Source organism: Ranitomeya variabilis, chromosome 4, assembly GCF_051348905.1.
Source record: "Ranitomeya variabilis isolate aRanVar5 chromosome 4, aRanVar5.hap1, whole genome shotgun sequence".
In the NCBI taxonomy this organism is placed as follows: domain Eukaryota; kingdom Metazoa; phylum Chordata; class Amphibia; order Anura; family Dendrobatidae; genus Ranitomeya; species Ranitomeya variabilis.
Window position 1 is genome coordinate 361630123 of NC_135235.1, and position 72089 is coordinate 361702211.

A 72089-nucleotide genomic window follows, 5' to 3' on the forward strand; every position below is an offset into this window, starting at 1 on the left:
TGGGTTCTGTGTCCAAAAAAAAAAGTGACATTGAAATTCTCACAAAGTGGAAATATCTCAGTCCTCTTAGTTAATGGTGTATCAGCCATCCACTTGCTGCCACTCACATTGCATTGTAAAATACACTGGGCCTGAGTTTGGGTTCTGTGTCCAAAAAAAAAGTGAGATTGAAATTCTCAGAAAGTGGATATACCTCAGTCCTCTTAGTTAGTGGTGTATCAGCCAGCCACTTGCTGCCACTCACATTGCATTGTAAAATACACTGGGCCTGAGTTTGGGTTCTGTGTCCAAAAAAAAAAAGTGAGATTGAAATTCTCACAAAGTGGATGTTCCTCAGTCCTCTTAGTGGTGTATCAGCCAGCCACTTACTGCCACTCATATTGCGTTGTAAAATACACTGGGCCTGAGTTTGGGTTCTGTGTCCAAAAAAAAAAGTGAGATGGAAATTCTCAGAAAGTGGATATACCTCAGTCCTCTTAGTTAGTGGTGTATCAGCCAGCCACTTGCTGCCACTCACAATGCGTTGTAAAATACACTGGGCCTGAGTTTGGGTTCTGTGTCCAAAAAAAAAAGTGAGATTGAAATTCTTACAAAGTGGAAATATCTCAGTCCTCTTAGTTAATGGTGTATCAGCCAGCCACTTGCTGCCACTCACAATGCGTTGTAAAATACACTGGGCCTGAGTTTGGGTTCTGTGTCCAAAAAAAAAAGTGAGATTGAAATTCTTACAAAGTGGAAATATCTCAGTCCTCTTAGTTAATGGTGTATCAGCCATCCACTTGCTGCCACTCACATTGCGTTGTAAAATACACTGGGCCTGAGTTTGGGTTCTGTGTCCAAAAAAAAGTGAGATTGAAATTCTCACAAAGTGGATATACCTCAGTCCTCTTTGTTTGTGGTGTATCAGCCAGCCACTTGCTGCCACTCACATTGCATTGTAAAATACACTGGGCCTGAGTTTGGGTTCTGTGTCCAAAAAAAAAGTGAGATTGAAATTCTCAGAAAGTGGATATACCTCAGTCCTCTTAGTTAGTGGTGTATCAGCCAACCACTTGCTGCCTCTCACATTGCATTGTAAAATACACTGGGCCTGAGTTTGGGTTCTGTGTCCAAAAAAAAAAAGTGAGATTGAAATTCTCACAAAGTGGATGTACCTCAGTCCTATTAGTTAGTGGTGTATCAGCCAGCCACTTGCTGCCACTCACATTGCGTTGTAAAATACACTGGGCCTGAGTTTGGGTTCTGTGTCCAAAAAAAAAAGTGAGCTGGAAATTCTCACAAAGTGGATATACCTCAGTCCTCTTAGTTAGTGGTGTATCAGCCAGCCACTTGCTGCCACTCACATTGCGTTGTAAAATACACTGGGCCTGAGTTTGGGTTCTGTGTCCAAAAAAAAAAAAAGTGAGATTGAAATTCTCACAAAGTGGATATGCCTCAGTCCTCTTAGTTAGTGGTGTATCAGCCAGCCACTTGCTGCCACTCACATTGCGTTGTAAAATACACTGGGCCTGAGTTTGGGTTCTGTGTCCAAAAAAAAAAAAGTGAGATTGAAATTCTCACAAAGTGGATATACCTCTGTCCTCTTTGTTTGTGGTGTATCAGCCAGCCACTTGCTGCCACTCACATTGCGTTGCAAAATACACTGGGCCTGAGTTTGGGTTCTGTGTAAAAAAAAAAAAGTAAGATGGAAATTCTCAAAAAGTGGATATGCTTCAGTCCTCTTAGTTAGTGGTGTATCAGCCAGCCACTTGCTGCCACTCACATTGCGTTGTAAAATACACTGGGCCTGAGTTGTGGTGCAGTCTCCCCAAAATAAAATGGAGATTCTAATTGTCACACACTGGATATATGTCAGTTTTGTTAGTTTGCCGTATGTCAGCCAGCCACTTTCTGCCACTTACGTTGTGTAGTGTAATACACTGGGCCTGAATTTTGCTGCAGTCTTCCCCCCCCCAAAGAAAGGGAGATTTAAATTGCCACTAAGTGGATCTACGTCAGTTCTGTTTGTCGTATATCTGCCAGCCACGTTCTGCCACTTACATTGTGTAGTGTAATACACATGGCCTGATTTTTGCTGCACTCTCCCCCCCAAAAAAGGGAGAGTTAGATTCTCAACAAGTTTAGATACACCTTCTACCTTGTTTTACAGTACCATATAACGGTTGTTATTTTGGTTACATTTTCCCAAAAATGAGGAAGTCTGGTGGAAGAGGCCGTGGGCGGTCGTTGCCAGCTGGTAATGATGGTGGTGGTGGTGGAGCATCTGCATCTGATGGTAGTGGGAAAAGCAAAATAGCACCTAAGGCTGAAGGTGTTGAGCCAGCGTCAGCATCTGGCTACACAAGGCCTCAAAGGCTCCTTTATCTGGGAGTAGGAAAACAGCTTTTAAAGCCAGAGCAGCAGGAAAAAGTTTTGGTTTTCATTGCTGACTCACCCTCTAGCTCTTTCGCCTCCTCTTCAGAAAGTTCCAAATATAAAAGCAGCGAGTCGTCTGTGGATGCTCCCGGTCAGGAACAAGTCACTTCCTTGTGTCCTTCACCCAAACCAAAAGTGAAGGATGCGTCAGGTGACACTACAGGTTACTCCATGGAGCTCTTTACACATACCGTGTCGGGGTTAGAAAGGGAAATTGTTAACAGCCCATTACAAGATGAATCGGACATGGAGTGCACTGATGCACAGCCACAGCTAGATTATTATGCTGTTCCATCGACTCAGATCACTACATTGCCCTCGCAGTGTACTGAGCTAGAAACTGACCCTCATGAGACTATGGTGCCCCGTCCCGAACGCTATAGCACCTTACACGGTGACACAGATAAAGGTGCACATGACATTGAAGAGGAGGTGATAGATGACCCAGTTGTTGACCCAGATTGGCAGCCATTGGGGGAAGAGGGTGCTGCTGACAGTAGCTCAGAAGCGGAGGAGGATGATCCGCAGCAGCCATCAACATCACAACAGCTTTCATCTGGCAGGCCCGTCTCAGGCCAAAAAAGTTTGTCAACCAAAAAAACAGTTTTAGGACAGGTGGCCATCCAGTGAAAGTAGCACAGCGTGCAATGCCTGAAAAGGTATTGCATAGTAGGAAGAGTGGAGTGTGGCAATTTTTTAACCGAGATCCGAATGATCAGTGCAAAGTTATCTGTAAGAAATGCTCAAAGACCTTTAGCAGAGGGAAGAATCCCCTAAATTTAAATACAACGTGCATGCGTAGACATTTAACCAGCATGCACTTGCAAGCCTGGACTAACTACCAAACGTCCTGTACCATTGGTGCACCTGCTCAGAATGTAGGTAGTCAGCAACACAACATTGCTTCCTTCACTGTAAGCTCACCAGTTAGGACACCACCAGCAGCAAATGTAGAGGTATCGTCGCAAGGCCAAAGCAGTCAGGGAATCACAAGGTTCTTGGTAGGCAACACTGTATGTAGGCCAACATCAAGAATACCATCACCAACCCTCTCTCAATCTGCCATGTCCACCACCACCCCCGCTAGTTCCACCATATGCAGCTCTCCAGTCCAACTCACCCTACAAGACACTCTCGTTAGGAAAAGAAAGTATTCATCCTCTCATCCGCGTACACAGAGTTTGAACGCCCACATTGCTAGACTAATCTCGTTAGAGATGATGCCCTACCGGTTGGTTAAAAATGAAGCTTTCAAAGCCCTGATGGCCTACGCAGTACCACGCTATGACCTACCCAGTCGACACTTCTTTGCAAGAAAAGCCATCCCAGCCCTCCACCAGCATGTCAAAGACCGCATTGTCCATGCACTGAGGCAATCAGTCAGTAGAAAGGTTCACCTCACAACAGATGCATGGACCAGTAGGCATGGCCAGGGACGTTACGTGTCCATCACGGCACACTGGGTTAATGTGGTGGATGCAGGGTCAACAGGGGACAGCCATAGTGGCACAGTTCTGCCTAGCCCATGGTCTAGGAAACAGTTGGCTGTAAGCGTTCACCCCTCCTCCTCCTCCTCCTCCTCCTCCTCCTCCAGAAGCGAGAGTTCATCCACAAAGCGCAGTCGCACGACCACTCCATCCGCAGCTGCCAGTGTTGCACACGAGGTGTCCCATTATGGAACAGTTTGTGGTAAGCGTCAGCAGGCTGTGTTGAAAATGAAGTGTTTGGGTGACAACAGACACACCGCGGAAGTTCTGGCTGAGTACTTGCAGCAAGAAACTCAGTCATGGCTGGGCAGTGTACATCTTGAGGCTGGCAAGGTAGTCAGTGATAACGGAAGGAATTTTATGGCTGCCATAGCCCTTTCAGAACTGAAACACATACCTTGCCTGGCTCACACCTTGAACCTGGTGGTGCAGTGCTTCCTGAAAAATTATCCGGGGTTACCAGCCCTGCTCCTGAAGGTATGAAGACTTTGCTCGCACATCCACTGGTCACTCGTACACTCCAGCCATTTGCTGAACCATCAGCGATCGCTGAGGCTTCCTCAGCACCGCCTAATAATCGGCGTTGCAACAAGGTGGAACTCCACACTGCACATGCTTCAGAGGCTGTGCGAACAGAGGCATGCTGTAATGTATTTGTGGGAGGATACACATACACGGGCAGGCAGTTGGATGGCAGACATGGAGTTGTCAGGTGTGCAGTGGTCGAAGCTACAAGACTTTTGTCAAGTCCTTCAGTGTTTTGAGGAAAGCACACGGCTGGTAAGTGCAGACGACTAGGGTTGAGCGAAACAGATCGGTCATTTTCATAAGTCACCGACTTTTGGCAAAGTCGGGTTTCATGAAACCCGACCCGATCCCAGCGTGGGATCGGCCATGTGGTACACGATCTTCGCGCCAAAGTCGCGTTTCCTATGATGCTTAAAGCGCCATTTCTCAGCCAATGAAGGTGCACACAGAGTGTGGGCAGCGTGATGACATAGGTCCTGGTCCCCACCATCTTAGAGAAGGGCATGGCAGTGATTGGCTTGCTTTCTGCGTCGTCACAGGGGCTATAAAGGGGCGTTCCCGCCGACTGCCATGTTACTGCTGCTGATCCGAGCGTAGGGAGAGGTTGCTGCCGCTTCGTCAGAAGCAGGGATAGCGTTAGGCAGGGTAAATTAAGCCCCAAACTGCTTGTGTTGTAGCGATTTCCACTGTCCAACACCACCTTTTCCTTTTGGGGCAGTGGAGGCTCGATTTCTGTGCAACAGCTCTGTAGGTTATAAGGCTCCCTGATAGCTGCATTGCTGTGTGTACGCCGCTGTGCAAACCAACTGCTTTTTTCAAAGCACAAATCCTGTTGCTCCTTCCTTTCTGCACAGCTTGTTTGTTTGTCCACACTTTTGACTTTTGTGTGCAGCAGTCAATTTTATTGCTGCCTGACATACTTTTCTGAGATAACTGTAGGGAGATAGTAACTGCAGTACAGTCCCTTTTTTATATATATATATATATATATATATATATATATATATATATATATATATATATATATATATATATATATATATATCTCTTCAAGCCACTTTTTGCCACAGAAAATATACTCTAATACAGTGGCCCAGATTTATTCACAATTCTCCCAGAAAAAAAAATAAAAGTGGGAGATTAAGATTGGCAAATCTGCATTAGTGCCAGACCTGTGTGTGGCATCTGTCTTTGTTTTTCTGCCACATAAAACCAACTGTGTAGCAGTGGGCCTGATTTCTTCACAATTCTCCCAGAAAAAAAATAAAAGTCGGAGATTAAGATTGGCAAATCTGCATTAGTGCCAGTCCTTTGTGTGGCATCTGTCTTTGTTTTTCTGCCACAGAAAACCTACTTTTTTAACAGTGGGCCTGATTTCTTCACAATTCTCCCAGAAAAAAAAATAAAAGTGGGAGATTAAGATTGGCAAATCTGCATTAGTGCCAGTCCTGTGTGTGGCATCTTTTTTTTTTTTTCTGCCACAGAAAACCTACTGTGTAGCAGTGGGCCTGATTTCTTCACAATTCTCCCAGAAAAAAAAAATAAAAGTGGGAGATTAAGATTGGCAAATCTGCATTAGTGCCAGTCCTGTGTGTGGCATCTGTCTTTGTTTTTCTGCCACAGAAAACCTACTTTTTTAACAGTGGGCCTGATTTCTTCACAATTCTCCCAGAAAAAAAAAATAAAAGTGGGAGATTAAGATTGGCCAATCTGCATTAGTGCCAGTCCTGTGTGTGGCATCTGTCTTTGTTTTTCTGCCACAGAAAACCTACTGTGTAACAGTGGGCCTGATTTCTTCACAATTCTCCCAGAAAAAAAAAATAAAAGTGGGAGATTAAGATTGGCAAATCTGCATTAGTGCCAGTCCTGTGTGTGGCATCTGTTTTTGTTTTTCTGCCACAGAAAACCTACTTTTTTAACAGTGGGCCTGATTTCTTCACAATTCTCCCAGAAAAAAAAAATAAAATTGGGAGATTAAGATTGGCCAATCTGCATTAGTGCCAGTCCTGTGTGTGGCATCTTTTTTTTTCCGCCACAGAAAACCTACTTTTTTAACAGTGGGCCTGATTTCTTCACAATTCTCCCAGAAAAAAAAAATAAAAGTGGGAGATTAAGATTGGCCAATCTGCATTAGTGCCAGTCCTGTGTGTGGCATCTGTCTTTGTTTTTCTGCCACAGAAAACCTACTGTGTAACAGTGGGCCTGATTTCTTCACAATTCTCCCAGAAAAAAAAAATAAAAGTGGGAGATTAAGATTGGCAAATCTGCATTAGTGCCAGTCCTGTGTGTGGCATCTGTTTTTGTTTTTCTGCCACAGAAAACCTACTTTTTTAACAGTGGGCCTGATTTCTTCACAATTCTCCCAGAAAAAAAAAATAAAAGTGGGAGATTAAGATTGGCCAATCTGCATTAGTGCCAGTCCTGTGTGTGGCATCTGTCTTTGTTTTTTCTGCCACAGAAAAGCTACTGTGTTGCAGTGGCCCAGATTTCTTCACAATTCTCCCAGAAAAAAAAAATAAAAGTGGGAGATTAAGATTGGCAAATCTGCATTAGTGCCAGTCCTGTGTGTGGCATCTTTTTTTTTTTTTCTGCCACAGAAAACCTACTGTGTAGCAGTGGGCCTGATTTCTTCACAATTCTCCCAGAAAAAAAAAATAAAAGTGGGAGATTAAGATTGGCAAATCTGCATTAGTGCCAGTCCTGTGTGTGGCATCTGTCTTTGTTTTTCTGCCACAGAAAACCTACTTTTTTAACAGTGGGCCTGATTTCTTCACAATTCTCCCAGAAAAAAAAAATAAAAGTGGGAGATTAAGATTGGCCAATCTGCATTAGTGCCAGTCCTGTGTGTGGCATCTGTCTTTGTTTTTCTGCCACAGAAAACCTACTGTGTAACAGTGGGCCTGATTTCTTCACAATTCTCCCAGAAAAAAAAAATAAAAGTGGGAGATTAAGATTGGCAAATCTGCATTAGTGCCAGTCCTGTGTGTGGCATCTGTTTTTGTTTTTCTGCCACAGAAAACCTACTTTTTTAACAGTGGGCCTGATTTCTTCACAATTCTCCCAGAAAAAAAAAATAAAATTGGGAGATTAAGATTGGCCAATCTGCATTAGTGCCAGTCCTGTGTGTGGCATCTTTTTTTTCCGCCACAGAAAACCTACTTTTTTAACAGTGGGCCTGATTTCTTCACAATTCTCCCAGAAAAAAAAAATAAAAGTGGGAGATTAAGATTGGCCAATCTGCATTAGTGCCAGTCCTGTGTGTGGCATCTGTCTTTGTTTTTCTGCCACAGAAAACCTACTGTGTAACAGTGGGCCTGATTTCTTCACAATTCTCCCAGAAAAAAAAAATAAAAGTGGGAGATTAAGATTGGCAAATCTGCATTACTGCCAGTCCTGTGTGTGGCATCTGTTTTTGTTTTTCTGCCACAGAAAACCTACTTTTTTAACAGTGGGCCTGATTTCTTCACAATTCTCCCAGAAAAAAAAAATAAAATTGGGAGATTAAGATTGGCCAATCTGCATTAGTGCCAGTCCTGTGTGTGGCATCTTTTTTTTTCTGCCACAGAAAACCTACTTTTTTAACAGTGGGCCTGATTTCTTCACAATTCTCCCAGAAAAAAAAAAATAAAAGTGGGAGATTAAGATTGGCAAATCTGCATTATTGCCAGACCTGTGTGTGGCATCTGTCTTTGTTTTTTCTGCCACAGAAAAGCTACTGTGTTGCAGTGGCCCAGATTTATTCACAATTCTCCCAGAAAAAAAAATAAAAGTGGGAGATTAAGATTGGCAAATTTGCATTAGTGCCAGTCCTGTGTGTGGCATCTGTCTTTGTTTTTCTGCCATAGAAAACCTACTTTTTTAACAGTGGGCCTGATTTCTTCACAATTCTCCCAGAAAAAAAATAAATGTGGGAGATTAAGATTGGCAAATCTGCATTAGTGCCAGTGCTGTGTGTGGCATCTGTCTTTGTTTTTCTGCCACAGAAAACCTACTGGGTAACAGTGGGCCTGATTTCTTCACAATTCTCCCAGAAAAAAAAATTAAAGTGGGAGTTTAAGATTGGCAAATCTGCATTAGTGCCAGTCCTGTGTGTGGTATCTGTCTTTGTTTTTCTGCCACAGAAAACCTACTGTGTAACAGTGGGCCTGATTTCTTCACAATTCTCCCAGAAAAAATAAATAAAAGTGGGAGATTAAGATTGGCAAATCTGCATTAGTGCCAGACCTGTGTGTGGCATCTGTCTTTGTTTTTTCTGCCACAGAAAAGCTACTGTGTTGCAGTGGCCCAGATTTATTCACAATTCTCCCAGAAAAAAAAATAAAAGTGGGAGATTAAGATTGGCAAATTTGCATTAGTGCCAGTCCTGTGTGTGGCATCTGTCTTTGTTTTTCTGCCATAGAAAACCTACTTTTTTAACAGTGGGCCTGATTTCTTCACAATTCTCCCAGAAAAAAAAATAAATGTGGGAGATTAAGATTGGCAAATCTGCATTAGTGCCTGTCCTGTGTGTGGCATCTTTTTTTTTTTTCCGCCACGGAAAACCTACTGTGAAGCAGTGGGCCTGATTTCTTCACAATTCTCCCAGAAAAAAAAATAAAAGTGTGAGATTAAGATTGGCAAATCTGCATTAGTGCCAGTGCTGTGTGTGGCATCTGTCTTTGTTTTTCTGCCACAGAAAACCTACTGGGTAACAGTGGGCCTGATTTCTTCACAATTCTCCCAGAAAAAAAAATTAAAGTGGGAGTTTAAGATTGGCAAATCTGCATTAGTGCCAGTCCTGTGTGTGGTATCTGTCTTTGTTTTTCTGCCACAGAAAACCTACTGTGTAACAGTGGGCCTGATTTCTTCACAATTCTCCCAGAAAAAAAAATAAAAGTGGGAGATTAAGATTGGCAAATCTGCATTAGTGCCAGATCTGTGTGTGGCATCTGTCTTTGTTTTTTCTGCCACAGAAAACCTACTGTGTAGCAGTAGGCCTGATTTCTTCACAATTCTCCCAGAAAAAAAAAATAAAAGTGGGAGATTAAGATTGGCAAATCTGCATTAGTGCCAGTCCTGTGTGTGGCATCTGTCTTTGTTTTTCTGCCACAGAAAACCTACTTTTTTAACAGTGGGCCTGATATCTTCACAATTCTCCCAGAAAAAAAAATAAAAGTGGGAGATTAAGATTGGAAAATCTGCATTAGTGCCAGTCCTGTGTGTGGCATTTTTTTTTCTGTCACAGAAAACCTACTGTGTAACAGTGGGCCTGATTTCTTCACAATTCTCCCAGAAAAAAAAATAAAAGTGGGAGATTAAGATTGGCAAATCTGCATTAGTGCCAGTCCTGTGTGTGGCATCTTTTTTCTTTTTTTCTGCCACAGATAACTGTTATGATCCTAGTGGCAAGGATCGCAGGTCGGACTAGCTAAGTAACAGAACAGACTACTAGCTCTGGGGAAGTGGTAACTAGATTGACCGCAACCTGATCCTATCCGCAAACAACTATAGGCAGCCGTGGAACGTTACCTAAAAAATCCTAGACGTCTCGTCACGGCCTGAGAAACTGACTATTCCTGGAGGGAAAGTAAGTCCTCACTTGCCTCAGTGGAAGACCCCAAAGATATAGAATAGCCCCCCACAAATATTAATGGTGAGTTAAGGGGAAAGCACAAACGCAGAGATGAAATCATATTTAGCAAATGAGGCCCGCTAATACTAGATAGCAGAAAATAGGAAGGAAACTGTGCGGTCAATAAAAAACCCTACCAACTAACGGTGCGGGGGAAGCAACTCCGTACCCCAGAGCTTACCAGCAAAAAGAAATCACATGTTAGCAAGCTGGACTAGACTCATCATACACAGAAATCATATTGCAGGCAGATGAGCAAAAAATATTCAAACAGAACTTAGCTTATACTGAAGAGGCAGAAAACGAGATAATCAGGAGTAATCAGAATAGCACTGAATACATTGACAGCCGGAAACAAGTGAAAGAGAAGCAGAGCTAAATAGTAGCCTCCCTGGTGAATAATGAGGCAGCTGATTTAGCAGACCCGCAGGATAATAAACCAAACCACCAGGCGGAGCCAAAAAAACAAAGTCACACAATACCATCTGTGACCACAAGAGGGAGCCTGAAAACGGAGTTCACAACAGTACCCCCCCCCTTGAGGAGGGGTCACCGAACCCTCATCAAAACCCCCAGGGCGATCAGGGTGAGCCACATGGAAGGCACGAACCAAATTGGCCGCATGAACATCAGAGGCGACAACCCAGGAATTATCCTCCTGACCATAGCCTTTCCACTTGACCAAATACTGAAGCCTCCGTCTAGAAATACGAGAATCCAAGATCTTCTCCACCACGTATTCCAATTCTCCCTCAACCAGCACAGGGGCAGGAGGCACAACCGAAGGAACCACAGGCACCACATACCTCCGCAACAACGACCGATGGAACACATTATGAATAGCAAACGATGCCGGGAGGTCCAAACGAATTGACTCAGGGTTAAGGACTTCCAAAATCTTATAAGGACCGATAAACTGAGGCTTAAACTTAGGAGAACATAGGAACAAAGCGAGAAGACAACCACACCAAATCCCCAACGCGAAGTCGGGGACCCACACAGCGACGGCGGTTGGCAAAGCGCTGAGCCTTCTCTTGTGACAGCTTCAAATTGTCCACCACATGATTCCAAATCCGATGCAACCTATCCACCACAACATCCACTCCAGGACAGTCAGAAGACTCCACCTGACCCGAGGAAAAATGAGGATGAAACCCTGAATTACAAAAAAAAGGCGAAACCAAAGTAGCAGAACTAGCCCGATTATTAAGGGCAAACTCGGCCAGTGGCAAAAAAGTCACCCAGTCGTCCTGATCAGCAGAAACAAAACATCTTAAATAGTTTTCCAAAGTTTGATTAGTGCGCTCGGTTTGGCCATTCGTCTGAGGATGGAAGGCCAACGAAAAAGACAAATTAATGCCCATCTTAGCACAAAACTGGGATCCTCTGTCGGAAACAATATTTTCAGGGATCCCGTGCAAACGAACCACATTTTGAAAAAACAGAGGAACCAACTCGGAGGAGGAAGGCAACTTAGGCAAGGGCACCAAATGGACCATTTTAAAAAAACGATCACACATCACCCAAATGACCGACATTCTCTGAGAGACAGGGAGATCTGAAATAAAATCCATGGAAATGTGCGTCCAAGGCCTCTTCGGGACAGGCAAAGGCAACAACAAGCCACTGGCACGAGAACAGCAAGGCTTAGCCCGAGCACAAATTCCACAAGACTGCACAAAGGAACGCACATCCCGCGACAAGGAAGGCCACCAGAAGGACCTAGCCACCAAATCTCTGGTACCAAAAATCCCAGGATGGCCTGCCAACACCGAGGAATGAACCTCGGAAATAACTCTGCTGGTCCATCTATCCGGGACAAACAGTCTCTCCGGTGGACAACGGTCAGGTCTATCCGCCTGAAACTCCTGCAGCACTCGTCGCAAATCTGGGGAGATGGCAGACAAAATCACCCCTTCTCTGAGGATACCAGCTGGCTCTGAATCACCAGGAGAGTCAGGCACAAAACTCCTAGAAAGAGCATCAGCCTTCACATTCTTCGAACCAGGCAGGTATGAGACCACGAAATCAAAACGAGAGAAAAACAACGACGAACGAGCCTGTCTAGGATTCAGCCGCTTGGCCGACTCGAGATAAATCAAATTCTTGTGATCAGTCAAGACCACCACACGATGCTTAGCTCCCTCGAGCCAATGTCGCCACTCCTCAAATGCCCACTTCATAGCCAACAACTCCCGATTACCAACATCATAATTCCGCTCAGCAGGTGAAAACTTTCTTGAAAAGAAAGCACATGGCTTCATCACAGAGCCATCAGAGCTTCTCTGCGACAAAACAGCCCCCGCTCCAATCTCAGAAGCATCAACCTCGACCTGGAAAGGAAGGGAGACATCTGGCTGACATAAGACCGGAGCCGAAGAAAACCGGCGCTTCAGCTCCCGAAAGGCCTCCACAGCCGCAGGAGACCAATTAGTAACATCAGAACCCTTCTTGGTCAAATCCGTCAATGGCTTAACAACACCAGAAAAATTAGCGATGAAGCGACAGTAAAAATCAGCAAAACCCAAGAACTTCTGAAGACTCTTAACAGATGTAGGCTGAGTCCAGTCATGAATAGCCTGAACCTTGACTGGGTCCATCTCAATAGCAGAAGAAAAAATGAAACCCAAAAAAGAGACCTTCTGGACTCCAAAAAGACATTTTGAGCCCTTCACAAATAAAGCATTGGCACGCAGGACCTGAAACACCATCCTGACCTGCTTAACATGGGACTCCCAATCATCCAAAAAAAACAGAATATCATCCAGATACACAATCATAAATTTATCCAGATATTCGCGGAAGATGTCGTGCATAAAGGACTGAAAGACAGAAGGAGCGTTAGAAAGTCCAAAAGGCATCACCAAGTACTCAAAATGGCCTTCGGGCGTTTTAAATGCAGTTTTCCATTCATCACCCTGCTTAATACGCACAAGGTTATACGCACCACGAAGATCTATCTTGGTGAACCAACTAGACCCCCTAATGCGAGCAAACAGATCAGATAGCAATGGCAAAGGATACTGAAATTTGACCGTGATTTTGTTTAGAAGGCGATAATCAATACAAGGTCTCAAGGAACCACCCTTCTTAGCCACAAAAAAGAACCCCGCACCAAGAGGGGAGGAGGAGGGGCGAATAAGTCCTTTCTCCAAAGACTCCTTTATATAACTCCGCATAGCAGCATGCTCCGGCACTGACAAATTGAAAAGTCGTCCCTTAGGAAACTTACTACCAGGAATCAAATTTATAGCACAATCACAATCCCTATGAGGAGGTAGAGAACTGAGTTTGGGCTCATCAAATACATCCTGGTAATCTGACAAAAATGCAGGGACCTCAGAAGGAGTGGATGAAGCAATTGACACCACAGGAGCGTCGCCATGAATTCCCTGACAACCCCAACTTGACACAGACATTTCTTTCCAATCCAGGACTTGATTATGAGTCTGCAACCATGGCAGGCCCAACACGACAACATCATGCAAATTATGCAATACAAGAAATCGAATCACCTCCTGATGAACAGGAGTCATGCACATGGTCACTTGTGTCCAGTACTGAGGTTTATTCGTAGCCAATGGTGTAGCATCAATTCCCCTTAGTGGAATAGGGAATTTTAAAGGCTCCAAAACAAAACCACAGCGCCTGGCAAGTGACAAATCCATCAGACTCAGGGCAGCACCTGAATCCACAAAAGCCATAACCGGGTAAGATGACAGGGAACAAATCAGGGTAACAGACAAAATAAACTTAGGCTGTAAAGTACCGATGGTGACAGATTTATCAATCTTTTTTGTGCGCTTAGAGCATGCTGAGATAACATGAGCTGAGTCCCACAGTAAAAGCACAACCCATTTTGCCGTCTATAATTTTGCTGTTCACTTCTGGTCAGAATTCTATCACATTGCATAGACTCAGGTGTCTGTTCAGAAGACACCGCCAAATGGTGCGCAGGTTTGTGCTCCCGCAAACGCCGATCAATCTGAATGGCCAGAGCCATTGATTCATTCAGACCTGCAGGCGTAGGGAACCCCACCATGACATTCTTAATGGCTTCAGAAAGACCTTTTCTGAAATTTGCAGCCAGGGCACACTCATTCCATTGAGTAAGCACCGACCATTTCCGAAATTTCTGGCAGTACACCTCTGCATCATCTTGCCCCTGAGAGAGGGCCAACAATGCTTTTTCAGCCTGGTTCTCAAGATTAGGTTCCTCATAGAGCAATCCAAGGGCCAGAAAAAACGCATCCACACTGAGCAGCGCAGGATCCCCTGGAGCCAATGCGAAAGCCCAATCTTGAGGATCGCCACGCAAGAAAGAAATAATAATCTTAACTTGCTGAACAGAATCCCCAGAGGAATGAGGTTTCAAAGAAAGAAACAACTTGCAATTGTTCTTGAAATTCAGGAACCTAGATCTATCTCCAGAAAACAACTCCGGAATAGGTATTCTAGGCTCTGACATAGGACTGTGCACAACAAAATCCTGAATACTTTGTACCCTTGCAGCAAGATGATCTACACTGGAGGCTAAACTCTGGATATCCATATCAGCAGCTGAACTCAGAGCCACACCAAGATTAAGAGGAGAGAAGCCAGACACACAGCACCTAGACACACGGCAGCAAAAAAAAAAAATATATATATATCTCCAAGCTTCTTTTCTCCTGCTTCTGCCATGCAATTAATACTTTATGGGCCCGCTGTACTGTTATGATCCTAGTGGCAAGGATCGCAGGTCGGACTAGCTAAGTAACAGAACAGACTACTAGCTCTGGGGAAGTGGTAACTAGATTGACCGCAACCTGATCCTATCCGCAAACAACTATAGGCAGCCGTGGAACGTTAACTAAAAAATCCTAGATGTCTCGTCACGGCCTGAGAAACTGACTATTCCTGGAGGGAAAGTAAGTCCTCACTTGCCTCAGTGGAAGACCCCAAAGATATAGAATAGCCCCCCACAAATATTAACGGTGAGTTAAGGGGAAAGCACAAACGCAGAGATGAAATCAGATTTAGCAAATGAGGCCCGCTAATACTAGATAGCAGAAAATAGGAAGGAAACTGTGCGGTCAATAAAAAACCCTATTCAAAATATCCACGCAGAGATTGCTCGAGCCCCCGCACCAACTAACGGTGCGGGGGAAGCAACTCCGTACCCCAGAGCTTACCAGCAAAAAGAAATCACATGTTAGCAAGCTGGACTAGACTCATCATACACAGAAATCATATTGCAGGCAGATGAGCAAAAAATATTCAAACAGAACTTAGCTTATACTGAAGAGGCAGAAAACGAGATAATCAGGAGTAATCAGAATAGCACTGAATACATTGACAGCCGGCAACAAGTGAAAGAGAAGCAGAGCTAAATAGGAGCCTCCCTGGTGAATAACGAGGCAGCTGATCCAGCAGACCCGCAGGATAATAAACCAAACCACCAGGGGGAGCCAAAAAACCAAAGTCACACAATACCATCTGTGACCACAAGAGGGAGCCTGAAAACGGAGTTCACAACAGATAACCTACTGTGTAGCAGTGGGCCTGATTTCTTCACAATCCTCCCAGAAAAAAAAATAAAAGTGGGAGATTAAGATTGGCAAATCTGCATTAGTGCCAGTCCTGTGTGTGGCATCTGTCTTTGTTTTTCTGCCACAGAAAACCTACTGTGTAACAGTGGGCCTGATTTCTTCACAATTCTCCCAGAAAAAAAAATAAAAGTGGGAGATTAAGATTGGCAAATCTGCATTAGTGCCAGTCCTGTGTGTGGCATCTGTCTTTGTTTTTCTGCCACAGAAAACCTACTTTTTAACAGTGGGCCTGATTTCTTCACAATTCTCCTAGAAAAAAAAATAAAAGTGGGAGATTAAGATTGGCAAATCTGCATTAGTGCCAGTCCTGTGTGTGGCATCTGTCTTTTTTTTTCTGCCACAGAAAACCTACTGTGTAGCAGTGGGCCTGATTTCTTCACAATTCTCCCAGAAAAAAAAATAAAAGTGGGAGATTAAGATTGGCAAACCTGCATTAGTGCCAGTCCTGTGTGTGGCATCTGTCTTTGTTTTTCTGCCACAGAAAACCTACTGTGTAGCAGTGGGCCTGATTTCTTCACAATTCTCCCAGAAAAAAAAAAATTAAAGTTGGAGATTAAGATTGGCAAATCTGCATTAGTGCCAGTCCTGTGTGTGGCATCTGTCTTTGTTTTTCTGCCACAGAAATCCTACTGTGTAACAGTGGGCCTGATTTCTTCACAATTCTCCCAGAAAAAAAATAAAAGTGGGAGATTAAGATTGGCAAATCTGCATTAGTGCCAGTCCTGTGTGTGGCATCTGTCTTTGTTTTTCTGCCCCAGAAAACCTACTGTGTAACAGTGGGCTTGATTTCTTCACAATTCTACCAGAAAAAAAAATAAAAGTGGGAGATTAAGATTGGCAAATCTGCATTAGTGCCAGTCCTGTGTGTGGCATTTTTTTTTTCTGCCACAGAAAACCTACTGTATAACAGTGGGCCAGATTAAATCACTCGTCTCACATATCCCCCCAAAAAAATTAAAATAAAGGGAGAATAATCTTTCCAAACCTGTGCATCTGTGTGAGTGCTGTATGTGGTATCTGTCAGTCATTTTGTGCCACAGGAACTATACCGTGATATAGTGGGCCTGATTAAATCCCTTGTCTCCCATATAAAAAAAAGAGGGACATTTCTATTGCCAGTGTGTGCATCTGCGTCAGTCAGGCTAGTGCCATATCTGCCAGCTTCTTTCTGCTAATCAAACTGTGTTGTTGTGTAATACAGTGGGCCTGATTTTTCACTGCATTCTCCCACACATAAAGAGGGACATTTCTATTGCCAGTGTTTTTATCTGCGTCACTCATGTTAGTGCCATATCTGCCAGCCTCTTTCTGCTAATCAATCTGTGTTGTTGTGTAATACAGTGGGCCTGATTTTTCCCTGGATTCTCCCACACATAAAGAGGGACATTTCTATTGCCAGTGTGTGCATCTGCGTCACTCCTGTTAGTGCCATATCTGCCAGCCTCTTTCTGATAATCAAACTGTGTTGTTGTGTAATACAGTGGGCCTGATTTTCCCTGGATTCTCCCACACATAAAGAGGGACATTTCTACTGCCAGTGTGTGCATCTGCATCACTCCTGTTAGTACCATATCTGCCAGCCTCTTTCTGCTAATCAAACTGTGTTGTTGTGTAATACAGTGGGCCTGATTTTTCACTGCATTCTCCCACACATAAAGAGGGACATTTCTATTGCCAGTGTTTTTATCTGCGTCACTCCTGTTAGTGCCATATCTGCCAGCCTCTTTCTGCCAATCAAACTGTCCAGTGTAATACAGTGGGCCTCATTTTTCACTGCATTCTCCCACACATAAAAAAGGGAGATTTACATTCCCAACAAGTTCACGCACACCTTGTACCTGGTTTTACAGGACCACATAACGGTTGTTAGTTTGGTAACATTTTTCCAAGAATGAGGAAGTCTGGTGGAAGAGGTCGTGGCCGTGGGCGGTCATTGGCAGCTGGTAATGATGGTAGTGGTGGTGGTCGTGGAGCATCAGGTGGTCGTGGGAAAAGCAGTATAGCCCCTAAGTCTCGAGTTGTTGAGCCAGCGTCAAAAGGCTCCCTTTTCTGGGAGTAGGAAAACTGCTTTTGAAGCCGTAGCAGCAGGAACAAGTATTTGCTTTCATTGCTGACTCTGCCTCTAGCTCTTTCGCCTCCTCCTCGGAAAGTGCCAAATGTCAGAGCAGTGCGTCGTCAGTGGATGTTCCCGGTCAGGAACAAGTCGCTTCCTTGTGTCCTTCACCCAGAACAACAGTGAAGGATGCATCAGGCGACACAAATGGTTACTCCATGGAGCTCTTTACACATACCGTGCCTGGGTTAGAAAGGGAAATTGTTAAAAGGCCATGCCCATTACAAGATGAATCGGACATGGAGTGCACAGATGCACAGCCACAGCCAGATTATTATGCTGTTCCTTTGACTCAGATCAGAACATTGCCCTCGCAGTGTACTGATTCAGAATCTGACCCCGATGAGACTATGGAGCCCCGTCACGAAAGCTATAGCACCAGCTTACACGGTGACCCAGAGGAAGGTGCACAGAACATAGAAGAGGAGGTCATAGATGACCCAGTTGTTGACGCCGATTGGCAGCCATTGGAGGAACAGGGTGCAGGCGGCAGTAGCTCTGAAGCGGAGGAGGAGGAGCCGCAGCAGGCATCAACATCGCAACAGGTTTCATCTGGCAGGCCCGTATCTGGCCAAAAACGTGTGGCAAAACCAAAACTAGTTGTAGGACAGCGTGGCCATCAGGTTAAAGTAGCTCAGTGTGCAAAGCCTGAAAAGGTATCCGATAGGAAGAGTGCAGTCTGGAATTTTTTTAACCAAGATCCCAATGATCAGCGCAAAGTCATCTGTAAGAAATGCTCAAGGACCTTCAGCAGAGGTCAGAATGTTAAAAATGTAAATACAAGTTGCATGCATAGACATTTAACCACCATGCACTTGCAAGCCTGGACAAACTACCAAACATCCCTTAACGTTGTAGCACCCTCTCACAATGAAGCTAGTCAGCAACGTGACATCCTTTCCCTCACTGTAAGCCCACCGTTTACCACACCACCTGCAGGTAATGTTGTGGTTTCGTCGCAAGGCCAAAGCAGTCAGGGAATCACCAGGTTCGTGGTTGGAAAAACTGTATGTAGGGCACCATCAAGAATACCATCACCAACCCTCTCTCAGTCACCCATGTCCACCGGCACCCCCCTAGTTCCACCGTATGCAGCTCTCCAGTCCAGCTCACCCTACATGAGACTCTCGTTAGGAATAGGAAGTACTCATCCTCGCATCCGCGTACACAGGGTTTGAACGCCCACATTGCTAGACTAATCTCGTTAGAGATGATGCCCTACCGGTTAGTTGAAACCGAAGCTTTCAAAGCCCTGATTGGCTACGCTGTACCACGCTACGAGCTACCCAGTCAACACTTCTTTTCGAGAAAAGCCATCCCAGCCCTCCACCAGCATGTGAAAGACCGCATTGTCCATGAGCTCAGGCAATCTGTGAGTAGAAAGGTGCACCTGACCAGTAGGCATGGCTAGGGGCGTTACGTCTCCATCACGGCACACTGGGTTAATGTGGTGGATGCAGGGTCCACAGGGGACAGTAATATTGGGACAGTTCTGCCTAGCCAACGGTCTAGGAAAGAGTTGGCTGTAGGCGTTCGTCCCCCCTCCTACTCCTCGTCCTCCAGCAGAAGCGAGAGCTCGTCCACAGACCGCAGTCGCACGACCACTCCATCCGCAGCTGCCACTGTTGCACACGAGGTGTCCAATTATGGAACAGCTAGTGGCAAGCGTCAGCAGGCTGTATTGGCAATGAAGTGTTTGGGCGACAACAGACACACCGCGGAAGTTCTGTCCGAGTTCTTGCAGCAAGAAACTCGGTCATGGTTGGGCACTGTACATCTTGAGGCAGGCAAGGGGTAGTGAGTGATAACGGAAGGAATTTTATGGCTGCCATAGCCCTTTCACAACTGAAACACATACCTTGCCTGGCTCACACCTTGAACCTGGTGGTGCAGTGCTTCCTGAAAAGTTATCCGGGGTTACCCGACCTGCTGCTGAAAGTGCGCAGACTTTGCTCTCACATCTGCCGTTTGCCCGTACACTCCAGCCGTATGCAGAATCATCAGCGGTCTTTGAACCTTCCCCAGCACCGCCTAATCATCGACGTTGCAACAAGGTGGAACTCCACACTGCACATGCTTCATAGACTGTGCGAACAGAGGCGTGCTGTTATGTATTTGTGGGAGGATACACATACACGGGCAGGCAGTTGGATGGCAGACATGGAGTTGTCAGCTGTGCAGTGGTCGAAGCTCCAAGACCTGTGTCAAGTCCTTCAGTGTTTTGAGGAATGCACACGGCTGGTTAGTGCAGACAACGCCGCAATAAGCATGAGCATCCCCCTAATGCGTCTGCTGATGCAAAGTTTGACACACATAAAGGAACAGGCGTCTGCAGCCGAGGACGAGGGAAGCCTTGATGACAGTCAGCCATTGTCTGCTCAGGGAAGTCTACAGGACGAGGAGGATGACGAGGAGGATGATGGTGATGACAATTTTTTGGATGAGGAAGCTTCTCAGGGGGCAATTGAAACTGCTGGCGGTGCAAGGCCGGGTTCAGGGTTTTTGAGGTAGACAAGTAACGTTGATTTGCAAGAAAGTGCTCCTCAACCCAGCATATGCACTGACTTGACAACTGGAACATTGGCCCACATGGCGGATTATGCCTTGCGTATCCTCAAAAGGGACCCACACATTATAAAAATGATGACAGATGACAATTACTGGTTGGCCTGCCTCCTTGATCCTCGCTATAAAGGCAAATTGCAAAATATCATGCCACATGAGAACCTCGAACAGATATTGGCAACTAAACTAGCTACTCTTGTAGACCGTTTGATTCAGGCATTCCCAGCACACAGCGCCGGTGATGGTTCTCACACGAGCTGCAGGGGGCAACAGGGCAGAGGTGTTAGAGGTGCACAGATCAGAAGTGGCGTAGGACAGAGGGGTTTTCTGACCAGGTTGTGGAGTGATTTCGCAATGACCGCAGACACGACAGGTACAGCAGCATCCATTCAAAGTGACAGGAGACATTTGTCCAGTATGGTTACTAACTATTTTTCCTCCATTACCGATGTTCTCCCTCAACCGTCATTCCCCTTTGATTACTGGGCATCCAAAATAGACACCTGGCCTGAATTGGCTGAATATGCATTGCAGGAGCTTGCTTGCCCATCTGCTAGTGTGCTATCAGAAAGAGTATTCAGTGCTGCTGGTTCAATACTGACCGAAAAAAGGACTCGTCTGGCTACCCAAAATGTTGATGATCTAACCTTCATTAAAATAAACCACTCATGGATTTCAAATTATTTTGCGCCACCTTTCCCGTCTTACACCTAGCTTTCCTGTAGAAAGGTCTTGCTTTGGGACTGGTGTTACTGACTGTTCCAATCTCTTAATTTGCAGCTGCTATTTGTCCAGCATACGACATGTTTACACCTCCCTAAATGGCCTAACTCCCCCCACGGGGCCGTGGTCTCGCCACTTGTCGCAAGCACCCGTCAGAGTGCCGTTTGTCTGAAGAGGTGGGTGTGCCCACTTTTGGTCGACGGCACTGGCACTGGGTCCCTCATAGAACAATGAAGTGTCTCTGGCGGTGGTGGCGCGCACCCAACGTCAGACACACCATTGTAACATGAGGAGCCCTGGGCTTGTACCGCCGGCCAGGAGAGAGTGTCCCCCCCCAAGGTCAAACAGTGCTCTACCACTTGCAAAATTATCTGTCTCTGCTCCACCACTGTTTACGCTTTGCTCTGAAATCCTTCCATGCCTGGCACAGACAATAACAATTTGTTCATAGGAAAACCGCTTTTGAAGCCGGAGCAGCAGGAACAAGTATTGGCTTTCATTGCTGACTCTGCCTCTAGCTCTTTCGCCTCCTCCTCGGAAAATGCGAAATGTCAGAGCAGTGGTCGTCAGTGGATGCTCCCGGTCAGGAACAAGTCGCTTCCTTGTGTCCTTCACCCAGAACAACAGTGAAGGATGCGTCAGGCGACACAAATGGTTACTCCATGGAGCTTTTTACACATACCTTGCCTGGGTTAGAAAGGGAAATTGTTAACAGGCCATGCCCATTACAAGATGAATCGGACATGGAGTGCACAGATGCACAGCCACAGCCAGATTATAATGCTGTTCCTTTGACTCAGATCAGAACATTGCCCTCGCAGTGTACTGATCCAGAATCTGACCCCAATGAGACTATGGAGCCCCGTCACAAACGCTATAGCACCGGCTTACACGGTGACCCAGAGGAAGGTGCACAGGACATAGAAGAGGAGGTCATAGATGACCCAGTTGTTGACCCCGATTGGCAGCCATTGGGGGAACAGGGTGCAGGCGGCAGTAGCTCTGAAGTGGAGGAGGAGGAGAGGCAGCAGTCATCAACATTGCAACAGGTTCCATCTGGCAGGCCCGTATCTGGCCAAAAACGTGTGGCAAAACCAAAACCAGTTGTAGGACAGCATGGCCGTCCGGTTAAAGTAGCTCAGTGTGCAATGCCTGAAAAGGTATCCGATAGAAGGAAGAGTGCAGTCTGGCATTTTTTTAACCAAGATCCCAATGATCCGTGTAAAGTCATCTGTAAGAAATGCTCAAGGACCTTCAGCAGAGGTCAGAATGTTAAAAATGTAAATACAAGTTGCATGCATAGACATTTAACCACCATGCACTTGCAAGCCTGGACAAACTACCAAACGTCCCTTAACATTGTAGCACCCTCTCACAATGAAGCTAGTCAGCAACGCGACATCCCTTCCCTCACTGTAAGCCCACCGTTTACCACACCACCTGCAGGTAATGTGGCGGTTTCGACGCAAGGCCAAAGCAGTCATGGAATCACCAGGTTCGTGGTAGCAAAAACTGTATGTAGGGCAACAGCAAGAATACCATCACCAACCGTCTCTCAGTCACCCATGTCCACCGGCACCCCCGCTAGTTCCACCCTATGCAGCTCTCCAGTCCAGCTCACCCTACATGAGACTCTCGTTAGGAAAAGGAAGTACTCATCCTCACATCCGCGTACACAGGGTTTGAACACCCACATTGCTAGACTAATCTCGTTAGAGATGATGCCCTACCGGTTAGTTGAAAGTGAAGCTTTCAAAGCCCTGATGGACTATGCTGTACCACGCTACGAGCTACCCAGTCGACACTTTTTTTCCAGAAAAGCCATCCCAGCCCTCCACCAGCATGTAAAAGACCGCATTGAAAAATGCGCTCAGGCAATCTGTCAGTAGAAAGGTGCACCTGACAACAGATGCATGGACCAGTAGGCATGGCCAGGGGCATTACGTCTCCATCACGGCACACTGGGTTAATGTGGTGGATGCAGGGTCCACAGGGGACAGTAATATTGGGACAGTTCTGCCTAGCCCACGGTCTAGGAAACAGTTGGCTGTAGGCGTTTGTCACCCCTCCTCCTCCTCGGCCTCCAGCAGAAGCGAGAGCTCATCCACAGACCACAGTCGCACGACCACTCCATCCGCAGTTTCCACTGTAGCACACGAGTTGTCCAATTATGGAACAGCTAGTGGCAAGCGTCAGCAGGCTGTATTGGGAATGAAGTGTTTGGGTGACAACAGACACACCGCGGAAGTTCTGTCCGAGTTCTTGCAGCAAGAAACTCAGTTATGGCTGGGCAATGTACATCTTGAGGCAGGCAAGGTAGTCAGTGATAACGGAAAGAATTTTATGGCTGCCATAGCCCTTTCACAACTGAAACACATTCCTTGCCTGGCTCAAACCTTAAACCTGGTGGTGCAGTGCTTCCTGAAAAGTTATCCGGGGTTACCCGACCTGCTGCTGAAAGTGCGCAGACTTTGCTCTCACATCTGACGTTTGCCCGTACACTCCAGCCGTATGCAGAATCATCAGCGGTCTTTGAACCTTCCCCAGCACCGCCTAATCATCGACGTTGCAACAAGGTGGAAATCCACACTGCACATGCTTCATAGACTGTGTGAACAGAGGCGTGCTGTTATGTATTTGTCGGAGTATACACATACATGGGCAGGCAGTTGGATGGCAGACATGGAGTTGTCAGCTGTGCAGTGGTCGAAGCTCCAAGACCTGTGTCAAGTCCTTCAGTGTTTTGAGGAATGCACACGGCTAGGGTTGAGCGAAACGGGTCGGCAATTTTCAGAAGTCGCTGACTTTTGGCAAAGTCGGGTTTCATGAAACCCGACCCGACCCCTGTGTGGGGTCGGCCATGAAGTCGGCGATCTTCTGAATCTGGAATCGGAATTCCGATACCGATTCCCGATATGTTTAAGATATCGGTAATTGGTATCGGAATTCAGATTTAAGTGTAAAATAAAGAATAAAGACGTCACCGCGAGGTCCTGGAAGGCTGATTCTAAGGAAGGAAGGTTCCCGGTTAGTACCAGGGCCCGTCAGAGTGTAAGTATAGCGATATTTTTTATTTTAATTCTTTATTTTACACTTAAATATGGATCCCAGGGCCTGAAGGAGAGTTTCCGCTCCTTCAGACCCTGGGAACCATTGGAAACCCAATGCACTGCATTGGGTTTCGAGTTTCGGCCGACCCTGACCCCGACTTTTTTATAGGATCGGCCGATTTCACTAGACCCGACTTTTGAAAAAGTCGGGTTTCGTGAAACCCGACCCGATCCTATAAAAGTGAAGGTCGCTCAACCCTACACACGGCTGGTTAGTGCAGACAACGCCGTAATAATCATGAGCATCCTCCTAATGCGTGTGCTGATGCAAAGTTTGACGCACATAAAGGAACAGGCGTCTGCAGCCGAAGACGAGGGAAGCCTTGATGACAGTCAGCCATTGTCTGCTCAGGGAAGTCTACAGGACGAGGTGGCGGGCGAAGAGGAGGAGGACGAGGAGGATGATGGGGATGAGTATTTTTGGGATGAGGAAGCTTCTCAGGGGGCAATAGAAACTGCTGGCGGTGCAAGGCCGGGTTCAGGGTTTTTGAGGGAGACAAGTGACGTTGATTTGCCAGAAAGTGCTCCTCAACCCAGCATATGCACTGACTTGACAACTGGAACATTGGCCCACATGCGTATCCTCAAAAGGGACCCACGCATTATAAAAATGATGACCGATGACGATTACTGGTTGGCCTGCCTCCTTGATCCTCTCTAAAGGCAAATTGCAAAATATGCCACATGAGAACCTCGAACAGATATTGGCAACCAAACAAGCTACTCTTGTAGACCGTTTGATTCAGGCATTCCCAGCACACAGCGCCGGTTATGGTTCTCACATGAGATGCAGGGGGCAACAGGGCAGAAGTGTTAGAGGTGCACAAATCAGAAGTGGCGTAGGACAGAGGGGTTTTCTGACCAGGTTGTGGAGTGATTTTGCAATGACCGCAGACACGACAGGTACAGCAGCATCCATTCAAAGTGACAGAAGACAACATTTGTCCAGTATGGTGACTAACTATTTTTCCTCCATTACCGATGTTCTCCCTCAACCGTCATTCCCCTTTGATTACTGGGCATCCAAAATAGACACCTGGCCTGAATTGGCCGAATATGCATTGCAGGAGCTTGCTTGCCCAGCAGCTAGTGTGCTATCAGAAAGAGTATTCAGTGCTGCTGGTTCAATCCTGACCAAAAAAAGGACTCAAGTTTAAAGAACAAGACGAGCACTCTCGCTAATGGTGGTGCAGACTGTACATGGAGGGATACTCCAGACTGTAGTTATATAACAACAGTCGCACTCAAAGAAAGATTTTCAAAGATATTAACTGAACAAACGTGGTTTTCTTTATTACAAACACCAAAATAAAGTATCACCGCAGTGTTTCAAGGTAGGTAACGTTTCGACCCACAGGGTCTTTTTCAAACCTTTAGACTGTAGGAGCAGAGTGAAGGGTAAAGGTCCCTGGATCAGTGCAGGAGTCCCGTTTGGGGCTATGGCAGCGGAGGAACTGGTGTCTGCGGTGGTGGTGGACTCGTCTGGCTACCCAAAATGTTGATGACCTAACCTTCATTAAAATTAACCACTCATGGATTTCAAATTATTTTGCCCCACCTTTCCCGGCTGACACCTAGCTTTCATGTAAAAAGGTCTTGCTTTGGGACTGGTGTTACTGACTGTTCCAATCTCTTAATTTGCAGCTGCTGTTTGTCCAGCATACAACATGTTTACACCTCCCTAAATGGCCTAACTCCCCCCACGGGGCCGTGGTCTCGCCACTTGTCGCAAGCACCCGTCAGAGTGCCATTTGTCTGAAGAGGTGGGTGTGCCCACTTTTGGTCTACGGCACTGGCACTGGGTCCTTCATAGTACAATGACGTGTCTCTGGCGGTGGTGGCGCGCACCCAACATCAGACACACCATTGTAACATGAGGGGCCCTGGGCTTGTACCGCCGGCCAGGAGAGAGTGTCCCCCCCTAAGGTCAAACAGTGCTCTACCACTGGCAAAATTATCTGTCGCTGCTCCACCACTGTTTTGTCTATGCGCTGAAATCCTTCAATGCCTGGCACAGACAATAACAATTTGTTGACATGTATGATGCTAGTTAAAATAGTCAGGGGCCCTGTCCTACATTTACACCAGTAAATACTTTGAGCCCAATTACAATGTCTGAAAGTCAGCATAGAAGCACACCCCTGTACCTAAGTATGCCACCCTTTTTTTTTTTTTTTTTTTTGGGGGGGGATACATTAACATCAATTTAGGTTTTGGGACTCGGAGTGTTATGATCTGGTGGCCTAAGAGCAGCATGAGACGTACTCTGGAGAAGGTGGTACCTGTACTGACCGCAGACCCTGAACCTAACACCGCAACTAGAAGTAGCCGTGGAATGTACCTAGCGTTCCCTGGACATCTCGACACAACCGGAGGACTAATTACCCCTAAAGATAGAAAAGGGAAAACTATCTTCCCTCAGAGAAAATCCCCAAAGGATAGGCAGCCCCCCACAAATATTGACTGTGAGAGGAGAGGGAAAAAACATACACAGACTGAAAACAGAATTTAGCAAAGGAGGCCACTTCTAGCTAAATAGAAAGGATAGGACAGAGTACTATGCGGTCGGTATTAAAACACTAGAAAATATCCACCACAGAAAATACAAAAACTCCACAGCTAACTAAAGATATGGAGGGTATATCTGCATCTCCAGAGATACCAGCTTGGCTAAACAAATCCTTATACAGACCAAGCTGGACAAGACAAAAAAACATGGAAAAGAACTGAACAATAAGGCCACAGCAGGTGGACAGCAAAAAATCAAGGCCAGAACTTATCTTTGTTGAAAAGAACTGCAAAGCAGGAGAGACCAGGCAGAGATGTGAATCCTCCAGGAACAATGGACAACTGGCACTGACTAAAGGGTGAAGCAAGACTAAATAGCCCAGTCAGATTTGCAAAAAGTGAACACACCTGACAAACGCTGCGACTCAGAGACAGCAGCGCTACCACTTACAACCACCGGAGGGAGCCCAAGAGCAGAATTCACAACAGTACCCCCCCTTGAGGAGGGGTCACCGAACCCTCACCAGAGCCCCTAGGCCGATCCGGACGAGCCAAATAAAAGGCACGAACCAAATCATCAGCATGAACATCGGAGGCAACAACCCAAGAATTATCCTCCTGGCCATAACCCTTCCATTTGACAAGATACTGAAGCTTCCGCCTCGAAAAACGAGAATCCAAAATCTTCTCAACCACATACTCCAACTCCCCATCAATCAACACCGGGGCAGGAGGATCAACAGAGGGAACAACGGGCACCACATATTTCCGCAACAAAGATTTATGAAAAACATTATGGATGGAAAAAGAGGCTGGAAGGGACAAACGAAAGGACACTGGATTGATAATCTCAGAAATCCTATAAGGGCCAATAAACCGAGGCTTAAACTTTGGTGGAAGAAACCTTCATAGGGACATGACGGGAAGACAACCAGACCAAATCCCCAACCCGAAGCCGGGAACCAACACACCGACGACGGTTAGCAAAACGCTGAGCCCCCTCCTGAGACAACACCAAATTGTCAACAACATGAGCCCAAATTTGCTGCAACCTGTCAACCACAGAGTCCACACCAGGGCAATCAGAAGGCTCAACCTGCCCCAAAGAAAAACGAGAATGAGAACCAGAGTTACAAAAGAAGGGTGAAACCAAGGTAGCAGAACTAGCCCGATTATTAAGGGCAAACTCGGCCAATGGCAAGAAAGCCACCCAATCATCCTGATCAGCAGACACAAAGCATCTCAAATAAGTTTCCAAAGTCTGATTAGTTCGCTCGGTTTGGCCATTTGTCTTAGGATGAAATGCGGAAGAAAAAGACAAATCAATGCCCAGCCTAGCACAAAAGGCCCGCCAAAACCTAGAAACAAATTGGGAACCTCTATCGGACACAATATTCTCCGGAATGCCATGCAAACGAACCACATGCTGAAAAAACAACGGAACCAAATCAGAAGAGGAAGGCAACTTAGGCAAAGGTACCAAATGAACCATCTTAGAAAACCGGTCACAAACCACCCAGATAACTGACATCCTCTGGGAAACCGGAAGATCCGAAATAAAATCCATAGAAATATGCGTCCAAGGCCTCTCAGGGACCGGCAAAGGCAAAAGCAACCCACTAGCGCGGGAACAGCAAGGCTTGGCCCGCGCACAAGTCCCACAGGACTGCACAAAAGAACGCACATCCCGTGACAAAGAAGGCCACCAAAAGGACCTACCAAACAAATCTCTGGTACCAAAAATCCCTGTATGACCAGCTAACACAGAACAATGAACCTCCAAAATCACTTTACTAGTCCATCTGTCAGGAACAAACAATTTCCCCACTGGACAGCGGTCAGGTTTATCAGCCTGAAATTCCTGAAGAACCCGTCGTAAATCAGGGCAGATGGCAGAAAGAATCACCCCTTTCTTCAGAATACCGACCGGCTCAAGGACCCCAGGAGAATCAGGCAAAAAGCTCCTAGAGAGGGCATCAGCCTTAACATTCTTAGAACCCGGAAGATACGAGACCACAAAATCAAAGCGGGAGAAAAACAGGGACCATCGGGCCTGTCTAGGATTCAGCCGTTTGACAGACTCGAGATAAATCAGATTCTTATGATCGGTCAAGACCATAATACGGTGCTTGGCCCCCTCAAGCCAATGTCGCCACTCCTCAAATGCCCACTTCATAGCCAACAACTCACGATTGCCGACATCATAATTGCGTTCCGCAGGCGAAAACTTTAGAGAAAAGAAGGCACACGGTTTCATCAAGGAACCATTAGAATTCCTCTGAGACAAAACGGCCCCTGCCCCAATCTCAGAAGCGTCAACCTCAACCTGAAAAGGAAGAGAAACATCCGGCTGACGCAACACAGGGGCAGAAGTAAATCGGCGTTTAAGCTCCTGAAACGCAGAAACAGCCGCAGAGGACCGATTCGTCACATCAGCGCCTTTCTTCGTCAAACCGGTCAGGGGCTTAACCACACTGGAGAAGTTGGCAATGAAACGGCGATAAAAATTAGCAAAGACAAAAAATTTTTGAAGGCTCTTCATGGATGTGGGCTGGATCCAATCATGAATGGCCTGAACCTTAACCGGATCCATTTCTATAGATGATGGAGAAAAAATGAAGCCCAAAAAAGAAATCTTCTGTACTCCAAAGAGGCACTTAGACCCCTTCACAAACAAGGCATTATCACGAAGGATCTGAAATACCATCCTGACTTGTTTCACATGAGACTCCCAATCATCTGAAAAAATCAAAATATCATCCAAATATACAATCATGAATTTATCAAGATAATTCCGAAATATATCATGCATGAAGGACTGAAACACAGATGGAGCATTAGAGAGTCCGAATAGCATCACAAGGTATTCAAAATGGCCTTCGGGCGTATTAAACGCAGTTTTCCATTCATCACCCTGCTTAATACGAACAAGATTATATGCCCCTCGAAGGTCAATCTTAGTAAACCAACTAGCCCCCTTAATCCTAGCAAACAGATCAGAAAGCAAAGGCAAAGGGTATTGGAATTTGACCGTGATCTTATTCAAGAGGCGATAATCAATACAGGGTCTCAAGGAGCCATCTTTTTTGGCAACAAAAAAAAAACCTGCTCCCAATGGTGAAGAAGATGGCCAAATATGCCCCTTCTCCAAGGACTCCTTAACATAGCTCTGCATGGCGGTATGCTCCGGCACAGACAGGTTGAAAAGTCGACCCTTAGGGAACTTACAGCCTGGAATCAAGTCAATAGCACAATCACAGTCCCTATGCGGTGGAAGGGAACTGGACTTGGGCTCATTGAATACATCCTGGAAATCTGACAAAAACTCAGGAATTTCAGAAGAGGGGGAGGAGGCAATTGACATCAAAGGAACGTCACCATGAACCCCCTGACAACCCCAACTAGTCACAGACATAGATTTCCAATCTAATACCGGATTATGCACCTGTAACCATGGGAAACCCAGCACAATAGCATCATGCAAATTATGCAACACCAGAAAATGACAATCTTCCTGATGGGCTGGCACCATGCACATGGTCAGCTGTGTCCAAAACTGAGGTTTATTTTTAGCCAACGGTGTAGCATCAATGCCCCTCAAAGGAATAGGACTCTGCAAAGGCTGCAAGGGGAAACCATAACGTCTGGCAAATTCTAAGTCCATTAAGTTTAGAGCGGCGCCTGAATCCACAAATGCCATGACAGAAAATGATGATAATGAGCAGAACAGGGTCAAAGATAACAGAAATTTAGGTTGTACAGTACTGATGGTAACAGAACTAGCGATTCTCTTGGTACGCTTAGGGCAATCAGAAATAACATGAGCAGAATCGCCGCAGTAAAAACACAACCTATTCTGACGTCTGAATCCTTGTCGTTCAGCTCTAGACACAATCCTATCACACTGCATAGGCTCAGAACTCCGCTCGGAAGACAATGCCATAGTGTGCACAACTCTGCGCTTGCGCAAGCGCCGATCAATCTGAATGGCCAGAGACATAGAATCACTCAGACCAGCAGGCGTGGGGAACCCCACCATAACATCTTTAATGGATTCAGAAAGACCCTTTCTGAAGATTGCCGCCAAGGCATCCTCATTCCATTTAGTCAGTACAGACCATTTTCTAAACTTCTGGCAATATGATTCTGCCGCTTCTTGACCCTAAGACAGGGCCAACAAGGTCTTCTCAGCATGATCCACTGAATTAGGTTTGTCATACAATAACCCAAGCGCCTGAAAAAAGCTGTCTACATTAAGCAACGCCGGATTCCCAGGTTCCAAGGCAAATGCCCAATCCTGGGGGGTCACCACGCAGCAGAGATATAACAATTTTAACCTGCTGGATGGGATCACCAGAGGAACGGGGTTTCAGAGCAAAAAACAGTTTACAGTTATTTTTAAAGTTCAGAAATTTGGACCTATTCCCCAAAAACAAATCAGGAGTTGGAATTCTAGGCTCTAAAACCGGAGTCTGAACAATATAATCGAAAATACCCTGTACTCTAGCAACAAGTTGATCCACACGAGAAGCCAATCCCTGAACATCCATACCAGCACTGAACTCCTGAGCCACCCAGAGGTAAAGAGGGAAAAAAAAAAAACACAACAGACTACAGAAAAAAAAATGGCTCAGCACTTTCCTTCCCTTCTTCTGAGATGCGGTTAACTCATTGTTGGCCAGTTGTACTGTTAAGATCTGGTGGCCTAAGAGCAGCATGGGACGTACTCTGGAGAAGGTGGTACCTGTACTGACCGCAGACCCTGAACATAACACCACAACTAGAAGTAGCCGTGGAATGTACCTAGCGCTCCCTGGACCTCTCGACACTAGTGTTGAGCATTCCGATACCGCAAGTATCGGGTATCGGCCGATACTTGCGGTATCGGAATTCCGATACCGGGATTCCGATACTTGCCGCGTATCGGATACCGGAATCGGAAGTTCCCAGATTCAAAATGCACAAATTCAGCCAATGAGAATGATTTCAAGTGTGGGCACATCCTGTTCAGCATGGAGGGCATGAAACTACTGGCATGGCTGTGATTGGCTGCTGAAATGATGTCATGATGCAGTTTAAAAGTCGCTGGCGCCATTTTGCGATCACTCTGCTGTGAATTCAGTTAGTGACAGGACGCTGTTTGCTGACTGAGGGCCAGTTTAGAGATAGCGATTTGCTTCTGTGTGCTTTCCAAAGGCTAATTTAGCAACCGCTGTGTTCACCTACTATTCACCTTGCTTTTGCCTTGTAGCGCTGTTTTCACAGCGATCTGCAAGGTCTGTGTGTGTGAGTGTGTGAGTGCAGCCCACTCTCTAGTCTGAGTGCAGCCACATAGGCCATCCATAGCTGGTTGTATTCAGTTCAGGGAGGGTGGTTCATTGCCTCATACTGTTCTTTTTTTTTTTTTTTTCCAAGTAGTGTAGTCTGCTGCTAATTTTTAACAAAAAATCCTATTAGTGTCTTTCCACCCGTCTCCAGCTAATTTGTGGAAAAACACTACATAGGATAACGTAGAGGAGGGTTTTTGGGCCTTGCAGCGCCGTTTACGGCTGTCTGCACGGTCTCCGTGTGACTGCAGCTCGCCCTGTAGTATGTGAGCAGCCATAGCCTGGTTGTCTCCAGCTCAGGGTTGTTTACTGCGTCATACCGCAAAATCAATTTTCATTTTGTTTTAAGTAGTGCAGGCTGCTGCACATTTTTTCAAAAAATTCCTATTAGTGTCTTTCCACCCGTCTCCAGCTAATTTGTGGAAAAACACTACATAGGATAACGTAGAGGAGGGTTTTTGGGCCTTGCAGCGCCGTTTACGGCTGTCTGCACGGTCTCCGTGTGACTGCAGCTCGCCCTGTAGTCTGTGAGCAGCCATAGCCTGGTTGTCTCCAGCTCAGGGTTGTTCACTGCGTCATACCGCAAAATCAATTTTCATTTTGTTTTAAGTAGTGCAGGCTGCTGCACATTTTTTCAAAAAATTCCTATTAGTGTCTTTCCACCCGTCTCCAGCTAATTTGTGGAAAAACACTACATAGGATAACGTAGAGGAGGGTTTTTGGGCCTTGCAGCGCCGTTTACGGCTGTCTGCACGGTCTCCGTGTGACTGCAGCTCTATCTGTTGTCAGTTCAGCCCCCAAAAAATAAATAAATAATAAAGTTCACCAAACACACCAGTGACACCACTTTACATTTGTGTAGGCCACATTAGCTCATATTAAAGTCTAGTCCACACTTTAGAAAATTAGTGTTTCTTATACCTGTTAGGAGGAGTTGTTCAGGAATAAGCACACAAAGCCGTTAGTACTTTTCTGCTTATCTTTATCAGTCAACCAAGATGAAGAAGGCAGTGAGTAAGGCACGTGGGCGTGGGCGCGGAGCAGGGAGGGGACGTGGGGATTCTGTGCCTGCTGCGGGCACCGGTGACTCATCAGCACCCACTTTCACCAGGGAACAGTCATTCATGCGCAGCTTTGTGGCAGAGCGCCGTACACCGCTGCTGCGTGAAGAACAAATTGAAGCCCTTGTCGGATGGATGGCAGCTAATGCATCAATTTCAATTAGTGCCACATCCTCTCAGACACAGAGCACTGGAGAGCAGCCATCTGTCTCTTCACCACCTGCCAAATTGCCCAGGCAGACAGAGAGCCCAGGACAGGAGCCGTCTCTACTTCTGTTCTCTGAATCTCTTGGCTTGGAAACAGGGGGCAAGCCAAGCAGCATTGGAAAAATGGAAGAAGAGGCAGGGTGCAGTGATGCCCAACAGCTTTTTCTCTCTTCCTCTGAAGAGGCGGGTGGGCCAGTGGCTCCGGTCACCACATCGCAGGCCGCATCAGCTGATGATGACACTCAGGTGCCACTTACTGGTGCGTGCTCTGCTGCTGAGACTACCCAGGAGGAGCAGTTGGGGGCAGAGGGTAGTGTAGATGATGAGGTCCTTGACCCATCTTGGCGTGAGGGACAGGAAAGTGGTTGGAGCAGCTCTGAGGAAGAGATTCCCCGTACGGCCCAAAGAGGGAGAGGGAGGGGGAAGACGGCGGATCCTGCAGCCTCCGCTTTGGCACCCGTTAGGAGCATGTCTCTTCCAAAAGCCAAAAAGGGCGCTCCCAAGACTTGCAGTGCCTGGTCCTTTTTTGACACAGTTGCAGATGACATTTGCTATGTCAAATGCAAGGTGTGTTGTTGTGAATTTGGATTCTGGGCTCCCCCGGTGGCCGCTTGTGGAATTGGACTTGTCATCCTCTTTCCTGTTTCACCTGGTTCCATCAGTAGTGGGTGTCGCTATTTAAGCTCATTTCTCTGGTGGTTTCTTGCCGGTCAACAATGTTATCTGATGCCTCTCAGTGCTTGTTCCTGCTTCTAGACAACTACTAGATAAGTTGGACTTTTGTCCATGTTTTGTTTTGCCTATTTGTTCCAGTTCACAGCTGAAGTTTTGTTACTGTGTCTGGAAAGCTCTCGTTGATCAGGGATTGCTACTCTGGCGTTATGAGTTAATGCCAGAGTTTAAGGTAATCTCTGGATGGTGTTTTGTTAGTGTTTTTCTGCTGACCATGAAAGTATACTATCTGTCTTCTGCTATCTAGTAAGCGGACCTCAAATTTGCTAAGACTATTTTCCTGCTGCGTTTGTTGTTTCATCTGAACTCACCGTCATTATATGTGGGGGGCTACTGTCTTCTTTGGAATATTTCTCTAGAGGTGAGCCAGGTCTTATATTTCCCTCTGCTAGCTATTTAGGTCTTAGGCCAGAGCTGGGCATCTAGCGATAAATAGGAAATGCTACCTGGCTATTTCTAGTTGCGCGGCAGGCTTAGTTCATGGTCAGTATAGTTCCATCTTCCGAGAGCTTGTCCCTCTATAGGCTTGCTATGATCTCTGCCTGCAGAGATCATGACAGTTTGACCGGCCCATAAAGTGTTAAAGACCCAGGTTGAGAAAGGAGAGTTATAAGAAGTCTGCTGGAATTTTTTTTTTTTTTTCCTCCAGTCTGCCTTGCTGCAGTCTTTTTTCTCTCTCTCCTCCTAATCTCTGTATGCTCTGTGTGCACCTGACAATAATGGATCTCCAGAGTGTAACTGCGGGTTTGAATAATCTCATCACGAAAGTACAAAATTTACAAGATTTTGTGGTACATGCTCCGGTATCTGAACCGAGAATTCCTTTGCCGGAGTTCTTCACAGGGAATAGAGCTAGCTTCCAGAATTTCCGAAATAATTGTAAGCTTTATTTGTCCCTGAAGTCTCGTTCAGCTGGAGACCCTGCTCAGCAGGTTAGGATTGTGATTTCCTTGCTCAGGGGTGACCCTCAAGATTGGGCCTTCTCATTGCCAGCAGGGGATCCTGCGTTACGCGATGTGGATGCGTTTTTTCTGGCCTTGGGCTTGCTTTATGAGGAACCTCATTTGGAACTTCAGGCAGAAAAAACTTTGATGGCACTATCTCAGGGGCAAGACGAAGCTGAAGTTTTCTGCCAAAAATTCCGTAAATGGTCTGTGCTTACTCAGTGGAATGAGTGCGCCTTGGCGGCAACTTTCAGAGAAGGTCTCTCTGATGCCGTTAAGGATGTTATGGTGGGGTTCCCTTTGCCTGCAGGTCTGAATGAGTCCATGACAATGGCTATTCAGATTGATAGGCGTCTGCGGGAGCGCAAACCGGTGCACCAGCTGGCGGTGTCTATGGAAAAGACGCCAGAAAGTATGCAGTGTGATAGAATTCTGTCCAGGAGCGAGCGACAGAATTTTAGACGGAAGAATGGATTGTGTTTCTATTGTGGGGATTCTACTCATGTTATATCAGCATGCTCTAGGCGTACAAAGAAGCTTGATAAGTCTGTTTCCATTGGCACCATTCAGTCTAAGTTTATTTTGTCTGTAACCCTGATTTGCTCTTTGTCATCCATTGCCACGGACGCCTATGTTGACTCTGGCGCCGCTCTGAGTCTTATGGATTGGTCCTTTGCCAATCGTTGTGGTTTTGATTTAGAGCCTTTGGAGACTCTTATTCCTCTGAAGGGGATTGACTCCACCCCATTGGCTAATAATAAACCACAATACTGGACACAAGTAACCATGCGTATCAATCCGGATCACCAGGAGATTATTCGTTTCCTGGTGCTGTATAATTTACATGACGATTTGGTACTGGGATTGCCATGGTTGCAGTCTCACAACCCAGTCTTGGACTGGAGAGCAATGTCTGTGTTGAGCTGGGGATGTAAGGGTATTCATGGGGACGTACCTTTGGTTTCTATTTCGTCGTCCATTCCCTCTGAAGTCCCTGAGTTCCTCTCTGATTATCAAGACGTCTTTGACGAACCCAAGCTTGGGTCGTTACCTCCGCACCGTGAGTGCGATTGTGCCATAGATTTGATACCGGGTTGTAAATATCCAAAGGGTCGTTTGTTTAATTTGTCTGTGCCGGAACATGCTGCTATGCGGGAATATATAAAGGAGTCTTTGGAAAAGGGACATATTCGTCCATCTTCTTCTCCCTTGGGAGCTGGGTTTTTCTTTGTCTCAAAAAAAGACGGCTCTTTGAGACCATGTATTGATTATCGGCTTCTGAATAAGATCACTGTTAAGTATCAATACCCATTGCCATTGCTTACTGATTTGTTTGCTCGTATAGAGGGTGCTAAGTGGTTCTCTAAAATTGATCTTCGTGGGGCGTATAATTTGGTGCGGATCAGGCAGGGGGATGAGTGGAAGACCGCATTTAATACGCCCGAGGGCCACTTTGAATATTTGGTCATGCCTTTTGGTCTTTCTAATGCCCCTTCAGTTTTCCAGTCTTTTATGCATGATATTTTCCGCGATTTTCTGGATAAATTTATGATAATATATCTGGATGATATTCTGATTTTTTCTGATGACTGGGACTCTCATGTCCAGCAGGTCAGGAGAGTTTTTCAGGTTCTGCGGTCTAATTCTTTATGTGTGAAGGGGTCTAAGTGCGTTTTTGGGGTCCAGAAAATTTCCTTTTTGGGGTATATTTTTTCTCCCTCTTCCATTGAGATGGATCCCGTCAAGGTGCAAGCTATTTGTGACTGGACTCAGCCCTCCTCTCTTAAGGGTCTTCAGAGATTTTTGGGCTTTGCCAACTTTTACCGCCGATTTATTGCTGGTTTTTCGGATGTCGTTAAACCACTGACTGATTTGACCAGACAAGGCGCTGATGTTGCTAATTGGTCCCCTCATGCTGTAGAGGCCTTTCAGGAGCTTAAGCGCCGTTTTGCCTCTGCCCCTGTGTTGCGTCAGCCTGATGTGAATCTGCCTTTTCAGGTTGAGGTTGACGCTTCGGAGATCGGAGCTGGGGCAGTGTTGTCGCAGAAAGGTTCCGACTGCTCCGTCATTAGGCCTTGTGCCTTCTTTTCTCGCAAATTTTCGCCCGCAGAGCGGAATTATGATGTTGGGAATCGGGAGCTTTTGGCCATGAAGTGGGCGTTTGAGGAGTGGCGCCATTGGCTCGAGGGGGCTAGGCATCAGGTGGTGGTATTGACTGACCACAAAAATTTGATTTATCTTGAGACTGCCAGACGCCTGAATCCTAGACAGGCGCGCTGGTCTTTATTTTTTTCTCGCTTTAATTTTGTGGTGTCATACCTACCGGGTTCTAAGAATGTTAAGGCAGATGCCCTTTCTAGGAGTTTTGACCCGGACTCTCCTGGTAATTCTGAACCCACAGGTATCCTTAGGGAGGGAGTAATTTTGTCGGCCGTTTCTCCTGATCTGCGGCGGTCCTTGCAAGAGTTTCAGGCGGATAGACCGGATCGTTGTCCGCCTGATAGACTGTTTGTTCCGGATGATTGGACCAGCAGAGTCATCTCTGAGGTACATTCTTCTGCATTGGCAGGTCATCCCGGAATTTTTGGTACCAGGGATTTGGTGGCAAGATCCTTCTGGTGGCCTTCCCTGTCACGAGATGTGCGAGTCTTTGTGCAGTCATGTGACGTTTGTGCTCGGGCCAAGTCTTGTAGTTCTCGGGCTAGCGGACTGCTGTTGCCCTTGCCTATTCCTAAGAGGCCTTGGACACACATCTCGATGGATTTTATTTCAGATCTGCCTGTTTCCCAGAAGATGTCTGTCATCTGGGTGGTCTGTGACCGTTTCTCTAAAATGGTCCATTTGGTTCCTCTGCCCAAGTTGCCTTCTTCTTCTGAGTTGGTTCCTCTGTTTTTTCAGAATGTTGTCCGATTGCACGGTATTCCTGAGAATATTGTTTCTGACAGAGGTACCCAATTTGTGTCTAGATTTTGGCGGGCATTCTGTGCTAGGATGGGCATAGATTTGTCTTTTTCATCTGCTTTTCACCCTCAGACTAATGGCCAGACCGAGCGGACTAATCAGACCCTTGAGACATATCTGAGGTGTTTTGTCTCTGCTGACCAGGATGATTGGGTTGCTTTTTTGCCATTGGCAGAGTTCGCCCTCAATAATCGGGCCAGTTCTTCCACCTTGGTGTCCCCGTTTTTCTGTAATTCGGGGTTTCACCCTCGATTTTCCTCCGGTCAGGTGGAATCCTCGGATTGTCCTGGAGTGGATGCGGTGGTGGAGAGATTGCATCACATCTGGGGGCAGGTTATGGACAATTTGAAGTTGTCCCAGGAGAAGACTCAGCGTTTTGCCAACCGTCATCGTCGTGTTGGTTCTCGGCTTTGTGTTGGAGATTTAGTGTGGTTGTCTTCTCGTTTTGTCCCTATGAGGGTCTCTTCTCCTAAGTTTAAACCTCGGTTCATCGGCCCTTATAGAATATTGGAGATTCTTAATCCTGTTTCTTTCCGTTTGGACCTCCCTGCGTCCTTTTCCATTCATAACGTTTTTCATCGGTCGTTATTGCGCAGGTATGAGGTACCTGTTGTACCTTCAGTTGAGCCTCCTGCTCCGGTGTTGGTTGAGGGTGAGTTGGAGTATGTTGTGGAGAAAATTTTGGACTCTCGTGTTTCCAGACGGAAACTCCAGTATCTGGTCAACTGGAAGGGTTACGGCCAGGAGGATAATTCTTGGGTCAATGCATCTGATGTTCATGCTTCTGATCTTGTTCGTGCCTTCCATAGGGCTCATCCTGGTCGCCCTGGTGGATCTGGTGAGGGTTCGGTGCCCCCTCCTTGAGGGGGGGGTACTGTTGTGAATTTGGATTCTGGGCTCCCCCGGTGGCCGCTTGTGGAATTGGACTTGTCATCCTCTTTCCTGTTTCACCTGGTTCCATCAGTAGTGGGTGTCGCTATTTAAGCTCATTTCTCTGGTGGTTTCTTGCCGGTCAACAATGTTATCTGATGCCTCTCAGTGCTTGTTCCTGCTTCTAGACAACTACTAGATAAGTTGGACTTTTGTCCATGTTTTGTTTTGCCTATTTGTTCCAGTTCACAGCTGAAGTTTTGTTACTGTGTCTGGAAAGCTCTCGTTGATCAGGGATTGCTACTCTGGCGTTATGAGTTAATGCCAGAGTTTAAGGTAATCTCTGGATGGTGTTTTGTTAGTGTTTTTCTGCTGACCATGAAAGTATACTATCTGTCTTCTGCTATCTAGTAAGCGGACCTCAAATTTGCTAAGACTATTTTCCTGCTGCGTTTGTTGTTTCATCTGAACTCACCGTCATTATATGTGGGGGGCTACTGTCTTCTTTGGAATATTTCTCTAGAGGTGAGCCAGGTCTTATATTTCCCTCTGCTAGCTATTTAGGTCTTAGGCCAGAGCTGGGCATCTAGCGATAAATAGGAAATGCTACCTGGCTATTTCTAGTTGCGCGGCAGGCTTAGTTCATGGTCAGTATAGTTCCATCTTCCGAGAGCTTGTCCCTCTATAGGCTTGCTATGATCTCTGCCTGCAGAGATCATGACAGTGTGTCATCACAAAGTCAAAAGAGGGAAAAATGTCAGCAACCTCAATACCTCCAACATGTGGAAACATGTGCGCACCAGGCACCCGGCGGAGTTAGAAAAACACACTGAAGAGCTAGGCCAACCAACAGCGGCAGCTACCACCTCTTCAGCTCGTGTTGCCTCTTCCTCCAGCTCACACGCAGCTGGTTCGGCTTCCTCCCAGGATTGCCGTGGAAGAACCTCTGGCCCTGTTGTCCAGAGACCCGCTGTAATTCCACCCGCAGCACCACTTTCCCAGTCATCCACACACTCCCAGCCCAGTCTACAGCCATCGGTAGTACAGGCATGGGAGAAAAGGCGGCCTTTCTCGTCAAACCACCCACGAGCACAGGCTCTGACTGCAGGCATTGCCAAACTTCTGTCACTGGAAATGCTGTCATTCAGGCTGGTGGAGACTGACAGCTTCTGTGACTTGATGTCATTGGCAGTCCCACAGTACAATGTGCCCAGCCGCTTTTACTTCAGCAGGCAAGTCGTCCCTGCCCTGCACAAGCATGTGGAGGGACACATAAAACACACGCTACTGAACGCCGTTAGTAGCAAGGTCCACCTCACCACCGATGCGTGGACCAGTCAACATGGACAGGGGCGATACCTTTCCCTCACTGCCCATTGGGTTAATGTCGTTGAGCCGGGTACAGACCGTGCGAGTGGCGCAGGACGTGTCCTGCCCACTCCAAGGATTGCAGGAATCCATTCTGTACGCATTGACTCCTCCTCATACACAAGTTCCTCAGAATCATCGCTGCAGGAGCCGTCACAGTCCACCTCCACATGGACCCGTGATGAACGTTTACCTGTTACGACCGACATGAGCACAGCCATGGCCAAACGTCAACAGGCCGTCTTGAAATTAATTTATTTGGGGAATCGAAGCCACACAGCGCAGGAGCTCTGGAATGCCATCAAGCAGGAGAGCGATGTGTGGTTTGTGCCAGCGAATCTCCAGCCAGGCATGGTAGTGTGTGATAATGGCCGAAATCTGGTGGCAGCTCTGGGCCTCGGCAACCTCACTCACATCCCATGTCTGGCACATGTGCTCAATTTGGTCGTGCAGAGTTTTCTGAGGGACTATCCGGATCTTGATGCACTGCTGCACAAGGTCCGCCTAGAGTGTGCTCACTTGTGGCGTTCCAGCACGGCAAAAGCGCGCATTGCGGCTCTACAGCGCCGACACCGCCTGCCGGAACATCGCATCATATGTGACCTACCTACCAGGTGGAATTCCACGTTACATATGTTGGAGCGGTTGTGTGAGCAGCAGCAAGCTGTAATGGAGTACCAGCTGCTTCAGGCGCAAAGAAGTCGCACTCAGCGCCGTACAGACTTCACAACCACAGAGTGGGCCACTATGAATGACGTCTGCCAGGTTTTGCGTCCCTTCGATTATTCCACGTGGATGGCGAGTGCAGATGATGCACTAGTCAGCATGACTGTCCCCCTTATCTGCCTGCTTGAAAAATCACTGCAAGCGCTAAGGGATGATGTTGTGGAAGAGGTGGAGGATGAGGATTCAGCATTTCCATCATCTTCTGGACAGTCAGCGCCACGTGGTTCCTCACAAACGCGTAGGCAGGGGACAGTTTGTGAGGAGGATGAGGAGGAGTCAATGGAGGAGGAAGACATCCGTCCAGAGGAGGGAGTTACACAATTGTCCAGTACTCAGTGTGTACAGCGAGGGTGGGGTGATGACGAGCGGGCAGAGATCACGCCTCCAGCAGGGGACAGCGTTTCTTGGGCAGTTGGCAGTCTGCAGCACATGGTGGATTACATGCTGCAGTGCCTGAGAAACGACCGCCGCATCGCCCACATTCTCAACATGTCTGATTATTGGGTGTTCACCCTCCTCGATCCTCGCTACTGGGACAACGTAGAAAGCCTCATCACACCGTTGAACCGGGAGCGAAAAATGCGGGAGTACCAAGACACACTGGTGAATTCCATCATCTTCTCCATTCCAAGTGAGAGAAGTGCTGCTAGTGCATTCCAAAGCAGCTCAGTGCGTCCAGGCAGTGGTGGAGGCTCTGCACAAAGAGGGAGCAGAAGCAGTGCCTCTGCCCAAGGCAAGACCAGTATGGCCCAACTGTGGCACAGTTTTCTGTGCCCGCCACAAAAGTCTACACCATCACAGACGGCTCCAGTCAGCAGGAGGCAACGGTTCCGTCAGATGGTGACAGACTACATGTCTTGCCCTCTTGCTGTACTCCCAGACGGCTCTTCCCCTTTCAAGTTTTGGGTCTCAAAGCTGGATACATGGCCAGAGCTAAGCCAGTATGCATTGGAGGTGCTGTCTTGCCCTGCGGCCAGTGTATTATCGGAACGTGTCTTTAGTGCTGCAGGTGGTGTACTAACTGACCGTCGCATGCGACTATCCTCCGATAACATTGACCGGCTTACTTTCCTGAAAATGAACAAGGCCTGGATCTCGCAGGAATTTGCCACTCCTCTTCCTGATTAAATAATTAGGTGACTGTCTACAGTATCCAGGTCTCCTGTTGTGTTCATCTTTCTACCACCTGAACTGTAATTCCTGGGCTCCAACACCGCCAGTTGAGGCTCAGAAGTGCCGTCTGAACAGTCAAAACATACGACCCAGTGTTATTGGGTTTCAGTAACATCAGCTGATCCCCAGCTGTGTAGCCGGCAATGTGTCCTGCGACCGCCACGCTGACACAACAACTGAAATGTAAGGGAGCCTGTCCCCCCCCCCCCAAGGCGTTTGTTACTGAAAGAGCCACCTTGTACAGCAGTAATGCTGCACAAGGAAAAGGTAGCTATTTTTGTTTAGCTCCTTGCACACACAGAACTTAACACTTATAAAATGTGTCCACTGATACCGTAAAACCGTCCCTGAGGTGGGACTTTCCTTCGTAATATGACGCAGCACAGCCGTCATTCCTACCCCCTTGGCGCCGTGCCCCGGCTCCTCAGCGTTGTTTGATTCCGTCCCGGAGCCTGCACTGTTATGTTATCCCTTGGCCAGGCACACTTAGCGCTGCCCGTCTTCTGACATCATTTGGTGTCAGGATGGCTGCGCCTGTGCGGCCGCGCTGGCCGAGAGCCCGCCTCGCAGTGTCTTCTGATTTCATCCCACTGGGGGCCTGAGATCCATGGACATGCGCAGTGCATATCTGAACCTCCACCTCTCACTCATCTCCCTACGGCTTCTTCAGACTGTGCGGTGTCAGCTGGTCCCTAATAGCATGCCACGGCCGTGACACCGCACAGTCTTAAGAAGCCGTAGGGAGGGGAGTGAGAGGCGAGGATATGCACTGCGCATGGCCACGGATCCCAGGCCCGCGGTGGGATTACATTAGACGACACTGCGAGGCGGGCTCTCGGCCAGCGCGGCCGCACAGGCGCAGCCAGCCTGACACCAAATGATGTCAGAAGATGGGCAGCGCTAAGTGTGCCTGGCCAAGGGATAACATAACAGCGCAGGCTCCGGGACAGAATCAAACAACGCTGAGGAGCCGGGGAACGGCGCCAAGGAGGTAGGAATGACGGCTGTGCTGCGTCATATTACGAAGGAAAGTCCCACCTCCGGGACGGTCTCACGGTATCAGGGGACACATTTTATAAGTGTTTAGTTCTGTGTTTGCAAGGAGCATCATGAAAAGAGCCACCTTTTCCTTTTGCATCTTTTTTGCTGCACAAGCTGGCTCTTTCAGCTACAAACGCCTTGGGGGGGGGTTAAAGGTTCCCTTTCGACTTTCTCCAATCAGGCTTCGGCCTACATTGTGTTCCTCTGCTTCTCCTCCTGTCCCTGGGCTCCAACACCGCTAGTTGTTGCCTGGTAGTGCTGTACGCACAGTCCCAACAGTCCCTCCTCTGTTATTGGGGTTCAGTAACTTCAGCTGTTCCCCTGCTGTGTGTGTGGCAATCCCTCCTATCTCCTCCACCTCCACCTCCCCCTCCTGTCCCTGGGCTCCAACACCGCTAGTTGTTGCCTGGTAGTGCTGTACGCACAGTCCCAACAGTCCCTCCTCTGTTATTGGGGTTCAGTAACGTCAGCTGTTCCCCTGCTGTGTGTGTGGCAATCCCTCCTATCTCCTCCACCTCCCCCTCCTGTCCCTGGGCTCCAACACCACTAGTTGTTGCCTGGTAGTGCTGTACGCACAGTCCCAACAGTCCCTCCTCTGTTATTGGGGTTCAGTAACGTCAGCTGTTCCCCTGCTGTGTGTGTGGCAATCCCTCCTATCTCCTCCACCTCCACCTCCCCCTCCTGTCCCTGGGCTCCAACACCGCTAGTTGTTGCCTGGTAGTGCTGTACGCACAGTCCCAACAGTCCCTCCTCTGTTATTGGGGTTCAGTAACGTCAGCTGTTCCCCTGCTGTGTGTGTGGCAATCCCTCCTACCTCCTCCACCTCCACCTCCCCCTCCTTTCCCTGGGCTCCAACACCGCTAGTTGTTGCCTGGTAGTGCTGTACGCACAGTCCCAACAGTCCCTCCTCTGTTATTGGGGTTCAGTAACGTCAGCTGTTCCCCTGCTGTGTGTGTGGCAATCCCTCCTATCTCCTCCACCTCCACCTCCCCCTCCTGTCCCTGGGCTCCAACACCGCTACTTGCCATCCAGAAGTGCTGTCCGCACAGAGCCAAACACCTCGCCAATGTGTTAGTGGGGTTCAGCACCGCCAGCTGTTCCCCTGCTGTGTATACGGCAACGTGTACTGCGACCGCCACGCAGGCATAACAAGTTAAATTTATGGGAACCTGTCCCCCCCCCCAGGCGTTTGTTACTGAAGGAGCCACCTTGTGCAGCAGTAATGATGCAAAGGGAAAAAGTGCCTCTTTTCGTGGTGCTCCTTGCACATGATGAACCTAACACTTATGAAAAGTGTCCCCTCCTACCGTGATACCGTCCGGTTGGTGGAACTTTCCTTTGTGATGTGACGCAGCACAGCCGTCATTCTTACCCCCTTGGCGCCGTGCGCCGCCTCCTCAGCGTTGTTTGAATCAGTCCCGGAGCCTGCCCTGTTAGGTTAGCCCTTGGCCATGCACACATTTTGCGCTGCCCGTCTTCTGACATCATTTGGTGTCAGGCTGGCTGCGCCTGTGCGGCCGCGCTGGCCGAGATCCCGCCTCGTACTGTCTTCTGATTTAATCCCACTGGGGGCCTGAGATCCATGGACATGCGCAGTGCATATCTGAACCTCCACCTCTCACTCATCTCCCTACGGCTTCTTCAAACTGTGCGGTGTCAGCTGGTCCCTAATAGCATGCCACGGCCGTGACACCGCACAGTCTGAAGAAGCCGTAGGGAGGGGAGTGAGAGGCGAGGATATGCACTGCGCATGGCCACGGATCTCAGGCCCCCAGTGGGATTAAATCAGAAGACAGTACGAGGCGGGATCTCGGCCAGCGCGGCCGCACAGGCGCAGCCAGCCTGACACCAAATGATGTCAGAAGACGGGCAGCGCAAAATGTGTGCATGGCCAAGGGCTAACCTAACAGCGCAGGCTCCGGGACTGATTCAAACAACGCTGAGGAAGCGGCGCACGGCGCCAAGGGGGTAAGAATGACGGCTGTGCTGCGTCACATCACAAAGGAAAGTTCCACCTACTGGACGGTATCACGGTAGGAGGGGACACTTTTCATAAGTGTTAGGTTCAGCATGTGCAAGGACCATAATTAAAAGAGCTAAGTTTACCTTTTCCAGCATTAGTGCTGTACATGATGGCTCTTTCAGCTACAAACGCCTGGGGGGGGGTTAAAGGTTCCCTTTCAACTTGCTCCAGTGCAGGCTTCGGCCTACACTCTGCTGCCTCTCCTCCTCCTGCTGACCCTGGGCTCTAACACCGCCAGTTGGGGCCCAGATGTGCTAGCTGCACAGAGCCAAACACCAGCCAATGTGTCAGTGGGGTTCAGCACCGCCAGCTGTTCCCCTGCTGTGTAGCCGGCAACGTGTCCTGCAACAGCAACGCAGACACAAGAACTGAAATTGAAGGAAACCTGTGCCCCCTCCCCCAGGCGTTTTTACGTTTTACAGCCACCTTGTACGACAGTAATGCTGCATGTGTGCAAGGTGGCTCAGAAACTTATTCTCCTTGCCCATGTTGAAGTGAACACGTCTAAAAATGAGTCCTCTGCGACCATTAAAACGTCCCTCAGGTGTGATTTTCCTTTGTATTGACACGCAACAAGCTCCTTGGTAGCGCTGCCCGTCTTCTGGCATCATTGTTTGGCTGCCTGCGCCTCTGCGGCCGCCTTGCCCCACACAACGCCCCTCGGTGTCTTATTTATTGGGACTGCAAGGGTGTGATTGATGGGCATGAACGGTGCATTTCTTCACCTGTCCCTCATCTCCTTCCGCCTTCTTCGGACTGTGCGTCTTCATGGCCGTGGCATGCGATAAGGGATTAGCTGACGCCGCATAGTCTGAAGCGGGTGTAAGAACCCAAGCGAGAGGCGAACATATGTACTGCGCCAGGCCATGAATCCCAGCCCCGCAGTGTTTTAACAATGTTAAGACACTGGGGGGCTGGGATTCATGGTCATTGCAAACCGCAACGGCCGACATAACATGATGTCAGAGGATGGGCAGCGCTAACAGCGCAAGGCCAAGGGATAACACAAAAGCGCAGACTCCTGTGCAACAAATAACGATGCTCAGGAGGCCGCGCAAAGCACCAAGGTGGCATTTTTGCCAGCTATACTGCGTCTCTTTACGAAGGGAACTCACGCCTCCAACACAGTTTGACTGTGTAAGGGCCTAAATGTTATACGTGTTTCATTCAGCGTGTGCAAGGAGAAAAATTAAAAGAGCAACCTTTGACTTGTGCAGCATTACTGCTGCATAAGCTGTGGCTCTTCTACTTTGTACCACCTGAGGGGGGGTTAAAGGTTACCTTTGAAATTGGTTCAATTAGGCTTCGGCCTACACTCTGCTCCCCCTGCAGAGCCCGGGCTCCAACACCGCCAGTTGGGGCCCGGTACTGCTAGCTGCACAGAGCCAAACACCAGCCAATGTGTCAGTGGGGTTCAGCACCGCCAGCTGTTCCCCTGCTGTGCAGCCGGCAACGTGTCCTGCAACTGCCACGCAGGCACAACAGACCCAAAGCTGCCGCCAGTGCAGGCTTCGGCCTACACCCTGCTCCATCTCCTCCTCCTGCTGACCCTGGGCTCTAACACCACCAGTTGGGGCCCGGTACTGCTAGCTGCACAGAGAAAAACACCAGCCAATGTGTCAGTGGGGTTCAGCACCGCCAGCTGTTCCCCTGCTGTGTAGCCGGCATCGTGTCCTGCAAAAGCCACGCAGACACAAGAACTGAAATTGAAGGGAACCTGTCCCCCCTCCCCCAGGCGTTTGTACGTTTTGCAGCCACCTTGTACAGCGGTAATGCTGCATGTGTGCAAGGTGGCTCATAAACGTATTCTCCTCGCACATGTGGAACTGAAAACACGTCTAAAATGTGTCCTCTGTGTGACCATTTAACCGTCCCGGAGGTGTGACTTTCCTTTGTAATGACACGCTGCAACCCCCTTGGTAGCGCTGCCCGTCTTCTGGCATCATTGTTTGGCTGCCTGTGCCTCTGCGGCCGTCCTGACTCACACAACGCCCCTCGGTGTCTTATTTATTGGGACTGCGAGGGTGTGATTGATGGGCATGAGCAGTGCATCAGTTCGCCTGTCCCTCATCTCCTTCCGCCTTCTTCAGACTGTGCGGCTTCATGGCCGTGGCTTGCGATAAGGGATCAGCTGACGCCGCACAGTCTGAAGCGGGTGTAAGGACCCGAGTGTGAGAGGCGAACATATGTGCTGCGCCAGGCCATGAATCCCAGACCCGCAGTGTTTTAACAATGTTAAGACACTGCGGGGCTGGGATTCATGGTCATCGCGAACCGCACCGGCCGACATTAAATGATGTCAGAAGATGGGCAGCGCTAACAGCGCTAGGCCAGGGGATAACACGACAGCGCAGACTCCTGTACAGCAAATAACAACGCTCAGGAGGCTGCACCCAGCACCAAGGTGGGATTCTTGACATCTGTGCTGCGTCTCATTACGAAGGGAACTCGCGCCTCCAACACAGTTTGACTGTATAAAGGGCTAAATGTTATACGTGTTTCATTCAGCGTGTGCAAGGAGAAAAATTAAAAGAGCAACCTTTGACTTGTGCAGCACTACTGCTGCATAAGCTGTGGCTCTTCTACTTTGTAACACCTGAGGGGGGGTTAAAGGTTACCTTTGAAATTGGTTCAATTAGGCTTCGGCCTACACTCTGCTCCCCCTGCAGAGCCCGGGCTCCAACACCGCCAGTTGGGGCCCGGTACTGCTAGCTGCACAGAGCCAAACACCAGCCAATGTGTCAGTGGGGTTCAGCACCGCCAGCTGTTCCCCTGCTGTGCAGCCGGCAACGTGTCCTGCAACTGCCACGCAGGCACAACAGACCCAAAGCTGCCGCCAGTGCAGGCTTCGGCCTACACTCTGCTCCATCTCCTCCTCCTGCTGACCCTGGGCTCTAACACCGCCAGTTGGGGCCCGGTACTGCTAGCTGCACAGAGAAAAACACCAGCCAATGTGTCAGTGGGGTTCAGCACCGCCAGCTGTTCCCCTGCTGTGTAGCCGGCATCGTGTCCTGCAAAAGCCACGCAGACACAAGAACTGAAATTGAAGGGAACCTGTCCCCCCGCCCCCAGGCGTTTGTACGTTTTACAGCCACCTTGTACAGTGGTAATGCTGCATGTGTGCAAGGTGGCTCATAAACTTATTCTCCTCGCACATGTGGAACTGAAAACACGTCTAAAATGTGTCCTCTGTGTGACCATTTAACCGTCCCGGAGGTGTGACTTTCCTTTGTAATGACATGCTGCAACCCCCTTGGTAGCGCTGCCCGTCTTCTGGCATCATTGTTTGGCTGCCTGCGCCTCTGCGGCCGCCCTGACCCACACAACGCCCCTCGGTGTCTTATTTATTGGGACTGCGAGGGTGTGATTGATGGGCATGAGCAGTGCATCAGTTCGCCTGTCCCTCATCTCCTTCTGCCTTCTTCAGACTGTGCGGCTTCATGGCCGTGGCATGCGATAAGGGATCAGCTGACGCCGCACAGTCTGAAGCGGGTGTAAGGACCTGAGTGTGAGAGGCGAACATATGTGCTGCGCCAGGCCATGAATCCCAGACCCGCAGTGTTTTAACAATGTTAAGACACTGCGGGGCTGGGATTCATGGTCATCGCGAACCGCACCGGCCGACATTAAATGATGTCAGAAGATGGGCAGCGCTAACAGCGCTAGGCCAGGGGATAACACGACAGCGCAGACTCCTGTACAGCAAATAACAACGCTCAGGAGGCTGCACCCAGCACCAAGGTGGGATTCTTGACATCTGTGCTGCGTCTCATTACGAAGGGAACTCGCGCCTCCAACACAGTTTGACTGTATAAAGGGCTAAATGTTATACGTGTTTCATTCAGCGTGTGCAAGGAGAAAAATTAAAAGAGCAACCTTTGACTTGTGCAGCACTACTGCTGCATAAGCTGTGGCTCTTCTACTTTGTAACACCTGAGGGGGGGTTAAAGGTTACCTTTGAAATTGGTTCAATTAGGCTTCGGCCTACACTCTGCTCCCCCTGCAGAGCCCGGGCTCCAACACCGCCAGTTGGGGCCCGGTACTGCTAGCTGCACAGAGCCAAACACCAGCCAATGTGTCAGTGGGGTTCAGCACCGCCAGCTGTTCCCCTGCTGTGCAGCCGGCAACGTGTCCTGCAACTGCCACGCAGGCACAACAGACCCAAAGCTGCCGCCAGTGCAGGCTTCGGCCTACACTCTGCTCCATCTCCTCCTCCTGCTGACCCTGGGCTCTAACACCGCCAGTTGGGGCCCGGTACTGCTAGCTGCACAGAGAAAAACACCAGCCAATGTGTCAGTGGGGTTCAGCACCGCCAGCTGTTCCCCTGCTGTGTAGCCGGCATCGTGTCCTGCAAAAGCCACGCAGACACAAGAACTGAAATTGAAGGGAACCTGTCCCCCCTCCCCCAGGCGTTTGTACGTTTTACAGCCACCTTGTACAGCGGTAATGCTGCATGTGTGCAAGGTGGCTCATAAACGTATTCTCCTCGCACATGTGGAACTGAAAACACGTCTAAAATGTGTCCTCTGTGTGACCATTTAACCGTCCCGGAGGTGTGACTTTCCTTTGTAATGACACGCTGCAACCCCCTTGGTAGCGCTGCCCGTCTTCTGGCATCATTGTTTGGCTGCCTGCGCCTCTGCGGCCGTCCTGACTCACACAACGCCCCTCGGTGTCTTATTTATTGGGACTGCGAGGGTGTGATTGATGGGCATGAGCAGTGCATCAGTTCGCCTGTCCCTCATCTCCTTCCGCCTTCTTCAGACTGTGCGGCTTCATGGCCGTGGCATGCGATAAGGGATCAGCTGACGCCGCACAGTCTGAAGCGGGTGTAAGGACCTGAGTGTGAGAGGCGAACATATGTGCTGCGCCAGGCCATGAATCCCAGACCCGCAGTGTTTTAACAATGTTAAGACACTGCGGGGCTGGGATTCATGGTCATCGCGAACCGCACCGGCCGACATTAAATGATGTCAGAAGATGGGCAGCGCTAACAGCGCTAGGCCAGGGGATAACACGACAGCGCAGACTCCTGTACAGCAAATAACAACGCTCAGGAGGCTGCACCCAGCACCAAGGTGGGATTCTTGACATCTGTGCTGCGTCTCATTACGAAGGGAACTCGCGCCTCCAACACAGTTTGACTGTATAAAGGGCTAAATGTTATACGTGTTTCATTCAGCGTGTGCAAGGAGAAAAATTAAAAGAGCAACCTTTGACTTGTGCAGCACTACTGCTGCATAAGCTGTGGCTCTTCTACTTTGTAACACCTGAGGGGGGGTTAAAGGTTACCTTTGAAATTGGTTCAATTAGGCTTCGGCCTACACTCTGCTCCCCCTGGAGAGCCCGGGCTCCAACACCGCCAGTTGGGGCCCGGTACTGCTAGCTGCACAGAGCCAAACACCAGCCAATGTGTCAGTGGGGTTCAGCACCGCCAGCTGTTCCCCTGCTGTGCAGCCGGCAACGTGTCCTGCAACTGCCACGCAGGCACAACAGACCCAAAGCTGCCGCCAGTGCAGGCTTCGGCCTACACTCTGCTCCATCTCCTCCTCCTGCTGACCCTGGGCTCTAACACCGCCAGTTGGGGCCCGGTACTGCTAGCTGCACAGAGAAAAACACCAGCCAATGTGTCAGTGGGGTTCAGCACCGCCAGCTGTTCCCCTGCTGTGTAGCCGGCATCGTGTCCTGCAAAAGCCACGCAGACACAAGAACTGAAATTGAAGGGAACCTGTCCCCCCTCCCCCAGGCGTTTGTACGTTTTACAGCCACCTTGTACAGCGGTAATGCTGCATGTGTGCAAGGTGGCTCATAAACGTATTCTCCTCGCACATGTGGAACTGAAAACACGTCTAAAATGTGTCCTCTGTGTGACCATTTAACCGTCCCGGAGGTGTGACTTTCCTTTGTAATGACACGCTGCAACCCCCTTGGTAGCGCTGCCCGTCTTCTGGCATCATTGTTTGGCTGCCTGCGCCTCTGCGGCTGTCCTGACTCACACAACGCCCCTCGGTGTCTTATTTATTGGGACTGCGAGGGTGTGATTGATGGGCATGAGCAGTGCATCAGTTCGCCTGTCCCTCATCTCCTTCCGCCTTCTTCAGACTGTGCGGCTTCATGGCCGTGGCATGCGATAAGGGATCAGCTGACGCCGCACAGTCTGAAGCGGGTGTAAGGACCTGAGTGTGAGAGGCGAACATATGTGCTGCGCCAGGCCATGAATCCCAGACCCGCAGTGTTTTAACAATGTTAAGACACTAGGGGGCTGGGATTCATGGTCATCGCGAACCGCACCGGCCGACATTAAATGATGTCAGAAGATGGGCAGCGCTAACAGCGCTAGGCCAGGGGATAACACGACAGCGCAGACTCCTGTACAGCAAATAACAACGCTCAGGAGGCTGCACCCAGCACCAAGGTGGGATTCTTGACATCTGTGCTGCGTCTCATTACGAAGGGAACTCGCGCCTCCAACACAGTTTGACTGTATAAAGGGCTAAATGTTATACGTGTTTCATTCAGCGTGTGCAAGGAGAAAAATTAAAAGAGCAACCTTTGACTTGTGCAGCACTACTGCTGCATAAGCTGTGGCTCTTCTACTTTGTAACACCTGAGGGGGGGTTAAAGGTTACCTTTGAAATTGGTTCAATTAGGCTTCGGCCTACACTCTGCTCCCCCTGCAGAGCCCGGGCTCCAACACCGCCAGTTGGGGCCCGGTACTGCTAGCTGCACAGAGCCAAACACCAGCCAATGTGTCAGTGGGGTTCAGCACCGCCAGCTGTTCCCCTGCTGTGCAGCCGGCAACGTGTCCTGCAACTGCCACGCAGGCACAACAGACCCAAAGCTGCCGCCAGTGCAGGCTTCGGCCTACACTCTGCTCCATCTCCTCCTCCTGCTGACCCTGGGCTCTAACACCGCCAGTTGGGGCCCGGTACTGCTAGCTGCACAGAGAAAAACACCAGCCAATGTGTCAGTGGGGTTCAGCACCGCCAGCTGTTCCCCTGCTGTGTAGCCGGCATCGTGTCCTGCAAAAGCCACGCAGACACAAGAACTGAAATTGAAGGGAACCTGTCCCCCCTCCCCCAGGCGTTTGTACGTTTTACAGCCACCTTGTACAGCGGTAATGCTGCATGTGTGCAAGGTGGCTCATAAACGTATTCTCCTCGCACATGTGGAACTGAAAACACGTCTAAAATGTGTCCTCTGTGTGACCATTTAACCGTCCCGGTGGTGTGACTTTCCTTTGTAATGACACGCTGCAACCCCCTTGGTAGCGCTGCCCGTCTTCTGGCATCATTGTTTGGCTGCCTGCGCCTCTGCGGCCGTCCTGACTCACACAACGCCCCTCGGTGTCTTATTTATTGGGACTGCGAGGGTGTGATTGATGGGCATGAGCAGTGCATCAGTTCGCCTGTCCCTCATCTCCTTCCGCCTTCTTCAGACTGTGCGGCTTCATGGCCGTGGCATGCGATAAGGGATCAGCTGATGCCGCACAGTCTGAAGCGGGTGTAAGGACCCGAGTGTGAGAGGCGAACATATGTGCTGCGCCAGGCCATGAATCCCAGACCCGCAGTGTTTTAACAATGTTAAGACACTGCGGGGCTGGGATTCATGGTCATCGCGAACCGCACCGGCCGACATTAAATGATATCAGAAGATGGGCAGAGCTAACAGCGCTAGGCCAGGGGATAACACGACAGCGCAGACTCCTGTACAGCAAATAACAACGCTCAGGAGGCTGCACCCAGAACCAAGGTGGGATTCTTGACATCTGTGCTGCGTCTCATTACGAAGGGAACTCGCGCCTCCAACACAGTTTGACTGTATAAAGGGCTAAATGTTATACGTGTTTCATTCAGCGTGTGCAAGGAGAAAAATTAAAAGAGCAACCTTTGACTTGTGCAGCACTACTGCTGCATAAGCTGTGGCTCTTCTACTTTGTAACACCTGAGGGGGGGTTAAAGGTTACCTTTGAAATTGGTTCAATTAGGCTTCGGCCTACACTCTGCTCCCCCTGCAGAGCCCGGGCTCCAACACCGCCAGTTGGGGCCCGGTACTGCTAGCTGCACAGAGCCAAACACCAGCCAATGTGTCAGTGGGGTTCAGCACCGCCAGCTGTTCCCCTGCTGTGCAGCCGGCAACGTGTCCTGCAACTGCCACGCAGGCACAACAGACCCAAAGCTGCCGCCAGTGCAGGCTTCGGCCTACACTCTGCTCCATCTCCTCCTCCTGCTGACCCTGGGCTCTAACACCGCCAGTTGGGGCCCGGTACTGCTAGCTGCACAGAGAAAAACACCAGCCAATGTGTCAGTGGGGTTCAGCACCGCCAGCTGTTCCCCTGCTGTGTAGCCGGCATCGTGTCCTGCAAAAGCCACGCAGACACAAGAACTGAAATTGAAGGGAACCTGTCCCCCCTCCCCCAGGCGTTTGTACGTTTTACAGCCACCTTGTACAGCGGTAATGCTGCATGTGTGCAAGGTGGCTCATAAACGTATTCTCCTCGCACATGTGGAACTGAAAACACGTCTAAAATGTGTCCTCTGTGTGACCATTTAACCGTCCCGGAGGTGTGACTTTCCTTTGTAATGACACGCTGCAACCCCCTTGGTAGCGCTGCCCGTCTTCTGGCATCATTGTTTGGCTGCCTGCGCCTCTGCGGCCGTCCTGACTTACACAACGCCCCTCGGTGTCTTATTTATTGGGACTGCGAGGGTGTGATTGATGGGCATGAGCAGTGCATCAGTTCGCCTGTCCCTCATCTCCTTCCGCCTTCTTCAGACTGTGCGGCTTCATGGCCGTGGCATGCGATAAGGGATCAGCTGACGCCGCACAGTCTGAAGCGGGTGTAAGGACCCGAGTGTGAGAGGCGAACATATGTGCTGCGCCAGGCCATGAATCCCAGACCCGCAGTGTTTTAACAATGTTAAGACACTGCGGGGCTGGGATTCATGGTCATCGCGAACCGCACCGGCCGACATTAAATGATGTCAGAAGATGGGCAGAGCTAACAGCGCTAGGCCAGGGGATAACACGACAGCGCAGACTCCTGTACAGCAAATAACAACGCTCAGGAGGCTGCACCCAGCACCAAGGTGGGATTCTTGACATCTGTGCTGCGTCTCATTACGAAGGGAACTCGCGCCTCCAACACAGTTTGACTGTATAAAGGGCTAAATGTTATACGTGTTTCATTCAGCGTATGCAAGGAGAAAAATTAAAAGAGCAACCTTTGGCTTGTGCAGCACTACTGCTGCATAAGCTGTGGCTCTTCTACTTTGCAACACCTGAGGGGGGGTTAAAGGTTACCTTTGAAATTGGTTCAATTAGGCTTCGGCCTACACTCTGCTCCCCCTGCAGAGCCCGGGCTCCAACACCGCCAGTTGGGGCCCGGTACTGCTAGCTGCACAGAGCCAAACACCAGCCAATGTGTCAGTGGGGTTCAGCACCGCCAGCTGTTCCCCTGCTGTGCAGCCGGCAACGTGTCCTGCAACTGCCACGCAGGCACAACAGACCCAAAGCTGCCGCCAGTGCAGGCTTTGGCCTACACTCTGCTCCCTCTCCTCCTCCTGCTGACCCTTGGCTCCAACACTGCTAGTTGGGGCTCTAGGAAGACAAGCTTGAATAGGTCCCCATCCTGGTTCCAGCACCGTCAGCTGGTTCCGGGCAGAGCCTTTGGCTTAGGTGCCTCCCTCTGGGTATCCGAGTTCCACCAACGTCAGGTGGTCCTTGGTAGTGCTTTCAGGCACGGGTACCTCCTGCTTAGTAACCGGGTTCCAGTAACGTCAGCTGGTCCTCGGTCGTTCCATTGGCTCTTGGACCTTCGGCTACCCATCCGGGTTCCAGCACCGTCAGCTGGTTCTCGGCAGTGTCTTTTGCTCTTGTACCTTCTGCTCCCCATCCTGGTTCCAGTACCGTCAGCTGGTTCCGGGCAGAGCCTTTGGCTTAGGTGCCTCCCTCTGGGTATCCTAGTTCCACCAACGTCAGGTGGTCCTTGGTAGTGCTTTCAGGCACGGGTACCTCCTGCTTAGTAACCGGGTTCCAGTAACGTCAGCTGGTCCTCGGTAGTTCCATTGGCTCTTGGACCTTCGGCTACCCATCCGGGTTCCAGCACCATCAGCTGGTTCTCGGCAGTGTCATTTGCTCTTGTACCTTCTTCTCCCCATCCTGGTTCCAGTACCGTCAGCTGGTTCCGGGCAGAGCCTTTGGCTTAGGTGCCTCCCTCTGGGTATCCAAGTTCCACCAACGTCAGGTGGTCCTTGGTAGTGCTTTCAGGCACGGGTACCTCCTGCTTAGTAACCGGGTTCCAGTAACGTCAGCTGGTCCTCGGTAGTTCCATTGGCTCTTGGACCTTCGGGTAGCCATCCGAGTTCCAGTTCCATCAGCTGTTTCTCAGCATTTTCTCAGCCTTCTTGTACCTTCTGCTACATTTCCAAGTTCAAGAGACTAAACACGATGACCCGGAAGACCACCCCTAAGATGACGACGACACCAGAGACGACAACCACCGTGATGACGACGAACCTGGAGACGATGACCCTGAAGACCACCCCGATGACGACGACCCCGGAGACGACAACCACCGTGATGACGACGACCCTGGAGACGATGACCCTGAAGACCACCCCGATGACGACGACCCCGGAGACGACGACCCTGGAGACGACGACGACCTGGAAGACCGAGAAGCAGAAGAACAAGAGGCTGCAGAACAAAGAGCAGAAGAACATTAAGCATAAGACTAAATATCAGAGCAAAAGATATTATCTAAATTATAAGCAGAAGAAGACTAAGCAGTGTTTGGGGGTGAGTCCGTTCCTCCTCGTGGTGCCCCTGGATAAAGCCTGATGCTGCAGGCCAAACTGAACGCGGACAAATGTAACTGTTTTGTGACAGGCAGAACGGAAGGTGTAATCTTCAAACTTTTATAGATAACAACTACGGGAATGCCTGTCACCAGGGCCGTTTCTTCAACAGGGCGGGCAGGGCGGCCACACGGGGCGCCGTGGGGCCGGGGGGCGCAGGAGAGGCCTCGGGCCCCGGTGGTCCCCTGCCCGCTGCTGCTGCTGTTTAAGGGCTGTCAGGGGCGCGGATGCCGCGCTCAGTGCTGAGCGCGGGCGCGCCCTGCCCGAACTCAGCTGCAAATCTGACAGCTGAGCGGTCAGATCATCGCCTCGCGTCGCCGCGCCCCCCCCCCCGCACCGCACATAATGGTTGCGGCCACCTCGGCGCCGCCACTCACCTCCGCTCCGCGCTGGATGAACAGCGAGAATGAACAGCCAGGATGAGGCAGCTCGGCCACTCCCACACTGATAGCAGGGGCGCCGCGCTCTCGGCTGAGCACGGGCGCTCCCTGAGACAGTGATCAAAGAGCTAAGCACACACACTATCACTGTCAGACTAGGCTGCCTGGCTGTTGCCAATTTCAATGCTGGACAGGACAGGCTGCAGTCTAGTCTGACAGTGGTAGCAGTATAGCAAAAATGCCCACCCCCTGCCTATGGATTAGTCCTTCCCTTCCCAGCAGCCCCATTTAGCAGTCTGAGCGCGCTCAGACTCAGAGGGCAGAGGGCACTGACACACTGAACAGGTGAGGGGGTCTGAGGGATGGGATGGGTTGGGCTAGCCTTTTTTTTTGGATGGGGACCCCCACACCTGCCCCCCCCCCAACCACCCTTGGGGCATGCTGATTTGGCATGCCCCACAGCATGAAACCCGGGAGGGGGCCCAGCTGACTTACCTCATCTTTGGCAGTCTGGTGGCATCCTCACCCAGCGCACTCTTTGCACCAGACAAACATTTCAACATTCTGCTTGTATGATTGCATAACATAAAATGATATCTTTTACTGTCAAATTTTTGTCTTTTCTTTTTAAAGACCAGTTATAATGCCACCTCCTAAGCCTTCAGGAGCACAATTTCGAAAAAGAAAGCAAAAAAAGAAGAGTGAAGATGCAAAAGGTGCAAAATTAATGGCAATGTACTTGCAGACAGAAAGTGCAGTACCACACCCAGGATATGTTTCTTCAGAAACGGAACCACAAGGTTCAGGCTCTCAAAGTCTGAGCTACTTTTCACATGAAGAACGTGATCCCAAATCTGGAGATGAACATCACAAATCAAGAATGATGTCTTCAACACTGGAGTCTGAAACATCTTGTTCAATAAATACATCTGAAAATGAGCAGACTGCACCTAAACCTGCAGAGGCTGTTACAGCTGTGTCATCGCATGAGTCTGGAAGTACAAATGATGTTCTTTCTACAGACATTTCCGAAGATAACTCAGAGTGTTCAAATAAGGATGTCTTTACCTATAAAGATATAGCATTGTGGCCAAAACCAATCAAGGGTCAAGTAAAAGACCATATTGTCCTCCAAGGACCACAACCTCTGCCTGCCTCTGATTTCATATACCCCAGGGACAATGAAAAGCGTCATTTTTCCTCATTTTATGGATTCCTTGTGCTGCCAAATCGAGAGAAGGTACCCAGACGATGGCTACAATATTCTGTTTCTGCAGACAGAGTGTACTGCTTCTGCTGTAAGTTGTTTGATCACAATCCAAAATCCAAGCTTGGGACTATAGGCATCAGCAACTGGGCACATATTGGGGAATACCTATCTACACATGAATTGTCTGCTGCACATGTAAATTCACGTCATGCATGGATTGATGCACAGAATAATCTTAAAAAAAATACAGGAATTGATAAAGATTTGCAAACCCAGATTACACAGGAACATAACCGCTGGCGAGAAGTGTTGGAAAGAGTTATGGCAGTAACTGTATACCTGGCAACCAATAATTTAGCTTTTCGAGGATCGTCAAATACATTGTTTACACCAAATAATGGACATTTCCTTGGGCTTATAGAGCTTCTTGGAAAATTTGAACCAGTAATGAGAGATCATTTAAAACGAATTACTTCCCAGGAAATCCATACACATTACTGTGGAAATTTAATTCAAAATGAAATTATCTGCTTGATGGCCTCTCAGGTGAAGAAATGTATTCTAGAAAAAGCCAAAAGATCTAAGTATTTTTCAATAATGTTGGACTGCACACAAGATGCAGGTCACACTGAACAGTTGTCATACACCTTAAGATTTGTTGATATAGATGATGATCACGTAGCAATAAAGGAACATTTTATTGGCTATCGTCCTGCTACTGATACATCTGGGGAAAGTCTCGCCAATCTCCTTTTAGAAGAGATTAGTAAATGTGACCTGGACATGAACAATTGTCGAGGACAAGGATATGACAATGGTGCCAACATGATAGGCATGCAAAAAGGAGTTCAGGCTAGAATCTTAAAAAAATATCCTCGGGCATTTTTTAACCCCTGTGGATGCCATAGTTTAAACTTGGTTATAGGTGACGCTTCCAAATCATCGGTAAAATCTGTAAATCTGTTCGGTGTGTTACAAAGGCTTTATAACCTGTTTGCATCATCTTCTAAACGATGGTGTATAATAAGTGAACATGTGAAGCATCTTACGCTGAAGAAGGTATGTGCTACTCGTTGGGAATGCCGTGTTGAAAGCTTAAAGGCAGTACGCTATCAATATCCGGAAATTCACGAGGCTCTCCTAGATTTGGAGCAAAAGGTTGATGATCCCACTCTTGCTTCTGAAGCAAAGTCACTGTCAGTGATGTTGGAAGACTTTGCCTTTCTAATCACACTGGTAGTATGGTATGACCTTTTATTTCAGGTACAAATCGTAAGTAAATCTATGCAGTCAAAAAATATGGAGATGACTCGATGCAACGATTTGTTGAAGAAGTGTACCATATTTGTAAAAGAATATCGTGATTCTGGCTATGAATCTGCAAAGACCGTGGCCACTGAAATGGCTACAGACTTGGGCATCGAAGCTAAATTTACAATAAATAAAAGGCCCAGTAAAAAAAAAAATTGTTTGACTATGAAAGTCAGGATGAGTTAATTACAGATGCAGAGCAACATTTTAAGATTTCTGTTTTCTACCCTCTTGTAGATAACATGGTTGCATCACTGGAGAGGCGTTTCTCACAACTGTCTGAGCATAATAAATGTTGGGGCTTTCTATACAACATTAAAGATTTGCCAGAAAAAGAACAACTTAAAAATATGTGCAAATCGTTGGAAAATATGCTAAGCCATACTGCAGAGGTAGACAAACTACAATGTGACATTGACGGCAATGAATTGCTGGAAGAATTAAAACATATTCAGCCAATGATTTCAAATTCTTCTATAACACCACTGGAGGTTTTGAAGCACATAAATTACACGCACTCTCATGACCTGTTTAAAAACATATGGATTGCCATGAGGATATTACTAACTATTCCGATTACAGTTGCAAGCAGTGAGAGAAGCTTTAGCAAACTGAAGCTGATAAAAACATATCTTCGTACCACAATGACAGATGAGAGGTTATCATCTCTTGCTATTTTATCAATAGAAAATGAACTGGCAGAAAAGCTGAATTATTCGGAAGCTATTAATGCTTTTGCAGCGGCTAAATCTAGAAGAGTCAGTTTCTCATAAATCTGCAACCTACAATTTTTAGGATCTGTTTCCAAAATAATTAATAGATATTATTTACCTACAACTTTGTTCTCACCGTTAATAATTAGCATACTTGTCCCTTTTCCCCAAGTTCTATATAAGTTAAAGGCAAATTATAATTTATTAAAAAAAGGGAAGATACAAGCCTGCTCTCTATTTATTACTCAAGCCCACAAAAATAATGTTTATTATTTTCGGTGCCGGGGGGGGGGGGGGGGGGGGGAATTTTCTTATTATTCACAAATAAGAATATGATGAAGAAGTAGAATATGAAGAAGATAATAGTAAAATAAAAAGAATATGAACAATGTAACAAAAAAAATAATAGGTAGAAGATGAAGAAGATGAACTAGATGGGTATTTCCAGAAGGAACTACAGATAGTGCTTTGGAATGATGCCCGGGCTGCCCCTGCAAGACTTTCACACTTGGGTGCCCCTCAGGCGTGGGTTTGGTAGTTGTAGCCCCTCAGGGTTGAGGCCACTCTGGGTCCAATTTGGTGGGCGGGGTCACTCTGGGACCAATTTGGTGGGCGGGGTCACTCTGGGACCAATTTGGTGGGCGGGGTCACTCTGGGACCAATTTGGTGGGCGGGGTCACTCTGGGACCAATTTGGTGGGCGGGGTCACTCTGGGACCTATTTGGTGGGCGGGGTCACTCTGGGACCAATTTGGTGGGCGGGGTCACTCTGGGACCAATTTGGTGGGCGGGGTCACTCTGGGACCAATTTGGTGGGCGGGGTCACTCTGGGACCAATTTGGTGGGCGGAGCCACTCTGGGTCCGATTTGGTGGCCGGGGTCACTCTGGGACCGATTTGGTGGGTGGGGTCACTCTGGGACCGATTTGGTGGGCGGGGTCACTCTGGGACCGATTTGGTGGGCGGGGTCACTCTGGGACCGATTTGGTGAGCGGGGTCACTCTGAGACCGATTTGGTGGGCGGGGGTCACTCTGGGACCGATTTGGTGGGCGGGGTCACTCTGGGACCGATTTGGTGGGCGGGGTCACTCTGGGACCGATTTGGTGGGCGGGGTCACTCTGGGACTGATTTGGTGGGCGGGGTCACTCTGGGACCGATTTGGTGGGCGGGGTCACTCTGGGACCGATTTGGTGGGCGGGGTCACTCTGGAACCGATTTGGTGGGCGGGGTCACTCTGGAACCGATTTGGTGGGCGGGGTCACTCTGGGACCGATTTGGTGGGCGGGGTCACTCTGGGACCGATTTGGTGGGCGGGGTCACTCTGGGACCGATTTGGTGAGCAGGGCACCTCAGGGTGCGATTTGGTGGGCGGGGCACCTCAGGGACCGATTAGGTGGGCGAGGTCACTGTGGGCCTGATTTGGTAGGCGGGGTCACTCTTGGACCAATTTGGCGGGCGGCGCCACTCTTGGACCAATTTGGCGGGCGGCGCCACTCTGGGTCCGATTTGGCGGGCGGCGCCACTCTGGGTCCGATTTGGCGGGCGGCGCCACTCTGGGTCCGATTTGGTGAGCGGGGCAATAATTATAATAAGACTACAGATAGTGCTTTGAAATTGTGCTGTGCTATCACTTTAAGAGCTGATATTATCTGGCAAAACTGTGCTGGTGTGGTCATGTACAGTTCGCAGGCATTGGCATAGTAACTGGGCCTGACTGCGCATATCAATGAGCTAATCAGCCAGGTGGCAAGTGGCAGGTACATTTCAAATTGCCTCAGAAACCCGGCCATTATAACCTATGGGAAAATTTCCCTATTGAAATGCATTACAATGAGGGGAAAAAACATTTTCAAACGCAAATTGCGCCAAAACTACAAATCCGATCGACACGAAAAATACTTAGCACACCTCTTGGGGACGCTGGCTTCGAAATGACACCTCACTGGAGTCTGTGAGTGAAGCGGTTCGGGCCGCATTACGTGCGGACTGAATAATAATAAGAACTAGATGGGTATTTCCTGAAGGAACTACAGATAGTGCTTTGGAATGGTGCCCGGGCTGCCCCTGCAAGACTTTCACACTTGGGTGCCCCTCAGGCACTGGTTTGGTAGTTGTAGCCCCTCAGGGTTGAGGCCACTCTGGGTCCGATTTGGTAGCCCGGGTCACTCTGGGTCCGATTTGGTGGCCCGGGTCACTCTGGGTGCGATTTGGTGGCCCGGGTCACTCTGGGTCCGATTTGGTGGCCCGGGTCACTCTGGGTCCGATTTGGTGGCCCGGGTCACTCTGGGTCCGATTTGGTGGCCCGGGTCACTCTGGGTCCGATTTGGTGGCCCGGGTCACTCTGGGTCCAATTTGGTGGCCCGGGTCACTCTGGGTCCAATTTGGTGGCCCGGGTCACTCTGGGTCCGATTTGGTGGGCCGGGTCACTCTGGGTCCGATTTGGTGGCCCGGGTCACTCTGGGTCCGATTTGGTGGCCCGGGTCACTCTGGGTCCGATTTGGTGGCCCGGGTCACTCTGGGTCCGATTTGGTGGGCCGGGTCACTCTGGGTCCGATTTGGTGGGCCGGGTCACTCTGGGTCCGATTTGGTGGGCCGGGTCACTCTGGGTCCGATTTGGTGGGCCGGGTCACTCTGGGTCCGATTTGGCGGGCGGCGCCACTCTGGGTCCGATTTGGCGGGCGGCGCCACTCTGGGTCCGATTTGGCGGGCGGCGCCACTCTGGGTCCGATTTGGCGGGCGGCGCCACTCTGGGTCAGATTAGGCGGGCGGCGCCACTCTGGGTCCGACTTGGCGGGCGGCGCCACTCTGGGTCCGACTTGGCGGGCGGCGCCACTCTGGGTCCGACTTGGCGGGCGGCGCCACTCTGGGTCCGATTTGGCGGGCGGCGCCACTCTGGGTCCGATTTGGCGGGCGGCGCCACTCTGGGTCCGATTTGGCGGGCGGCGCCACTCTGGGTCCGATTTGGCAAGAGGGGGCACTCTGGTCCGATTTGGTGGGCTGGGTCCGATTTGGTGAGCGGGGCAATAATTATAAGACTACAGATAGTGTTTTGGAATTGTGCTCTACTGTCACTTTAAGAGCGGACATTATCTGACAAAACTTGTGACCTGGTGGGCTGGTAGAGTTTATAGGCGTTGGCATAGTAACTGGGTCTCACTGCGCATATCAATGAGCTAATCAGCCAGGTGGCAGTTATTTTTAGAAATTGCCTCAGAGATCAGGCCCATTATAAAAGTATTGGAAAATTTCCCTATTGAAACGCATTAAGACACTTTTTTCAAACGCAAATTGCGCCAAAACTACAAATCCGATAGACACGAAAAATACTTAGCACACCTCTCAGGGACGCTGACTTCGAAATGACACCTCACTGGAGTCTGTGAGTTTAGCGGTTCAGGCCGCATTACGTGCGGACTGAATAATAAGAAGAATAACTAGATGGGTATTTCCTGAAGGAACTACAGATAGTGCTTTGGAATGGTGCCCGGGCTGCCCCTGCAAGACTTTCACACTTGGGTGCCCCTCAGGCGCTGGTTTGGTAGTTGTAGCCCCTCAGGGTTGAGGCTTGGTGGGCCGGGTCACTCTGGGTCCGATTTGGTGGGCCGGGTCACTCTGGGTCCGATTTGGTGGGCCGGGTCACTCTGGGTCCGATTTGGTGGGCCGGGTCACTCTGGGTCCGATTTGGTGGGCCGGGTCACTCTGGGCCCGATTTGGTGGCCCGGGTCACTCTGGGCTCGATTTGGTCAACCCGGGTCACTCTGGGCCCGATTTGGTGGCCCGGGTCACTCTGGGCCCGATTTGGTGGCCTGGGTCACTCTGGGCCCGATTTGGTGGCCCGGGTCACTCTGGGCCCGATTTGGTGGCCCGGGTCACTCTGGGTCCGATTTGGTGGCCCGGGTCACTCTGGGTCCGATTTGGTGGCCCGGGTCACTCTGGGTCCGATTTGGTGGCCCGGGTCACTCTGGGTCCGATTTGGTGGCCCGGGTCACTCTGGGTCCGATTTGGTGGCCCGGGTCACTCTGGGTCCGATTTGGTGGCCCGGGTCACTCTGGGTCCGATTTGGTGGCCCGGGTCACTCTGGGTCCGATTTGGTGGCCCGGGTCACTCTGGGTCCGATTTGACGGGCGGCGCCACTCTGGGTCCGATTTGACGGGCGGCGCCACTCTGGGTCCGACTTGGCGGGCGGCGCCACTCTGGGTCCGACTTGGCGGGCGGCGCCACTCTGGGTCCGACTTGGCGGGCGGCGCCACTCTGGGTCCGATTTGGCGGGCGGCGCCACTCTGGGTCCGATTTGACGGGCCGGGTCACTCTGGGTCCGATTTGGCGGGCCGGGTCACTCTGGGTCCGATTTGGCGGGCCGGGTCACTCTGGGTCCGATTTGGCGGGCCGGGTCACTCTGGGTCCGATTTGGCGGGCCGGGTCACTCTGGGTCCGATTTGGCGGGCCGGGTCACTCTGGGTCCGATTTGGCGGGCCGGGTCACTCTGAGTCCGATTTGGCAGGCGGCGCCACTCTGGGTCCGATTTGGCGGGCGGCGCCACTCTGGGTCCGATTTGGCGGGCCGGGTCACTCTGGGTCCGATTTGGCGGGCGGCGCCACTCTGGGTCCGATTTGGCGGGCGGCGCCACTCTGGGTCCGATTTGGCGGGCGGCGCCACTCTGGGTCCGATTTGGCGGCCCGGGTCACTCTGGGTCCGATTTGGCGGCCCGGGTCACTCTGGGTCCGATTTGGTGGCCCGGGTCACTCTGGGTCCGATTTGGCGGGCGGCGCCACTCTGGGTCCGATTTGGCGGGCGGCGCCACTCTGGGTCCGATTTGGTGGGCGGCGCCTCTCTGGGTCCGATTTGGCGGGCGGCGCAACTCTGGGTCCGATTTGGCGGGCGGCGCCACTCTGGGTCCGATTTGGCGGGCGGCGCCACTCTGGGTCCGATTTGGCGGGCGGCGCCACTCTGGGTCCGATTTGGCGGGCGGCGCCACTCTGGGTCCGATTTGGCGGGCGGCGCCACTCTGGGTCCGATTTGGCGGGCGGCGCCACTCTGGGTCCGATTTGGCGGGCGGCGCCACTCTGGGTCCGATTTGGCGGGCGGCGCCACTCTGGGTCCGATTTGGCGGGCGGCGCCACTCTGGGTCCAACTTGACGGGCGGCGCCACTCTGGGTCCGATTTGGCGGGTGGGGGCACTCTGGGTCCGATTTGGCAAGCGGGGGCACTCTGGTCCGATTTGGTGGGCTGGGTCCGATTTGGTGAGCGGGGCAATAATGATAAGACTACAGATAGTGCTTTGTAATTGTGCTGTACTGTCACTTTAAGAGCTGATATTATCTGACAAAACTTGTGACCTGGTGGGCTGGTAGAGTTTATAGGCGTTGGCATAGTAACTGGGTCTCACTGCGCATATCAATGAGGTAATCAGCCAGGTGGCAGTTATTTTTAGAAATTGCCTCAGAAATCAGGCCCATTATAAACGTATTGGAAAATTTCCCTATTGAAATGCATTGAGACACTTTTTTCAAACGCAAATTGCGCCAAAACTACAAATCCGATCGACACGAAAAATACTTAGCACACCTCTCAGGAACGCTGGCTTCGAAATGACACCTCAATGGAGTCTGTGAGTTTAGCGGTTCGGGCCGCATTACGTGCGGACTGAATAATAATAATAAGAATAAGAAGTTTACCACGGTGGAATAACAGTATAGTGCTTTGTTCCAAAGCACTATAATAATAACTAGATGGGTATTTCCTGAAGGAACTACAGATAGTGCTTTGGAATGGTGCCCGGGCTGCCCCTGCAAGACTTTCACACTTGGGTGCCCCTCAGACGCTGGTTTGGTAGTTGAGGATTTGGTGGGCGGGGCCACTCTGGGTCCGATTTGGTGGCCCGGGTCACTCTGGGTCCGATTTGGTGGCCCGGGTCACTGTGGGTCCGATTTGGTGGCCCGGGTCACTCTGGGTCCGATTTGGTGGCCCGGGTCACTCTGGGTCCGATTTGGTGGCCCGGGTCACTCTGGGTCCGATTTGGTGGCCCGGGTCACTCTGGGTCCGATTTGGTGGCCCGGGTCACTCTGGGTCCGATTTGGTGGCCCGGGTCACTCTGGGTCCGATTTGGTGGGCCGGGTCACTCTGGGTCTGGGTGTTGGCTGCTGTGAGGAAGGAGCTCCTGGGAAGGGAGATTTTTTCATCTGGGACTCTTTGCCTGCCCCTTCCCAGGAAGCAAGGACTGTTCCTGGGACTGAGCTTCGGGGCTGAGCCCCTGGCTCCCACCCCCCGGTGCAAGCCGGCTGGGGGTGGGAGGCCTTGCAAATCATCGGGAGGCCCCGTGTGTTATCCAGCCAGTCCCAGGAGCAGAAAGCCATGGGAAAAAATGGCAAGAGTTCGGGGGGCCGCAGGCCCCAGAAGACAGGGACCCCTAAGGCCGAGGCCGTGGCGGTTCCTCCTCCTGGAGGAGGAGAGGCGGCCAGTAGAGGTGTGGCGGTGGGCCCCCTGATATGGGGCTCTAAGGTGGCGGGAGAGCCGATCACCAACTACGGCTCCCGGATACACGCACACCTCTACGAATACGGGGAGGCCGCCAAGAAGCTGAGGCTACTCCGGGAGGAGTTGAAGGGAGCCAGGGCAACTGCAAAGTGCCGGCTCCCTGCCTCAAGAAGAGCTGAGGTCTCCGCCACGGTGGAGAGGCTGAAGGGGTCGATAAACTCCCTGGAACAGCGTAGAGCGGAGATCCTGGCGGGAAGCGGCCCCTTCGAGGAGAAATTGCGCAACGAAGACCGGTTTAGGGCCATGACCGGTGGGTCTCCTGAGGGGTCAGGAGACCCCTACCAGGTGGAGAAAGAGGAGGAGGAGGAAGATGGCGGTCCATCTGCGCCATATCCACCTGAAGGCCTGGGGAGTAACAGCACCCAGGTATCGTATAGCGGGATAGCCCCTGAGCAAGTGGCCCTCCCGTCGGACTCCAGTAACTCGGAGGAAAGCGGGAGCGAGGGGGAGGATGGTGGTGGTACCAGCAGTCAGGGGGGCTGCCTCATCCTGCAGCAAGTGCGGCAGATCGAGTCCTCAGCACGGTTTGGCGAGCTGTTGTTTGGGGATGAGGTCTGCGAGGATGAGGCAACCGGGAGGGGGAAAAAACGTAAGAAGGCGAAGGAGTCAGTGGTAGACAAATACGTCTATGTCCCCCTTCCCGGGGCTCCCCTGTCCCGTTGTGCGGAACCCGCTACCCACCCCGGCTCGGGCCCTGTTGTGGGTCCGCAGCGAGGGAGCGGGGAGAGGAAAGTCTGCCCGGATCGGAATACCATGCCTGGTGGTGGTAGTTCTGATTCGGGCAGTGATATGGAGTGCGGTGCCGGCGGAGCCGGTGGTAATGTTTGTGGTGGAGGTGCTCGGGCCAAGTCCCCTGTGGCAGGGGGGGCTGGCCTGGCACCTGGTGTGCAGTCAGCCGGGGCCGCATCTCCGGCGGCGAGAGCTGGGGTGTCCGGGTCCCCCACATGCGGATCCGCTCATAAGGCTGGATCTTTTTCGGGGACCCGGGGACCAGGAAAGGGCGCGACTAAGTCTAAGACACAGTGCAGGGTGCTGGTCGCTCCCCTGTCGGTGTCCGTGGCCAGGTCGGGGACCCCCGTGCGCGGAGCCAGTGATGGGTCCGTGCCGGGGTCCCCGCCGCCACTGGACGCCGAGGGGGAGTGGCCTGTGCTGAGGGGTTCAGCGGTGGTGGCGGCTGGTGCGGGAGCTATGCCCCTTGGTGTCAGTACCGTGGGGGGCCCTGGGCGTACCCCGGGGTCTCCAGTGCGGGTGGCGTCGGGGGGCGTGGCTTCCCCAGCTGCGGCCCCAGTTGTCCCCTCCATGCCTGTGCCTGGGGCCCGTGAGGGGGGCGTGGCCTCCCCGAGTGTTGCCCGGCCCGCTGTGGTTGTGGCATGCGGGGGGGGGTGTGCCCTCCTTGGCTGCTGTCCCACCCGCCTCTGTGGTTGCGGCCGGCGGGGGGGGCGCAGCCTTGGTGGTCGCGGGACCCCCCGCTGTGATCGCGGGACCCCCCGCTGTGATCGCGGCCGGTGGAGGGGGGCGTGGCCTGTGCGGCTGTGGCCCCGCCCACTGGCGCTGTGTCCAGCGGAGGGGGCGTGGCCTCGGCGGGTCGGCCGCGAGTGGCTCCGCCCACTCAAAAAAATAACAGTGCTGCGGCAGTTAAAGCCGGCAAGGGGGTGCCGGGGTCCCCTGCCCACTTACCGTCATCTGGTGGTGCGGGGGCTCCGGTGCCTGAAGTTATGGCTGCCCGTGGTCCCGGTGTGGAGCAGGGTCCGGAGGCAGAGTCCGGCCCTGCTCCAGGTAACAAAGAAAAAAAAATGGTCACTGCAGAGAGCTCGGGAGGTGCTGCTGCTCCTGAGCCCGGGCAGAGCGGAATGACTGTTCAGCTCTGCTCTGCGGGCCTTAAAGGGGCAGCGGCACCCCTGGAAAAAGTAAACAGTAAAGCTGCACAAGGAAGCGTGCAGCAGGGGCCCCCAGCAGGAGGGAAAGTTAAAGAGAAAAAAAAAACATACTGTTAATAATAATAATAAAAATAATAAAAATAATACTGAGGTGAATGTGGCCGCGGCAACTGGGGATATAAATGACGGTATGGATGGTGTGCTGTGTGTTGAGGAAGTGGGGGTGGGTACGAGTGGTGTCACAAATGTTGCGGGTATGAATGGTGTGGATAGTGGTACGGATGGTGGTGCGGATGGTGGTATGGATATAGGCGGTGGGGGGAAGGCTGGCCCATCTGCCCCCCCAGTCGCTCCCCTCCCCCTTTCTTTTGCGAGGGTGGTGGCTGGGGCTCCAGGGGGTTCACGGGGGGCTCGGGGGGTCTCCTCGCCTCTGGGTTCCGGGGACGGCGTTTTGCAGCGCCGTTTTCTGGAAGCCCTAAAAAATGGAGAGCGGTCGATCTTGGTAGAGGGAAGAGAGGTGGACCTGTCTTTCTGGCTGGAGAGACATGGCCTGGCCGCCTTCCAAGATAGAAGGGAGGGGGAAACCGTATGGTCCCTCCCGACAGCCGGGCAGGGGGTGGCGAGGAGGAATGTAGTCCGTCTTCGCTGGAGGGGCAGTGAAGCTTGCCCACCCAGGAGTAGGGTGGTGGAGCTCCTCATGAAGATGGGCTTTGGGGCGGTTGACATCTTTGCCCTAATTCATCCTGCGGCCACCCTCTTCTTCGACATCAGTTTCGTGCGGCCGGAGGGGCTTGAGCTCTTCTGGTCAAATTACGAGCTGGTGAAGGGGGAGCCCGGCTGGCGAGACTTCGCTGTACAAGCGGTGTCTCGCCAAAATGGCGTGAAGAAAGTGACCGTGGTGACCTGTAACGAGTCACTTTCTGGGGTGGACATCCTGACGTGGCTTTCCCGCTATGGGGAAGTCACGGACGTCCCCAAAAAAAATCGGGACGAATTTGGCATTTGGTCAGGGGGCTGGGCCTTCATGATGAAGTTGAAGGTCTCAGGGGGTACTGTCACCCACATCCCTTCCTCGGCGTTCATTGGAAGGGACCGGATCCTGATCTTCTACCAGGGGCAGCCGAAGGTCTGTCACAGGTGCGGTGATCCCCGCCACTTCAGCGCAAGCTGCAAGGTGCAGAAATGTGCCTTGTGTGGCGGGGTAGGCCATCTCGCTGCATCCTGTAAGGATATTCGGTGTAACCTGTGTGGTGATCTTGGTCACCCGTACAGCCGCTGCCCTCGCTCTTTCTCCAATTCTGCTGCTGGCCGGGTGGGGGGAAGCCGTGAGGGGGAAACCTCTGGCGGTTCAACCTCTGCCGTGGTAGGCGGTGGTGGCGGGGGAGGGGCTGAGGGGCCAGTGAGGAGAGACAGAGCCCGGGGTCCTGCCCGCCAAAGGAGGCAGGAAAGGCGCCACGGGGGTGGGGGGCAGGGAGAGCCTCAGGCAACTGGGGTAATGTCTGCTCCCCCCTCTGAGGCATCGGCTGTTGTCGCTGAGGTCCCGGGGGAGGCGGAACTGTGCGAGGAGATCAGGAGGATGGAGAGGGAAGACAACAGGGCTGACTCCGACAACTCCTCCCAGTATGAAAGTGTGGATGAGGAGGTCACGGATCAGCCGACATTAAAACAGGGTGGTAACGCAAACCGTACCAAAAAAAGGGGGAAGAAGAAAAGGAAGGTTGTTAAGCCTTCTGGTCCTTCGCCCCCTCCCCTGACCGTGGGTGTGCCAACGGAAGGGCTCACCGGCTCCCCTCTGGTTGCCCTCTCCAACCGGTTCCAAGCCCTTGAGGACTCTGCTGAGTCGGAGGTCGAGGGTGAGGGGCCGGGGGCGGCACCTGGGGGGCTTTCGGGGGGCGGCGCAGTCTGTCCTCCGGAGGACGTTGTTTCCTCTGGGGGGGGGACTGACCCGGAACCCAGAGGCGAGGATACCAATAAAATGGATACCTCATCCTCTTTAAAGAGGAAGAATATGTCTGATCCAGTCCCTTCTTCGGGGGGGAAAAGTAAAGAGGATGGGGTGGGGAAGAAGAAGGCTGTCTAACTTAATCACCCATGATGGCTGAACTCACCCCGTTGACTCTGGCGTCGATTAATGTCGCCAGCATAAAGTCTGATGCGGCTAGATTTGCGGCCTTTGATTTTTTCACCCGAATTGAGGCTGAAATTTTGTTTTTGCAGGAGACCAGACTAACGGACATGGGGGTCATCCACAAGGCAAAAAAGGAGTGGAGGTGTGGGCCCTCATACTGGTCTCTTGCGGCCGAGCCGTATAGCGGGGTGGCGGTCCTTTTTAAGACCGCTGAGGTGGAATGCCGACGGGTTATTGAGATAGAAATGGGGAGGTGCCTGGTCTTAGACGTCTTCATGAGGGGACAGGAGCTTCGGCTCATAAACATCTACGGCCCACAGTCTAAGTGGGACCGTAAATGTCTCTTCATGAAGATCAAGCCCTTTCTTTTTACGAGCCGGCAGGTGGTCTTCGGTGGGGATTTCAACACCATTACGAGATCCCGTGATAGGGGAGGTCCCGGAGGCCGCCTGGCTTATGATAGCATAGCCCTAAATAGTCTAGCTAGTGAAGCTCGCCTGGTGGACGTCCACATACGGCACACCCCAGGTCACGAGGGTTTCACCTTTCATAGAGGTAGCAGTAGGTCTAGAATAGACAGGTTTTTTTTGAAGGAGGACGCCATCTTTTCTGCAGTGTTGAGGTGGAGTTCTCCGATCACTGTTTAATTTTCTTTTCTCTGAATGTTACAGAGACCCCCCGGATGGGAAGAGGGCTGTGGAAGCTGAATTCATCCCTTCTGGAAGAGGCGGAGGTGAGACAATCCTTTGAGGCTTTTCTTCAGAGCCAGGTACCGCTTTTGGATCTCTGTAGTACTAAGTCTGAGTGGTGGGAGATCTTCAAGAAAAGGGTGGCGGGGTTCTTCCGTCAGCTCTCGAGCCTCAGAAGTCTGAACAGGCATCGCTTGTATCAAGACCTGAGGAGGAAACTCGAGCAGCTCGTCTCAACTGGAGGTGACCGAGAGGAAATCTCCAGAGTGAAATCTTTGCTCAAGGGGTGTCAGTATGATAGGCACGCATCTTTAGTTTTTGAGAGGGATTTCGGGAAGTACCGCTCGCCCGACCCTTACAGAAACTGTAAGATGTCAGTGAATTGTAAGGTGGTGACAGGACTGATCGACAGTACGGGTTCCCTGAACAGATCCAAATCAGGGATCCTGGAGGTGGTCAGGTCCTTTTACTCACGCCTCTTGAGGAAGAGGGATCTGGATCGAGATGGGATGTCGGCTTTCCTGGCTGAAACTGTTCCTGAGCCAGGAGATGACCCCTCTCTTCATGTTTTGGCCGAGGTAATCAGGGAAGAGGAAGTGAGACTGGCCATTGATGGGCTCCGGCCCAAGAAATCGCCAGGTCCGGATGGCTTAACATCCGAGTTTTACAAGACTTTTAGGGACTCCTTGGTCCCCCTCTTGACTGAGGTGTTTAATGAGTGCCTCTCCTCGGGTGCTCTTCCCAGTTCAATGAGAAAGTCAGCCCTGATTATCTTGTCAAAAGGTAAGGACCCGTCCCGTATCGAGAATTGGCGTCCCATAGCGCTCCTCGATACGGACCGAAAGATTCTGGCAAAGGTGTTGTTTAATCGGCTGGTGAAGTTTGCACCCCGGCTCCTTTCGGGGGCTCAGCACTGTTCTGTTCCAGGCCGCAGTACTTTTAGTGCTGTGCTCGGTGTCCGAGAGGCAGTGGAGCAGGGCATTGCAGGTCACTGGAAGGGGTACTTGCTGTCCTTAGACCAGGCAAAGGCTTTTGACCGGGTGGATCATGAGTACCTCTGGTCTGTCCTTCTGAGGTATGGTCTGCCGGGGAGGTTTGTAAATTGGTTAAAGACCTTGTATGAAGGGGCTGAGACTTTCCCGCTCGTGAAAGGTTGGGTTGGTCACTCTTTTGAGGTGAGCTCCGGGGTCCGTCAGGGCTGTCCTCTGAGCCCACTCTTATACGTGTTCACGATCGATCCCTTCTTAAGGAGGGTAGATCGTGGACCGTTGGTGGGAGTCGGGATGGACCGGGCGGAGCCGGGGG